Raw genomic sequence first — 72,089 nt, 5'->3', positions numbered from 1 at the left:
TCACTCAACTCACCCGTCACTCACTCAACTCACCCACCGGTCACTCACTCAACCCACCCACCGGTCACTCACCCAACCCACCCACCGGTCACTCACTCAACCCACCCACCGGTCACTCACTCAACCCACCCACCTGTCGCTCAACCCACCCACCGGTCACTCACTCAACCCACCCACCAGTCATTCACTCAACCCACCACCGGTCACTCACTCAACACCCCCACCGGTCACTCACTCAATCCACCCACCGGTCACTCACTCAACCCACCCTCCGGTCACTCACTCAATCCACCCACCGGTCACTCACTCAACTCACCGGTCACTCAACCAACCCACCACTCACTCACTCAACACACCGATCTGTCACTCACTCATCCCACCCACCGGTCACTCACTCAACTCACCCACCGGTCACTCACTTAACCCACTGGTCACTCACTCAACCCACCCACCGGTCACTCACTCAACTCACCCACCGGTCACTCAACCAACCCACCACTGGTCACTCACTCAACCCACCCACCGGTCACTCACTCAACTCACCCACCGGTCACTCACTAAACTCACCGGTCACTCAACCCACCGATCACTCACTCAACCCACCCACCGGTCACAAACTCAACACACCCACCGGTCACTAACTCAACCCATCAACCGGTCACTCACTCAACACACCCACCGGTCACTCAATTCACCTATCGTTTACTCATTCAACCACCAGTCACCAACTCAACCCACCCACCGGTCACTCACTCAACCCATCCACCGGTCAACCCACACAACCCACCCACTGGTCACTCACTCATCCCACCCACCGGTCACCCACACAACCCACCCACCGATCACTCACTCAACCCACCCACCGGTCACTCACTCAAACCACCGGTCACTCACTCAACCCACGCACCGGTCATTCACACAACCCACCCACCGGTCACTCACTCAACCCACCCACCGGTCACTCACAACACCCACCCACCGGTCACTCAACCCACCCGCCGGTCACTCACTCAACACACCCACCGGTCACTCACTCAACCCACCGGTCACTCACTCAATGCACCCACCGGGCTCTCACTCAGCCCACCCACTGGTCACTCACTGAACCAATACACCGGTCACTCACTCAACCCACCTACTGGACACTAACTCAACCCACCCACTGGTCACACAACCCACCGATCACACACTCATTCAACCCACCAACCGGTCACTCACTCAACCCACCCACCGGTCACTCACTCAAACCACCGGTCACTCACTCAACCAACCCACCGGTCATTCAGTCAACTCACCGGTCACTCAACTCACCTATCGGTCACTCATTCAACCCACCAGTCACTCACTCAACCCACCCACCGGTCACTCACTCAACCCACCCACCGGTCACTCAACTCACCTATCGGTCACTCATTCAACCCACCAGTCACTCACTCAACCCACCCACTGGTCACTCACTCAACCCACCCACCGGTCACTCACTCAAATCACCCACCGGTCACTCAGTCAACACACCGACCGGTCACTCAATCAACCCACCAGCAACTCAGTTAAATCAGCCACTGGTCACTCACTCAACCCACGCACTGGTCACTTAACTCACTGGTCACTCACACAACACACGCACTGATCACTCACTCAACCCACCCACCAGTCACTCACTCAACCCACCCACTGGTCACTTAACTCACTGGTCAGTCACTCAACACACGCACCGGTCACTCACTCAACCCACCGGTCACTCACTCAATGCACCCACCGGGCTCTCACTCAGCCCTCCCACCGGTCACTCACTGAACCAGTACACCGGTAACTCACTCAACCCTGCCACCGGTCACTGACTGAACCAACACACCGGTCACTCACTCAACTCACCTACCGGTCACTAACTCAACCCACCCACTGGTCACACAACCCACCGATCACACACTCATTCAACCCACCAACCGGTCACTCACTCAACCCACCCACCGGTCACTCACTCAACCCACCCACCGGTCACTCAACTCACCCACCGGTCACTCACTCAACCCACCCACCGGTCACTCACTCAACCCACCCACCGGTCACTCACTCAACCCACCCACCGGTCACTCACTCAACCCCCCCACCGGTCACTCAACCCACCCGCCGGTCACTCACTCAACCCACCCACCGGTCACTCACTCAACCCACTGGTGACTCACTCAGTGCACCCACCGGGCTCTCACTGAACCAATACACTGGTCACTCACTCAACACGCCCACCGGTCACTCACTCAACACACCTACCGGTCACTAACTCAACCCACCCACTGGTCACTCAACTCACCGGTCACTCACTCAACACACCCACTGGTCACTCACTCAACCCACCCACCGGTCACCCACTCAACCCACCCACTGATCACTCACTCAACCCACACACCGGTCACTCACTCAACCCACCCGCCAGTCACTCACTCAACCCACCCACTGGTCACTTAACTCACTGGTCACTCACACAACACACGCACCGGTCACTCACTCAACCCACACACCAGTAACTCACTCAATCCTCAACCGGTCACTCACTGAACCAACACACCGGTCACTCACTCAACCCAGCTACCGGTCACTAACTCAACCCACCCACTGGTCACATAACCCACCAATCACACACTCATTCAACCCACCAACCAGTCACTCACTCAACCCACCCATCGGTCATTCACTCAACCCACCTACCGGTCACTCACTCAACCCACCCACCGGTCACTCAACCCACCCACCGGTCACTCACTCAACCCACCCACCGGTCACTCAACCCACCCGCCGGTCACTCACTCAACCCACCGTTCACTCACTCAATGCACCCACCGGGCTCTCACTCAGCCCACCCACCGGTCACTCACTGAACCAACACACCGGTCACTCACTCAACCCACCTACCGGTCACTAACTCAACCCACCCACTGGTCACACAACCCACCGATCACACACTCATTCAACCCACCAACCGGTCACTCACTCAACCAACCCACCGGTCATTCACTCAACCCACCCACTGGTCACTCACTCAACCCACCCCCCGGTCACTCACTCAACCCACCCACCGGTCACTCACTCAACCCACCCACCGGTCACTCACTCAACCCACCCACCGGTCACTCACTCAACCCACCCGCCGGTCACTCACTCAACACACCCAACGGTCACTCAACCCACCCACCGGTCACTTCACCCACCCACCGGTCACTCACTCAACCCACCCACCGGTCACTCAACCCACCCGCCGGTCACTCACTCAACACACCCAACGGTCACTCACTCAACCCACCGGTCACTCACTCAATGCACCCACCGGGCTCTCACTCAACCCACCCACTGGTCACTCACTCAACCCACCCACCGGTCACTCACTCAACCCACCGGTCACTCACTCAACACACCCACCGGTCACTCAACACACCTATCGGTCACTCACTCAACCTATCAGTCACTCACTCAACACACCCATCGGTCACTCAACCCACCCACCAGTCACTCAACTCACCTATCGGTCACTGACTCAACCCACCCACCGGTCACTCACTCAACCCACCGGTCACTCACTCAACACACCCACCGGTCACTCAACACACCTATCGGTCACTCACTGAACCTATCAGTCACTCACTCAACACACCCATCGGTCACTCAACCCACCCACCAGTCACTCAACTCACCTATCGGTCACTGACTCAACCCACCCACCGGTCACTCACTCAACCCACCCACCGGTCACTCACTCAACCCACCGGTCACTCACTCAACACACCCACCGGTCACTCAACACACCTATCGGTCACTCACTCAACCTATCAGTCACTCACTCAACACACCCATCGGTCACTCAACCCACCCACCAGTCACTCAACTCACCTATCGGTCACTGACTCAACCCACCCACCCGTCACTCAACCCACCGGTCACTCAATCAAGCCACCAGTCACTCAGTCAATTCAGGCACTGGCACTCACTCAACCCACCCACTGGTCACTTAACTCACCGGTCACTCACTCAAAACACGCACCGATCACTCACCCAACTCACCCGTCACTCACTTAACTCACCCACCGATCACTCACCCAACTCACCCGTCACTCACTCAACACACCCACCGATCACTCACTCAACCCACCCACCGGTCACTCACCCAACCCACCCACCGGTCACTCACTCAACTCACCGGTCACTCACTCAACCCACCCACCACTCACTCACTCAACCAACCCACCACTCACTCACTCAACACACCCATCGGTCACTCACTCAACCCACCCGCCGGTCACTCACTCAACTCACCGGTCACTCACTCAACCCACCAGTCACTCACTCAACCCACCCACTGGTCACTCACTCAACACCCACCGATCACTCACTCAGTCAACCCACCAGTCACTCACTCAACCCACCCACCAGTCACTCACTCAACACACCCACCGGTCACTCACTCACTCAACCCACCGATCACTCACTCAACACACCCACCGGTCACTCACTCAACCCACCCACTGGTCACTCACTCAACACACCTACCGGTCACTCACTCAACCCACCCAGCGGTCACTCACTCAGCACACCCACCGGTCACTCACTCAACCCACCGGTCACTCAACCCACCCACCGGTCACTGAATCAACCCACCAGTCACTCAGTCAACAGAGCCACCGGTCACTCACTTAACCCACTGGTCACTCACTCAACCCACCCGCCGGTCACTCACTCAACTCACCGGTCACTCACTCAACTCACCAGTCACTCACTCAACCCACCCACTGGTCACTCACTCAACACCCACCGATCACTCACTCAGTCAACCCACCAGTCACTCACTCAACCCACCCACCGGTCACTCACTCAATTCACCCACCGGTCACTCACTCAACACACCCACCGGTCACTCACTCAACCCACTGGTCACTCATTCAGCCCACCGGTCACTCACTCAACCCAGTCACTGGTCACTCACTCAACCCACCCACCAGTCACTCACTCAACCCACCCACCGGTCACTCAACCCACCGGTCACTCAATCAACCCACCAGTCACTCAGTCAATTCAGCCACTGGCACTCACTCAACCCTCCCACTGGTCACTTAACTCACTGGTCACTCACTCAAAACACGCACCGATCACTCACTCAACACACCCACCGATCACTCACCAACTCACCCGTCACTCACTGAATTCACCCACCGGTGACTCACTCAACCCACCTACCGGTCACACACCCAACCCTCCCACCGGTCACTCACTCAACCCACCCACCACTCACTCACTCAACCAACCCACCACTCACTCACTCAACACACCTATCGGTCACTCACTCAACCCACCCGCCGGTCACTCACTCAACCCACCCGCCGGTCACTCACTCAACTCACTGGTCACTGACTCAACCCACCAGTCACTCACTCAACCCACCCACTGGTCACTCACTCAACACCCAGCGATCACTCACTCAGTCAACCCACCAGTCACTCACTCAACCCACCCACCAGTCACTCACTCAACACACCCATCGGTCACTCACTCACTCAACCCACCGATCACTCACTCAACACACCCACCGGTCACTCACTCAACCCACCCACTGGTCACTCACTCAACCTACCCACCGGGCACTCACTCAACCCACCCACCGGTCACTCACTCAGCACACCTACCGGTCACTCACTCAACCCACCCAGCGGTCACTCACTCAACACACCCACCGGTCACTCACTCAACTCACCGGTCACTCACTCAACCCACCCACTGGTCACTTAACTCACTGGTCACTCACTCAACACACGCACCGATCACTCACTCAACACACCCACCGATCACTCACCCAACTCACCCGCCACTCACTCAACTCACCCACCGGTCACTCACTCAACCCACCCGCCGGTCACTCACTCAACCCACCCGCCGGTCACTCACTCAACTCACTGGTCACTGACTCAACCCACCAGTCACTCACTCAACCCACCCACTGGTCACTCACTCAACACCCAGCGATCACTCACTCAGTCAACCCACCAGTCACTCACTCAACCCACCCACCGGTCACTCACTCAACACACCCACCGGTCACTCACTCACTCAACCCACCGATCACTCACTCAACACACCCACCGGTCACTCACTCAACTCACCCACTGGTCACTCACTCAACCTACCCACCGGGCACTCACTCAACCCACCCACCGGTCACTCACTCAGCACACCTACCGGTCACTCACTCAACCCACCCAGCGGTCACTCACTCAACACACCCACCGGTCACTCACTCAACTCACCGGTCACTCAACCCACCCACTGGTCACTTAACTCACTGGTCACTCACTCAACACACGCACCGATCACTCACTCAACACACCCACCGATCACTCACCCAACTCACCCGCCACTCACTCAACTCACCCACCGGTCACTCACTCAACCCACCCACCGGTCACTCACTCAACTCACCGGTCACTCACTCAACCCACCCACCACTCACTCACTCAACCAACCCACCACTCACTCACTCAACACACCCATCGGTCACTCACTCAACCCACCCGCTGGTCACTCACTCAACTCACTGGTCACTCACTCAACCCACCAGTCACTCACTCAACCCCCCCACTGGTCACTCACTCAATTCACCCACCGGTCACTCACTCAACCCTCCCACCGGTCACTCACCCAACCCACCCACCGGTCACTCACTCAACTGATCGGTCACTCACTCAACCCACCCACCACTCACTCACTCAACCAACCCATCACTCACTCACTCAACACACCCATCGGTCACTCACTCAACCCACCCGCCGGTCAATCACTCAACTCACCGGTCACTCACTCAACCCACCAGTCACTCACTCAACCCACCCACTGGTCACTCACTCAATTCACCCACCGGTCACTCACTCAATGCACCCACCGGTCACTCACTCAACACACCCACCGGTCACTCACTGAACCCACCGGTCACTCATTCAACCCACCGGTCACTCACTCAACCCAGCAGTCACTCACTCAACCCACCCACGGGTCTCTCACTCAACCCACCCAGCGGTCACTCACTCAACCCACCGGTCACTCATTCAACCCACCGTTCACTCACTCAACCCACCCACCGGTCACTCAACTCACCTACCAGTCACTCATTCAACCCACCGGTCACTCACTCAACCCACCAGTCACTCACTCAACCCACCAACCGGTCACTCACTCAACCCACCCACCGGTCACTCACTCAACTCACCGGTCACTCAACGCACCGAACACTCAACTCACCTATCGGTCACTCATTCAACCCACCAGTCACTCACTCAACCCACCCACCGGTCACTCACTCAACCCACCAGTCACTCACTCAACCCACCCACTGGTCACTCACTCAACCCACCCACCGGTCACTCACTCAATCCACCCAGCGGTCACTCACTCAACCCACCCACCGGTCACTCGCTCAACCCACCCGCCGTTCACTCACTCAACCCACCCGCCGGTCACTCACTCAACTCACCGGTCACTCACTCAACCCACCCACTGGTCACTCACTCAACCCACCCACCGGTCACTCACCCAGCCCACCCACCGGTCACTCACTGAACTCACCGGTCACTCACTCAAACCACCCACCACTCACTCACTCAACCAACCCACCACTCACTCACTCAACACCCCCATCGGTCACTCACTCAACCCACCAGCCGGTCACTCACTCAACTCACCGGTCACTCACTCAACCCACCAGTCACTCACTCAACCCACCCACTGGTCACTCACTCAACACCCACCGATCACTCACTCAGTCAACCCACCAGTCACTCACTCAACCCACCCACCGGTCACTCACTCAATTCACCCACCGGTCACTCACTCAACACACCCACCGGTCACTCACTCAACACACCCACCGGTCACTCACTCAACCCACTGGTCACTCATTCAACCCACCGGTCACTCACTCAACACACCCACCGGTCACTCACTCAACCCACTGGTCACTCAACCCACCCACCAGTCACTCACTCAACACACCCACCGGTCACTCACTCACTCAACCCACCGATCACTCACTCAACACACCCACCGGTCACTCACTCAACCCACCCACTGGTCACTCACTCAACACACCCACCGGTCACTCACTCAACTCACCAGTCACTCAACCCACCGGTCACTCAACCCACCCACCGGTCACTCACTCAACCCACCCACCGGTCACTCACTCAACACACCTACCGGTCACTCACTCAACCCACCCACCGGTCACTCACTCAACACACCCACCGGTCACTCACTCAACACACCCAACGATCACTCACCCAACTCACCCGCCACTCACTCAACTCACCCACCGGTCACTCACTCAACCCATCCACCGGTTACTCACCCAACCCACCCACCGGTCACTCACTCAACTCACCGGTCACTCACTCAACCCACCCACCACTCACTCACTCAACCAACCCACCACTCACTCACTCAACACACCCATCGGTCACTCACTCAACCCACCCGCTGGTCACTCACTCAACTCACCGGTCACTCACTCAACCCACCAGTCACTCACTCAAACCACCCACTGGTCACTCACTCAATTCACCCACCGGTCACTCACTCAACACACCCACCGGTCACTCACCCAACCCACCCACCGGTCACTCACTCAACTCATCGGTCACTCACTCAACCCACCCACCACTCACTCACTCAACACACCCATCAGTCACTCACTCAACCCACCCGCCGGTCAATCACTCAACTCACCGGTCACTCACTCAACCCACCAGTCACTCACTCAACCCACCCACTGGTCACTCACTCAATTCACCCACCGGTCACTCACTCAACACACTCACCGGTCACTCACTCAACCCACCCACCGGTCACTCACTCAACCCACCGGTCACTCATTCAACCCACCGGTCACTCACTCAACCCAGCAGTCACTCACTCAACCCACCCACGGGTCACTCACTCAACCCACCTACCGGTCACTCACTCAACACTCCCACCGGTCACTCACTTACTCAACCCACTGGTCACTCACTCAACATACCCACTGGTCACTCACTCAACCCACCCACCGGTCACTCACTCAACACACCTACCGGTCACTCACTCAACCCACCCAGCAGTCGCTCACTCAACCCACCGGACACTCATTCAACCCACCGTTCACTCACTCAACCCACCCACCGGTCACTCAGCTCACCTACCAGTCACTCATTCAACCCACCGGTCACTCACTCAACCCACCAGTCACTCACTCAACCCACCAACCGGTCACTCACTCAACCCACCCACCGGTCACTCACTCAACCCACCCACCGGTCACTCACTCAACCCACCCACCGGTCACTCACTCAACCCACCCGCCGGTCACTCACTCAACTCACCGGTCACTCACTCAACCCACCCACTGGTCACTCACTCAACCCACCCACCGGTCACTCACCCAGCCCACCCACCGGTCACTCACTGAACTCACCGGTCACTCACTCAAACCACCCACCACTCACTCACTCAACCAACCCACCACTCACTCACTCAACACCCCCATCGGTCACTCGCCGGTCACTCACTCAACTCACCGGTCACTCACTCAACCCACCCACCGTCACTCACTCAACCCACCCACTGGTCACTCACTCAACACCCACCGATCACTCACTCAGTCAACCCACCAGTCACTCACTCAACCCACCCACCGGTCACTCACTCAACCCACCCACCGGTCACTCACTCAACACACCCACCGGTCACTCACTCAACCAACCCACCGGTCACTCACTCAACCCACTGGTCACTCATTCAACCCACCGGTCACTCACTCAACCCACCCACCGGTCACTCACTCAACCCACCCACCGGTCACTCACTCAACCCACCCACCGGTCACTCACTCAACACACCCACCGGTCACTCACTCACTCAACCCACCGATCACTCACTCAACACACCCACCGGTCACTCACTCAACCCACCCACTGGTCACTCACTCAACACACCCACCGGTCACTCACTCAACTCACCAGTCACTCAACCCACCGGTCACTCAACCCACCCACCGGTCACTCACTCAACCCACCCACCGGTCACTCACTCAACACACCTACCGGTCACTCACTCAACCCACCCACCGGTCACTCACTCAACACACCCACCGGTCACTCACTCAACACACCCACTGATCACTCACTCAACTCACCCGTCACTCAACTCACCCACCGGTCACTCACTCAACACACCCACCGGTCACTCACTCAACCCACCCACCGGTCACTCACTCAACTCACCGGTCACTCACTCAACCCACCCACCACTCACTCACTCAACCCACCCACCACTCACTCACTCAACACACCCATCGGTCACTCACTCAACCCACCCGCTGGTCACTCACTCAACTCACCGGTCACTCACTCAACCCACCAGTCACTCACTCAAACCACCCACTGGTCACTCACTCAATTCACCCACCGGTCACTCACTCAACACACCCACCGGTCACTCACCCAACCCACCCACCGGTCACTCACTCAACTCATCGGTCACTCACTCAACCCACCCACCACTCACTCACTCAACACACCCATCAGTCACTCACTCAACCCACCCGCCGGTCAATCACTCAACTCACCGGTCACTCACTCAACCCACCAGTCACTCACTCAACCCACCCACTGGTCACTCACTCAATTCACCCACCGGTCACTCACTCAACACACACACCGGTCACTCACTCAACCCACCCACCGGTCACTCACTCAACCCACCGGTCACTCATTCAACCCACCGGTCACTCACTCAACCCAGCAGTCACTCACTCAACCCACCCACGGGTCACTCACTCAACCCACCTACCGGTCACTCACTCAACACTCCCACCGGTCACTCACTTACTCAACCCACCGGTCACTCACTCAACATACCCACTGGTCACTCACTCAACCCACCCACCGGTCACTCACTCAACACACCTACCGGTCACTCACTCAACCCACCCAGCAGTCGCTCACTCAACCCACCGGACACTCATTCAACCCACCGTTCACTCACTCAACCCACCCACCGGTCACTCAGCTCACCTACCAGTCACTCATTCAACCCACCGGTCACTCACTCAACCCACCAGTCACTCACTCAACCCACCAACCGGTCACTCACTCAACCCACCCACCGGTCACTCACTCAGCTCACCAGTCACTCAACGCACCGAACACTCAACTCACCTATCGGTCACTCATTCAACCCACTGGTCACTCACTCAACCCACCAGTCACTCACTCAACCCACCCACCGGTCACTCACTCAATCCACCCAGCGGTCACTCATTCAACCCACCAGTCACTCACTCAATCCACCCACCGGTAACTCACTCAACCCACCCACCGGTCACTCACTCAAATCACCTACGGTCACACACTCAACACACCCACTGGTCACTCACTCAACCCACCCACCGGTCACTCACTCAACCCACCCAGCGGTCACTCACTCAACCTACTGGTCACTCATTCAACCCACCGGTCACTCACTCAACCAACCCACCGGTCACTCACTCAACCCACCCACCGGTCTCTCGCTCAACCCACCCGCCGGTCACTCACTGAACTCACCGGTCACTCACTCAACCCACCCACCGGTCACTCAACTCACCTATCGGTTACTCATTCAACCCACCAGTCACTCACTCAATCCACCCACCGGTAACTCACTCAACCCACCCACCGGTCACTCACTCAAATCACCTACGGTCACACACTCAACACACCCACCGGTCACTCACTCAACTCACCCACCGGTCACTCACTCAACCCACCAGTCACTCAGTCAACTCAGCCACCGGTCACTCACTTAACCCACTGGTCACTCACTCAACCCACCCACCGGTCACTCACTCAACTTACCCACCGGTCACTCACACAACTCACCCACCGGTCACTCACTCAACTCACCGGTCACTCAAACCACCGATCACTCACTCAACTCACCTATCGGTCACTCATTCAACCTACCAGTCACTCACTCAACCCACCCACTGGTCATCACTCAACCCACTCACCGGTCACTCAGTCAACCCACCCACCGGTCACTTACTCAACTCAACTATCGGTCACTCATTCAACCCACCAGTCACACACTCAACCCACCCACCGGTCACTCACTCAACCCACCCACCGGTCACTTACTCAACTCACCTATCGGTCACTCACTCAACCCACCGGTCACTCACTGAACCCTCCCAACGGTCACTCACTCAACCCACCCACTGGTCACTCAACCCACCGATCACTCACTCATTCAACCCACCAGTCACTCACTCAACCCACCCACCTGTCACTAACTCAACCCACCCACCGGTCACTCGCTCAACCCACCCGCCGGTCACTCACTCAACTCACCGGTCACTCACTCAACCCACCAACCGGTCACTCAACTCACCTATCGGTCACTCATTCAATCCACCAGTCACTCACTCAACCCACCCACCGGTAACTCCCTCAACCCACCCACCGGTCACTCACTCAACCCACCCACCGGTCACTCACTCAAATCACCTACGGTCACACACTCAACACACCCACCAGTCTCTCACTCAACTCACCCACCGGTCACTCACTCAACCCACCAGTCACTCAGTCAACTGAGCCATCGGTCACTCACTTAACCCACTGGTCACTCACTCAACCCACCCACCGGTCACTCACTCAACTCACCCACCGGTCACTCACTCAACTCACCGGTCACTCAACTCACCGATCACTCAGTCAACTCACCTATCAGTCACTCATTCAACCTACCAGTCACTCACTCATCCCACCCACTGGTCATCACTCAACCCACTCACCGGTCACTCAGTCAACCCACCCACCGGTCACTTACTCAACTCAAATATCGGTCACTCATTCAACCCACCAGTCACTCACTCAACCCACCCACAAGTCACTCACTCAACCCACCGGTCACTCACTCAACCCACCCACTGGTCACTCACTGAACCCTCCCACCGGTCACTCACTCAACCCACCCACTGGTCACTCAACCCACCGATCACTCACTCATTCAACCCACCTGTCACTCACTCAACCACCCACCGGTCACTAACTCAACCCACCCACCGGTCACTAACTCAACCCATCAACCGGTCACTCACTCAACCCACCCACCAGTCACTCAACTCACCTATCGTTTACTCATTCAACCCACCAGTCATGAACTCAACCCACCCACCGGTCACTCACTCAACCCACCCACCGGTCACCCACACAACCCACCCACCGGTCACTCACTCAACCCACCCACCGGTCACCCACACAACCCACCCACCGGTCACTCACTCATCCCACCCACCGGTCACTCACTCAACCCACCCACCGGTCACTCACTCATCCCACCCTCCGGTCACTCACTCAATCCACCCACCGGTCACTCACTCAATCCACCCACCGGTCACTCACTCAACCCACCCACTGGTCACTCACTCAACCCACCAGTCACTCACTCAACACACCTACCTGTCACTCACTCAACCCACCCACTGGTCACTCACTCAACCCATCCACCGGTCACTCACTCAACCCACCCACCGGTCACTCAACCCACCCACTGGTCACTCACTCAACCCACCCACCGGTCACTCACTCAACCCACTGGTCACTCACTCAACCCACCCACCGGTCACTCACTCAATCCACCGGTCACTCACTGAACCTACCCGTCGGTCACTCACTCAACTCACCCACCGGTCACTCAACCCACCCACCGGTCACTCACTCAACTCACCGGTAACTCACTCAACCCACCCACAGGTCACTCACTCAACCAACTCACCGGTCACTCACTCAACCCACCCACCGGTCACTCACTCAACTCACCGGTCACTCACTCAACCTACCCACCGGTCACTCACTCAACTCACCTATCGGTCACTCATTCAACCCACAAGTCACTCATTCAACCCACCAGTCACTCACTCAACCCACCCACCGGTCACTCACTCAACCCACCCACCGGTCACTCACTCAAATCACCCACCGGTCACACACTCAACACACCCACTGGTCACTCACTCAACCCACCCACCGGTCACTCACTCAACCCACCCAGCGGTCACTCACTCAACCCACTGGTCACTCATTCAACCCACCGGTCACTCACTCAACCAACCCACCGGTCACTCACTCAACCCACCCACCGGTCTCTCACTCAACCCACCCACCGGTCACTCACTCAACTCACCAGTCACTCACTCAACCCACCCACCGGTCACTCAACTCACCTATCGGTCACTCATTCAACCCACCAGTCACTCACTCAACCCACCCACCGGTCACTCACTCAACCCACCCACCGGTCACTCACTCAAATCACCTACGGTCACACACTCAACACACCCACCGGTCACTCACTCAACTCACCCACCGGTCACTCACTCAACCCACCAGTCACTCAGTCAACTCAGCCACCGGTCACTCACTTAACCCACTGGTCACTCACTCAACCCACCCACCGTTCACTCACTCAACCAACCCACCGGTCACTCACTCAACTCACCCACCGGTCACTCACTCAACTCACCAGTCACTCACTCAACCCACCCACCGGTCACTCATCTCACCTACCGGTCACTCATTCAACCTACCAGTCACTCACTCATCCCACCCACTGGTCATCACTCAACCCACTCACCGGTAACTCAGTCAACCCACCCACCGGTCACTTACTCAACTCAAATATCGGTCACTCATTCAACCCACCAGTCACTCACTCAACCCACCCACCGATCACTCACTCAACCCACCCACCGGTCACTCACTCAACTCACCTATCGGTCACTCATTCAACCCACAAGTCACTCACTCAACCCACCGGTCACTCACTGAACCCTCCCAACGGTCACTCACTCAACCCACCCACTGGTCACTCAACCCACCGATCACTCACTCATTCAACCCACCAGTCACTCACTCAACCCACCCACCTGTCACTAACTCAACCCACCCACCGGTCACTCGCTCAACCCACCCGCCGGTCACTCACTCAACTCACCGGTCACTCACTCAACCCACCAACCGGTCACTCAACTCACCTATCGGTCACTCATTCAATCCACCAGTCACTCACTCAACCCACCCACCGGTAACTCCCTCAACCCACCCACCGGTCACTCACTCAACCCACCCACCGGTCACTCACTCAAATCACCTACGGTCACACACTCAACACACCCACCAGTCTCTCACTCAACTCACCCACCGGTCACTCACTCAACCCACCAGTCACTCAGTCAACTGAGCCATCGGTCACTCACTTAACCCACTGGTCACTCACTCAACCCACCCACCGGTCACTCACTCAACTCACCCACCGGTCACTCACTCAACTCACCGGTCACTCAACTCACCGATCACTCAGTCAACTCACCTATCAGTCACTCATTCAACCTACCAGTCACTCACTCAACCCACCCACTGGTCATCACTCAACCCACTCACCGGTCACTCAGTCAACACACCCACCGGTCACTTACTCAACTCAACTATCGGTCACTCATTCAACCCACCAGTCACTCACTCAACCCACCCACAAGTCACTCACTCAACCCACCGGTCACTCACTCAACCCACCCACTGGTCACTCACTGAACCCTCCCACCGGTCACTCACTCAACCCACCCACTGGTCACTCAACCCACCGATCACTCACTCATTCAACCCACCTGTCACTCACTCAACCACCCACCGGTCACTAACTCAACCCACCCACCGGTCACTAACTCAACCCATCAACCGGTCACTCACTCAACCCACCCACCAGTCACTCAACTCACCTATCGTTTACTCATTCAACCCACCAGTCATGAACTCAACCCACCCACCGGTCACTCACTCAACCCACCCACCGGTCAACCCACACAACCCACCCACCGGTCACTCACTCATCCCACCCACCGGTCACCCACACAACCCACCCACCGGTCACTCACTCATCCCACCCACCGGTCACTCACTCAACCCACCCACCGGTCACTCACTCATCCCACCCTCCGGTCACTCACTCAATCCACCCACCGGTCACTCACTCAATCCACCCACCGGTCACTCACTCAACCCACCCACTGGTCACTCACTCAACCCACGCACCGGTCACTCACTCAACACACCCACCTGTCACTCAACCCACCCACTGGTCACTCACTCAACCCACCCACCGGTCACTCACTCAACCCACCCACCGGTCACTCAACCCACCCACTGGTCACTCACTCAACCCACCCACCGGTCACTCACTCAACCCACCCACCGGTCACTCACTCAACACACCCACCGGTCACTCAATCAACCCACCCACCGGTCACTCACTGAACCTACCCGTCGGTCACTCACTCAACTCACCCACCGGTCACTCAACCCACCCACCGGTCACTCACTCAACTCACCGGTCACTCACTCAACCCACCCACAGGTCACTCACTCAACCAACTCACCGGTCACTCACTCAACCCACCCACCGGTCACTCACTCAACTCACCGGTCACTCACTCAACCCACCCACCGGTCACTCACTCAACTCACCTATCGGTCACTCATTCAACCCACAAGTCACTCATTCAACCCACCAGTCACTCGCTCAACCCACCCGCCGGTCACTCACTCAACTCACCGGTCACTCACTCAACCCACCAACCGGTCACTCAACTCACCTATCGGTCACTCATTCAATCCACCAGTCACTCACTCAACCCACCCACTGGTAACTCCCTCAACCCACCCACCGGTCACTCACTCAACCCACCCACCGGTCACTCACTCAAATCACCTACGGTCACACACTCAACACACCCACCGGTCTCTCACTCAACTCACCCACCGGTCACTCACTCAACCCACCAGTCACTCAGTCAACTGAGCCATCGGTCACTCACTTAACCCACTGGTCACTCACTCAACCCACCCACCGGTCACTCACTCAACTCACGCACCGGTCACTCACTCAACCCACCGGTCACTCACTCAACCCACCCACTGGTCACTCACTGAACCCTCCCAACGGTCACTCACTCAACCCACCCACTGGTTACTCAACCCACCGATCACTCACTCATTCAACGCACCGGTCACTCACTCAACCCACCCACCGGTCACTAACTCAACCCACCCACCGGTCACTAACTCAACCCATCAACCGGTCACTCACTCAACCCACCCACCAGTCACTCAACTCACCTATCGTTTACTCATTCAACCCACCAGTCAGTAACTCAACCCACCCACCGGTCAGTAACTCAACCCACCCACCGGTCACCCACCCAACCCACCCACCGGTCACTCACTCATCCCACCCACCGGTCACCCACACAACCCACCCACCGGTCACTCACTCAACACACCCACCGGTCACTCACTCAACCCACCCACCGGTCACTCACTCAACCCACCCACCGGTCACTCAACCCACCCACTGGTCACTCACTCAACCCACCCACCGGTCACTCACTCAACACACCCACCGGTCACTCACTCAACCCACTGGTCACTCACTCAACCCACCCACCGGTCACTCACTCAACCCACCCACCGGTCACTCACTCAATCCACCGGTCACTCACTGAACCTACCCGTCGGTCACTCACTCAACTCACCCACCGGTCACTCACTCATCCCACCCACCGGTCACTCACTCAACCCACCCACCGGTCACTCACTCATCCCACCCACCGGTCACTCACTCAACCCACCCACCGGTCACTCACTCAACCCACCCACTGGTCACTCACTCAACCCACTGGTCACTCACTCAACCCACCCACCGGTCACTCACTCAACCCACCCACCGGTCACTCACTCAACCCACCGGTCACTCACTCTACCAACCCGACGGTCACTCACTCAACTCACCCACCGGTCACTCACTCAACCCACCCACCGGTCACTCACTCAACTCACCGGTAACTCACTCAACCCACCCACCGGTCACTCACTCAACCAACTCACCGGTCACTCGCTCAACCCACCCACCGGTCACTCACTCAACTCACTGGTCACTCACTCAACCTACCCACCGGTCACTCACTCAACCAACTCACCGGTCACTCACTCAACCCACCCACCGGTCACTCACTCAACTCACTGGTCACTCACTCAACCTACCCACCGGTCACTCACTCAACCAACTCACCGGTCACTCACTCAACCCACCCACCGGTCACTCACTCAACCCACCCAGCTGCACCTCCTGTCAGCCCCTCAGTAGCTTCGTCCCCCGTCGTTCCTGAGTGGCTTTGCAGTTGTCTGTGTGTGTGTGTTGAATGAGCAGTGTGTTGTGAGTTGGAAGAAGTGTTTATGTTTTAATGTGTCTGTGCGTCTGTGTGAAGAGTGAGTGTGTGTCGCGAATATAGTACAAGTGGTTTATTGTTTCATGTACCGAGACAGAGAACAGCTTGTCTTGCAATCTGCTCATACAGACCAGATCATTGCACAGTGCAGTGGCGTAGAACAAGGTAAAACAATAACTATACAATAAATTGTTTAAAAATAATTTGAATGTGCCTGTATGTTGTGAATGTGGGTGCATTGAAATGTGCATAGTGTGAGTGAATGTGTCTGTTCTTTGTAAATGTCCGTTTGTGAAAGTGTATCTGAATGAAGTAGTGTTTACATTGTAAAATGTGTGATTCTGCACTGTGAGAGAGTGCGTGAGTGAATGTATCTGCATTGTGAGTGTTCGTCTGTGCATTTTGTAAATGTGCTTATCTTGTGAAAGTGTCTGCATTTGTAAGTGTGTGTGCGTGTATGTGTGTTGAAAAATTGTCTTGTTGAGAATGTGTGTGTGTATATTGTGAGTGAGTGTGCAGTGTGTGTGAATATGTGTGTATGCATTATGAATATGTGCTCCTATGTTGTGAGTGAGCGAGTGCAATGCATGTGTGTGGGAGCATTGTGAATGTGTGTATATTGTGAGTGAGTGTGCATTGTGTGTGTGAATATGTGTGTATGCATTATGAATATGTGCTCCTATGTTGTGAGTGAGCGAGTGCGATGCATGTGTGTGGGAGCATTGTGAATGTGTGTATGTTGTGAGTGAGTGTGCATTGTGAGTGTGAATGTGTGTGTGCATTGTGAATGTGTGTATGTTGTGAGAGAGTGTGCATTGTGAGTGTGAATGTGTGTACATTGTGAGTATGTGTGTGTGCATTGTGAGTGTGTATGTTGTGAGATTGTGCATTGTGAGTGTGAATGTGTGTACATTGTGAGTGTGAATGTGTGTGTGCATTGTGAATGTGTGTATGCTGTGAGAGAGTGGACTGTGTGTGTGAATGTGTGTGCATTGCGAGTGTGAACACGTGTGAATCGTGAATGCATTTATGTTGTGTGTGCATGCGTGTGAGCGTGTGTGTGCATTGTGAAAGTGTGACTGCACGTGTGTTGTGAATGTACGCACAGTTGTGAAATGGTGTGTGTGTGTGCTCTGAAGAGTTGTGAATTTGTATGTATGTGTGCACTGATAGTGTGCACATGGAAGTGTATGTGTGTGTGTGTGTGCATATGTGTAAATAAATGTGTAATTTGGGTGAGTGTAACATGAATGTCAGAAACCGTGAGGGCTGACACCGTCGTGGTCCAGCAGTTAAACTGGCCACAAACACAGACACACAGGGGCCCCCCTGTCTGCCTGACGGAGCGGTACCCAAGCCCTGTCCACAGCGAGCCAGGCCGCGTCCAGTAAGGCTCTGTCGTGACCTCTAGTGCGTCCTCCAGTAGCCCAGAGCCCAGCTACCGTGGAGCCCTGAGGCAAGTGCCGACACTGCCGGCTCCAGACCGGGCGAGCAGACGAAGGGGGAGTGATGTAATCTGTAGCCGTCCATTCACAGTCCTCGGCGAGAGCTAATGGGTCCCCAGAGAGAGCAGCATGATCAGGTGAAGCCTCCGGCTCAGCATCGCCGCAGATCAGCAGGGCTCGGCTGGGACGCTGGAGGCCAGAGAGGGGCTGGGAGGAAGAGACGCAGGAGGAGGCAGTGTTGAAAGTCACTTAGAGACAGAGTGATAGTTGCGGTGAAAATATCCGAGCAGGGAGACTGAGAGCGGGGGTGGGGGTCAGCGTGAGTAGCAGAGAGGGTGTGGAAGGAGAGAGAGAGAATAAGGGTAGAGGAAGGAGAGGAAAGGACTGAAATTCAGAGAGAGAGAGAGAGAGAGGTGCGGGAGTGATTGAGAGCAGAGACAGGTTTAAATTCGGTCAGAGAGTGATTGTGTGCAAAGGAGGGTGAGGGAGGGAAACAGCCAGGGCTGGGCGGCACAGATGAGAATGTAGGCCAAGTCATTGGGAAACAGGACCTGAGCAGAGACACCCCTCAACCCCACCATGTCTCGGGCCCCCCCGCCTCACGCCGACATCCCCCGCAACCTGAGCTGCATCTCGGACCTGTACGAGAAGGCCTACAGGGCCCGGCAGCCAGCCGGACCCGGGGAGGAGAGTGAGGAGGAGGGAGAGGGGGCTGGGGGCACGGAGGGCAGGGGGAGGCAGGCCGGGACCAGGTCGCGGGACAGGGGCAGGAGGGCCCGCTCGCTTCCAGCCCGCGCGGAGGCGGGTTGGGAGGAGGAAGAGGAGGAGGAAGGGGAGGGGGCCGGCAGGGGAGGCGCCCGCAGCCGCAGCCCTGATACCTGCAAGAGGGTGAGGTTCGCGGACTGTCTGGGGCTGGAGCTGGCCGCCGTCTGTCGCTACAGTCACTGGGAGGCCCCCCGCGTACCCCCGCATGTCCAGGACCAGCTGCACCGCGATGCCATCCGGCAGTTTGGGGCCGGGCGACAGGACCTGGCTTTCAAGGTGGGTGCGGGAGAGGGAGGGGGGATTGAACGTGGGGAGGAGAGAGGCGACGGGGAGAGTGGGTGTGAGGGGAGGAGGACGGTGCTGGGAGTTGGGGTTGGAGGATGGGTAGGAGAGGAGAGTGGAGGGAAGGGGAGGCGAGGTGTGTGGGAATGAGAGAGGGAGAATGATGTGGGAGAAAAGAGGAGGGGTGGGCTTCGGGGTTGAGGGTGAATGAAGGGGGAGGGAAGGGGACAAGGTTTAGAGGAGGGAGGTGATGGAGGGGGGATAGGGTGTTGGGTTGGTGTTTCAGGGTGGGGGTGAGCTGAGGGAGAGGCAGCAACATGGAATGGAGGGAAGGAGGACAAGTGTTAGAAGAGGAGGGTGCAGTTTGGAGGATTGAGGATGGGGAAGAGGGCAAGATAGTGAGCTTAGGATAGGAAGAGGGAAAGGTGGTGGGAGAGTGAGGGTGAGGGTGCTAGAAGAGGAGGAAAGGATAGGTGTGTGAGGAGAGGAGGAGGAGGGTGGTGGGCATGGTGGAAGAAGAGGGAGAGGGTGAGAACAGGAAGGGGAGGGAGAGGGATGGGAGCAAGAGAGGGAGAGGGTTGGGTGATTGAGGGTGGGGGATGGGTAGGAGGGCTGAGTGGTGGGAGAGGTAGGGTGGTGGAGGTGGGAGAGGAGGCGAGAGGTGGTAAGGGTGGGGGAATGGAGGAAAGGTGACAGGAAGTCAGAGGTGCTGGGTAGTTGAGGGTGTGAAGGGGAGGAACTGAGGGGAGAGGAGGAGAGGGTGAAGACGGGGTAGTGGAGGGAGAGGGGTTGATGAAGGCAGGGGTGGTGGGGTGGTGGGGTGGGAAGGGTTGTATGTAAGGACAGGCCGATGGATAGGAGAAAAGGGGAGAGGGAGGGAATACGAGGATGAAGATGGTGGAAAATGGAGGATTGGAGCCGGAGAACGAGGGGTGAGGAGTTGAGAGGTGTGTCGGGTGTGGAGGCAGTGAGGCACTGGGAGGAGAGGAGGGACAGTATAAGGGGGGGGTTTGAGGAGGAGGTGAGGGGGCAGGAGAGGAATCAGGCTGGAAGAGGCAGTGGGTAAGAAGGGATTGAGGAAGTGGAGGGTTGAGGGAGAGAGGTGAGGTTAGTGAGGGTGTGAGAAGGGAGGGTGTAGGAGGAAGCGGGGAGGGGAAGGATGAATGGCAGGGTGGTGGGGTGAGGCAGGGGAGGGAGGGGAAGATGAGGCTGGAGGAGGTTTGATAATGGGAGGAGAGGGTGTGGGGAGAAAAGGCCATGGGGAGGGGAAAGTGTGTTGATGAAGCTGGGAGTGGAAGAGGGGATAGGGCAGTGGATGAGGGTGGGAGAGGAGGAGTGAGGTGCAGGGAGGAAGGGATGAGTGAGGGATAAGGGCCAGGAGTATTGATGGCAGGGAAGTTGCCCCATCTCCCCCATCTTGCCCCATCTCCCCCATCTTGCCCCATCACTCCATCTTGACCTTTCACCCCATCTTGTCAGTGGGACTAGGTGAGAGTAAGTGTTGGACTAGAAGGGCCGAGATGGCCTGTTTTCGTGCTGTAATTGTAAATTGTTATATCACTCCATATCCCCTGCCCCATCTTGCCCCATCTCCCCGCCCCATCTCCTCCCATCTCCCCGCCCCATCTCCTCCCATCTCCCCGCCCCAACTCCTCCCATCTCCCCATTTTTCCCCGCCCCATCTCCCCAACTTTCCCCTCCCCATCTCCCCATCTTTCCCCTCCCCATCTCCCCATCTTTCCCCGTCCCATCTCCCCATCTTTTCCCGCGCCATCTCCCCATCTTTCCCCACCCCATCTACCCATCTCCCCCGCCCCATCTCCCCCCACCCCATCTCCCCCCACCCCATCTCTCCTCCCCATCTCCCCCCGCCCGATCTCTCCTCCCCATCTCCCCCCGCCCGATCTCTCCTCCCCATCTCCCCCCACCCGATCTCTCCTCCCCATCTCCCCCCGCCCGATCTCTCCTCCCCATCTCTCCTCCCCATCTCTCCTCCCCATCTCTCCTCCCCATCTCTCCTCCCCATCTCCCCTGCCCGATCTCTCCTCCCCATCTCTCCCGCCCGATCTCTCCTCCCCATCTCCCCCCGCCCGATCTCTCCTCCCCATCTCCCCCCGCCCGATCTCTCCTCCCCATCTCCCCCCGCCCGATCTCTCCTCCCATCTCTCCTCCCATCTCTCCTCCCCATCTCCCCCGCCTGATCTCTCCTCCCCATCTCCCCCGCCCGATCTCTCCTCCCCATCTCCCCCCGCCCGATCTCTCCTCCCCATCTCCCCCCGCCCGATCTCTCCTCCCCATCTCCCCCCCTGCCCGATCTCTCCTCCCCATCTCCCCCCCTGCCCGATCTCTCCTCCCCATCTCCCCTCCCCATCTCCCCCGCCCCACCTCCCCATCTCCTCCATCTCCCCCTGCCCCTCCCCATCGCCCCTCTCCCCATCGCCCCTCTCCCCATCTCCCCTCTCCCATCTCCCCTCTCCCCCAACTCCCTTCTCCCCAACTCTCCTCTCCCCATCTCCCCATCTCCCCACCTCCGCATCCCCATCTCCCCATCTCCCCACCTCCCCATCCCCATCCCCCCATCCCCCATCCCCCCATCCCCCCATCTCCCCATCCCCATCCCCCATCCCCCCATCCCCCATCCCCCCATCTCCCCATCCCCCATCCGCCCAACTTCCCCTCTCCCCCACCCCCCAACTTCCCCTCTCCCCCACCCCCCAACTTCCCCTCTCCCCATCCCTCCATCTTCCCCTCTCCCCATCCCTCCATCTTCCCCTCTCCCCATCCCTCCATCTTCCCCTCGTCTCCATCCCCCATCTCCCCCATCTTCCTCTCTCCCCATCCCCTTCTGCCTCATCTCCCCCATCTTCCTCTCTCCCCATCCCCTTCTGCCCCATCTCCCCCATCTTGTCGGTGGGACTAGGTGATACTAAGAGTTCTGCACGGACTAGAAGGGCCGAGGTGGCCTGTTTTCGTGCTGTAATTGTTAATTGTAATATCACCCCATCTCTCCTGCCCCATCTCCCCTGTCTTGCCCCATCTTCCCCATCTCCCCATCTTTCCCCGCCCCATCTCCCCTGACCTATCTCCGCATCTTCCCCTTCCCATCTTCCCATCTTCCCCCTCCCCATCTTACCCCATCTTCCCCATCTTCCCCTTCCCATCTTCCCCTTCCCATCTCCCCCATCTTGCCCCATCTTCCCATCTTTCCTCGCCCCATCTCCCCCTCCCCATCTCCCCCATCGCCCCATCTTTCCCCGCCCCATCTCCCCGTCTCCCCATTTTCCCCTTTCCCTCATCCCCCTTCCCCTCGCCCCATCCCCCCATCTTCCCCTCGCCCCATCCCCCATTCCCCTCGCTCCATCCCCCATTCCCCTTGCCCCATCCCCATTCCCCATCCCCCCACCCTCCATTCCCTAATCCCCCATCCCCCCACCCCCACACCCCCATTCCCCATCTTCCCCCTCCCTACCTCCCCCACCCCATCTTCCCGTCTTGCCCCATCTTCCCCATCTCCCCATCTTCCCCATCTCCCCATCTTCCCCATCTCCCCATCTCCCCATCTTCCCCATCTCCCCATCTCCCCATCTCCCCATCTTCCCCCCATCCCCCATCTCCCCCTCCCCTCATCTCCCCATTCCCCATCTCCCCATCCCTCTGCCCCATCCCCCCATCTCCCCATTCCCCATCCGCCCAACTTCCCATCCCCCATCCGCCCAACTTCCCCTCTCCCCCACCCCCCAACTTCCCCTCTCCCCATCCCTCCATCTTCCCCTCTCCCCATCCCTCCATCTTCCCCTCTCCCCATCCCTCCATCTTCCCCTCGTCTCCATCCCCCATCTCCCCCATCTTCCTCTCTCCCCATCCCCTTCTGCCTCATCTCCCCCATCTTCCTCTCTCCCCATCCCCTTCTGCCCCATCTCCCCCATCTTGTCGGTGGGACTAGGTGATACTAAGAGTTCTGCACGGACTAGAAGGGCCGAGGTGGCCTGTTTTCGTGCTGTAATTGTTAATTGTAATATCACCCCATCTCTCCTGCCCCATCTCCCCTGTCTTGCCCCATCTTCCCCATCTCCCCATCTTTCCCCGCCCCATCTCCCCTGACCTATCTCCGCATCTTCCCCTTCCCATCTTCCCATCTTCCCCCTCCCCATCTTACCCCATCTTCCCCATCTTCCCCCTTCCCATCTTCCCCTTCCCATCTCCCCCATCTTGCCCCATCTTCCCATCTTTCCTCGCCCCATCTCCCCCTCCCCATCTCCCCCATCGCCCCATCTTTCCCCGCCCCATCTCCCCGTCTCCCCATTTTCCCCTTTCCCTCATCCCCCTTCCCCTCGCCCCATCCCCCATTCCCCTCGCTCCATCCCCCATTCCCCTTGCCCCATCCCCATTCCCCATCCCCCCACCCTCCATTCCCTAATCCCCCATCCCCCCACCCCCACACCCCCATTCCCCATCTTCCCCCTCCCTACCTCCCCCACCCCATCTTCCCGTCTTGCCCCATCTTCCCCATCTCCCCATCTTCCCCATCTCCCCATCTTCCCCCTCCCCATCTTCCCCTCCCCATCTTCCCCTCCCCATCTTCCCCCGCCCCATCTTCCCCCTCCCCATCTTCCCCCGCCCCATCTTCCCCCTCCCCATCTCCCCACCCCATCTCCCCGTCTCCCCTGCCCCATCTCCCCATCTTTCCCTTTCCCTCATCCCTCATCCCCCCATCTTCCCCTCGCCTCATCCCCCATCTTCCCCTTGCCCCATCCCCCCATTCCCCATCCCCCATCCTCCATTCCCTAATCCCCCATCCCCATCCCCATCTTCCCCCTCCCTACCTCCCCAACCCCATCTCCCCCATCTTGCCCCATCTTCCCCAACTCCCCATCTTCCCCCTCCCCAACTTACCCCTCCCCATCTCCCCAATCTCCCCCTCCCCGTCTCCCCCGCCCCATCTCCCCAATCTCCCTCGCCCCATCTCCCCTGTCCCATCTCCCTATCCCCCATCCCCCACCCCCATCTCCCTCTCCTAACCTAACCACCCCATCGTCACTTGTATCATCTTCCTCCTTCCTCCATCACCCAACTTTCCCCAACCCACATCTTCCCCTTCCCCCTCCACCCTCTTTCCACTCCAACCTCCCCCTCTCTTCCTTTCACCCTCCACCCCATTCCCTTCCCCTCTGCCCTTTCCCCTTCCCCTCCGCCCCTTCCCCTTCCCCTCCACCCCTTCCCCTCTGCCCCTTTCCCTTCCCCTTCAACCCTTCCCCTCCACCCCATTCCCTTCCCCTCTGCCCTTTCCCATTCCCCTCCGCCCCTTCCCCTCTGCCCGTTCCCCTTCCCCTCCGCCAGCCCTGTCCCTTCCCCTCCGCCCCTTTCCCTTCCCCTCCGCCCCCTTTCCCTTCCCCTCCAAACCTTCCCCTTCCCCTCCGCCCCTTTCCCTTCCCCTCCAACCCTTTCCCTTTCCCTCCAAACCTTCCCCTTCCCCTCCGCCCCTTTCCCTTCCCCTCCAACCCTTTCCCTTTCCCTCCAAACCTTCCCCTTCCCCTCCGCCAGCCCTGTCCCTTCCCCTACGCCCCTTTCCCTTCCCCTCCAACCCTTTCCCTTCCCCTCCAACCCTTTCCCTTTCCCTCCAAACCTTCCCCTTCCCCTCCAACCCTTTCCCTTCCCCTCCAACCCTTTCCCTTCCCCTCCGCCCCTGTCCCTTCCCCTCCGCCCCTTTCCCTTCCCCTCCAACCCTTTCCCCTTCCCCTCCGCCCCCTTCCCCTTCCCCTCCAACCCTTTCCCCTTCCCCTCCAACCCTTCCCCTTCCCCTCCAACCCTTCCCCTTCCCCTCCAACCCTTCCCCTTCCCCTCCAACCCTTCCCCTTCCCCTCCGTCCCCTTTCCCTTCCCCTCCGCCCCTTTCCCTTTCCCTCCAAACCTTCCCCTTCCCATCTGCCCCTTTCCCTTCCCCTCCAACCCTTTCCCTTCCCCTCCAACCCTTTCCCTTCCCCTCCAACCCTTCCCCTTCCCCTCCAACCCTTCCCCTTCCCCTCCAACCCTTCCCCTTCCCCTCCGCCCCCTTCCCTTCCCCTCCAACCCTTTCCCTTCCCCTCCAACCCTTTCCCTTCCCCTCCAACCCTTTCCCTTCCCCTCCAACCCTTTCCCCTTCCCCTCCAACCCTTCCCCTCCAACCCTTCCCCTTCCCCTCCGTCCCCTTCCCCTTCCCCTCCAACACTGTCCCTTCCCCTCCAACCCTTTCCCTTCCCCTCCGCCCCTTTCCCTTTCCCTCCAAACCTTCCCCTTCCCCTCCGCCCCTTTCCCTTCCCCTCCAACCCTTCCCCTTCCCCTCCGTCCCCTTCCCCTTCCCCTCCAAACCCTGTCCCTTCCCCTCCAACCCTGTCCCTTCCCCTCCAACCCTTTCCCTTCCCCTCCGCCCCATTCCCTTTCCTTCCACACCTTCCCCTTCCCCTCCGCCCCCTTTCCCTTTCCCTCCACACCTTCCCTTTCCCCTCCGCCCCCTTTCCCTCCAAACCCTTCCCTTCCCCTCCGCCCCCTTTCCCTTCCCCTCCACCCCCTTTCCCTTTCCCTCCAAACCTTTCCCTTCCCCTCCACCCCCTTTCCCTTCCCCTCCGCCCCCTTTCCCTTTCCCTCCACACCTTCCCTTTCCCCTCCGCCCCCTTTCCCTCCAAACCCTTCCCTTCCCCTCCGCCCCCTTTCCCTTCCCCTCCACCCCCTTTCCCTTTCCCTCCAAACCTTTCCCTTCCCCTCCACCCCCTTTCCCTTCCCCTCCAACCCTTCCCCTCTGCCCCTTTCCCTTCCCCTCCACCCCCTTTCCCTTCCCCTCCAACCCTTCCCCTCTGCCCCCTTTCCCTTCCCCTCCGCCAGCTCTGTCCCTTCCCCTCCGCCCCTTTCCCTTCCCCTCCAACCCTTTCCCTTCCCCTCCAACCCTTTCCCTTCCCCTCCAACCCTTTCCCTTTCCCTCCAAACCTTCCCCTTCCCCTCCAACCCTTTCCCTTCCCCTCCAACCCTTTCCCTTCCCCTCCGCCCCTGTCCCTTCCCCTCCGCCCCTTTCCCTTCCCCTCCAACCCTTTCCCCTTCCCCTCCGCCCCCTTCCCCTTCCCCTCCAACCCTTTCCCCTTCCCCTCCAACCCTTCCCCTTCCCCTCCGTCCCCTTCCCCTCCAACCCTTCCCCTTCCCCTCCAACCCTTCCCCTTCCCCTCCGTCCCCTTTCCCTTCCCCTCCGCCCCTTTCCCTTTCCCTCCAAACCTTCCCCTTCCCATCTGCCCCTTTCCCTTCCCCTCCAACCCTTTCCCCTTCCCCTCCAACCCTTTCCCCTTCCCCTCCAACCCTTCCCCTTCCCCTCCGTCCCCTTCCCCTTCCCCTCCAACCCTGTCCCTTCCCCTCTGCCCCTTTCCCTTCCCCTCCAACCCTTTCCCTTCCCCTCCAACCCTTTCCCCTTCCCCTCCAACCCTTCCCCTCCAACCCTTCCCCTTCCCCTCCGTCCCCTTCCCCTTCCCCTCCAACACTGTCCCTTCCCCTCCAACCCTTTCCCTTCCCCTCCGCCCCTTTCCCTTTCCCTCCAAACCTTCCCCTTCCCCTCCGCCCCTTTCCCTTCCCCTCCAACCCTTCCCCTTCCCCTCCGTCCCCTTCCCCTTCCCCTCCAACCCTGTCCCTTCCCCTCCAACCCTGTCCCTTCCCCTCCAACCCTTTCCCTTCCCCTCCGCCCCATTCCCTTTCCTTCCACACCTTCCCCTTCCCCTCCGCCCCCTTTCCCTTTCCCTCCACACCTTCCCTTTCCCCTCCGCCCCCTTTCCCTCCAAACCCTTGCCTACCCCTCCGCCCCCTTTCCCTTCCCCTCCACCCCCTTTCCCTTTCCCTCCAAACCTTTCCCTTCCCCTCCACCCCCTTTCCCTTCCCCTCCAACCCTTCCCCTCTGCCCCTTTCCCTTCCCCTCCACCCCCTTTCCCTTCCCCTCCAACCCTTCCCCTCTGCCCCCTTTCCCTTCCCCTCCGCCAGCTCTGTCCCTTCCCCTCCGCCCCTTTCCCTTCCCCTCCGCCCCTTTCCCTTCCCCTCCAACCCTTTCCCTTCCCCTCCAACCCTTTCCCCTCCCCTCCAACCCTTTCCCCTCCCCTCCAACCCTTTCCCCTCCCCTCCAACCCTTCCCCTTCCCCTCCAACCCTTCCCCTTCCCCTCCGCCCCCTTCCACCCCGCCCCTTTCCCTTCCCCACCGCCCCCTTTCCCTTCCCCTCCACCCTCTCTCCCTTCCCCTCCACCCTCTCTCCCTTCCCCTCCGCCCCCTTTCCCTTCCCCTCGGCCCCTTTCCCTCCAAACCTTCCCTTTCCCCTCCGCCCCCTTTCCCTTCCCCTCCAACCCTTTCCCCTCCCCTCCAACCCTTTCCCCTCCCCTCCAACCCTTTCCCCTCCCCTCCAACCCTTTCCCCTCCCCTCCAACCCTTCCCCTTCCCCTCCAACCCTTCCCCTTCCCCTCCGCCCCCTTCCACCCCGCCCCTTTCCCTTCCCCACCGCCCCCTTTCCCTTCCCCTCCACCCTCTCTCCCTTCCCCTCCACCCTCTCTCCCTTCCCCTCCGCCCCCTTTCCCTTCCCCTCCAACCCTTTCCCTTCCCCTCCAACCCTTTCCCCTCCCCTCCAACCCTTTCCCCTCCCCTCCAACCCTTTCCCCTCCCCTCCAACCCTTCCCCTTCCCCTCCAACCCTTCCCCTTCCCCTCCGCCCCCTTCCACCCCGCCCCTTTCCCTTCCCCACCGCCCCCTTTCCCTTCCCCTCCACCCTCTCTCCCTTCCCCTCCGCCCCCTTTCCCTTCCCCTCGGCCCCTTTCCCTCCAAACCTTCCCTTTCCCCTCCGCCCCCTTTCCCCTCCCCTCCAACCCTTTCCCCTCCCCTCCAACCCTTCCCCTTCCCCTCCAACCCTTCCCCTTCCCCTCCGCCCCCTTCCACCCCGCCCCTTTCCCTTCCCCACCGCCCCCTTTCCCTTCCCCTCCACCCTCTCTCCCTTCCCCTCCACCCTCTCTCCCTTCCCCCCCGCCCCCTTTCCCTTCCCCTCGGCCCCTTTCCCTCCAAACCTTCCCTTTCCCCTCCGCCCCCTTTCCCTCCAAACCTTTCCCTTCCCCTCCGCCAGCCCTGTCCCTTCCCCTCCGCCCCTTTCCCTTCCCCTCCAACCCTTTCCCTTCCCCTCCAACCCTTTCCCTTCCCCTCCAACCCTTTCCCTTCCCCTCCAACCCTTTCCCTTTCCCTCCAAACCTTCCCCTTTCCCTTCCCCTCCAACCCTTTCCCTTCCCCTCCGCCCCTGTCCCTTCCCCTCCGCCCCTTTCCCTTCCCCTCCGCCCCTTTCCCCTTCCCCTCCGCCCCTTCCCCTTCCCCTCCGCCCCCTTCCCCTTCCCCTTCCCCTCCAACCCTTTCCCCTTCCCCTCCAACCCTTCCCCTTCCCCTCCGTCCCCTTCCCCTCCAACCCTTCCCCTTCCCCTCCAACCCTTCCCCTTCCCCTCCGTCCCCTTTCCCTTCCCCTCCGCCCCTTTCCCTTTCCCTCCAAACCTTCCCCTTCCCATCTGCCCCTTTCCCTTCCCCTCCAACCCTTTCCCTTCCCCTCCAACCCTTTCCCCTTCCCCTCCAACCCTTCCCCTTCCCCTCCGTCCCCTTCCCCTTCCCCTCCAACCCTTTCCCTTCCCCTCCGCCCCTTTCCCTTTCCCTCCAAACCTTCCCCTTCCCATCTGCCCCTTTCCCTTCCCCTCCAACCCTTCCCCTTCCCCTCCGTCCCCTTCCCCTTCCCCTCCAACCCTGTCCCTTCCCCTCCAACCCTGCCCCTTTCCCTTCCCCTCCACCCCCTTTCCCTTCCCCTCCAACCCTTCCCCTCTGCCCCCTTTCCCTTCCCCTCCGCCAGCTCTGCCCCCCCTTCCCCTTTCCCTTCCCCTCCAACCTTCCCTTCCCCTCCAACCCTTCCCCTCCCCCTTCCCCCCCTCCAACCCTTTCCCCTTCCCCTTCCCTCCAACCCTTCCCCTTCCCCTCCGTCCCCTTCCCCTTCCCCTCCAACCCTTTCCCTTCCCCTCCGCCCCTTTCCCTTTCCCTCCAAACCTTCCCCTTCCCCTCCGCCCCTTTCCCTTCCCCTCCAACCCTTCCCCTTCCCCTCCGTCCCCTTCCCCTTCCCCTCCAACCCTGTCCCTTCCCCTCCAACCCTGTCCCTTCCCCTCCAACCCTTTCCCTTCCCCTCCGCCCCTTCCCCTTCCCCTCCGCCCCTTTCCCTTTCCCTCCAAACCTTCCCCTTCCCATCTGCCCCTTTCCCTTCCCCTCCAACCCTTTCCCTTCCCCTCCAACCCTTTCCCCTTCCCCTCCAACCCTTCCCCTTCCCCTCCGTCCCCTTCCCCTTCCCCTCCAACCCTTTCCCTTCCCCTCCGCCCCTTTCCCTTTCCCTCCAAACCTTCCCCTTCCCCTCCGCCCCTTTCCCTTTCCCTCCAACCCTTCCCCTTCCCCTCCGCCCCCTTCCCCTTCCCCTCCAACCCTGTCCCTTCCCCTCCAACCCTGTCCCTTCCCCTCCAACCCTTTCCCTTCCCCTCCGTCCCCTTCCCCTTCCCCTCCAACCCTGTCCCTTCCCCTCCAACCCTGTCCCTTCCCCTCCAACCCTTTCCCTTCCCCTCCGCCCCCTTCCCCTTCCCCTCCAACCATGTCCCTTCCCCTCCAACCCTGTCCCTTCCCCTCCAACCCTTCCCCTTCCCCTCCAACCCTGTCCCTTCCCCTCCAACCCTTTCCCTTCCCCTCCGCCCCCTTCCCCTTCCCCTCCGCCCCATTCCCTTTCCTTCCACACCTTCCCCTTCCCCTCCGCCCCCTTTCCCTTTCCCTCCACACCTTCCCTTTCCCCTCCGCCCCCTTTCCCTCCAAACCCTTCCCTTCCCCTCCGCCCCCTTTCCCTTCCCCTCCACCCCCTTTCCCTTTCCCTCCAAACCTTCCCCTTCCCCTCGGCCTCTTTCCCTCCAAACCTTCCCTTTCCCCTCCGCCCCCTTTCCCTCCAAACCTTTCCCTTCCCCTCCGCCAGCCCTGTCCCTTCCCCTCCGCCCCTTTCCCCTCCCCTCCACCACCTTCCCCTTCCCCTCCGCCCCTTTCCCTTTCCCTCCAAACCTTCCCCTTTCCCCTCCGCCCCCTTTCCCTCCAAACCTTTCCCTTACCCTCCGCCAGCCCTGTCCCTTCCCCTCCGCCCCCTTTCCCTTCCCCTCCAAACCTTCCCCTTCCCCTCCGCCCCTTTCCCTTCCCCTCCAACCCTTTCCCTTTCCCTCCAAACCTTCCCCTTCCCCTCCGCCCCTTTCCCTTCCCCTCCAACCCTTTCCCTTTCCCTCCAAACCTTCCCCTTCCCCTCCGCCAGCCCTGTCCCTTCCCCTCCGCCCCTTTCCCTTCCCCTCCAACCCTTTCCCTTCCCCTCCAACCCTTTCCCTTTCCCTCCAAACCTTCCCCTTCCCCTCCAACCCTTTCCCTTCCCCTCCAACCCTTTCCCTTCCCCTCCGCCCCTGTCCCTTCCCCTCCGCCCCTTTCCCTTCCCCTCCAACCCTTTCCCCTTCCCCTCCGCCCCCTTCCCCTTCCCCTCCAACCCTTTCCCCTTCCCCTCCAACCCTTCCCCTTCCCCTCCAACCCTTCCCCTTCCCCTCCAACCCTTCCCCTTCCCCTCCAACCCTTCCCCTTCCCCTCCGTCCCCTTTCCCTTCCCCTCCGCCCCTTTCCCTTTCCCTCCAAACCTTCCCCTTCCCATCTGCCCCTTTCCCTTCCCCTCCAACCCTTTCCCTTCCCCTCCAACCCTTTCCCCTTCCCCTCCAACCCTTCCCCTTCCCCTCCAACCCTGTCCCTTCCCCTCTGCCCCTTTCCCTTCCCCTCCAACCCTTTCCCTTCCCCTCCAACCCTTTCCCCTTCCCCTCCAACCCTTCCCCTCCAACCCTTCCCCTTCCCCTCCGTCCCCTTCCCCTTCCCCTCCAACACTGTCCCTTCCCCTCCAACCCTTTCCCTTCCCCTCCGCCCCTTTCCCTTTCCCTCCAACCCTTTCCCTTCCCCTCCGCCCCTTTCCCTTCCCCTCCAACCCTTCCCCTTCCCCTCCGTCCCCTTCCCCTTCCCCTCCAACCCTGTCCCTTCCCCTCCAACCCTGTCCCTTCCCCTCCAACCCTTTCCCTTCCCCTCCGCCCCATTCCCTTTCCTTCCACACCTTCCCCTTCCCCTCCGCCCCCTTTCCCTTTCCCTCCACACCTTCCCTTTCCCCTCCGCCCCCTTTCCCTCCAAACCCTTCCCTTCCCCTCCGCCCCCTTTCCCTTCCCCTCCACCCCCTTTCCCTTTCCCTCCAAACCTTTCCCTTCCCCTCCACCCCCTTTCCCTTCCCCTCCGCCCCCTTTCCCTTTCCCTCCACACCTTCCCTTTCCCCTCCGCCCCCTTTCCCTCCAAACCCTTCCCTTCCCCTCCGCCCCCTTTCCCTTCCCCTCCACCCCCTTTCCCTTTCCCTCCAAACCTTTCCCTTCCCCTCCACCCCCTTTCCCTTCCCCTCCAACCCTTCCCCTCTGCCCCTTTCCCTTCCCCTCCACCCCCTTTCCCTTCCCCTCCAACCCTTCCCCTCTGCCCCCTTTCCCTTCCCCTCCGCCAGCTCTGTCCCTTCCCCTCCGCCCCTTTCCCTTCCCCTCCGCCCCTTTCCCTTCCCCTCCAACCCTTTCCCTTCCCCTCCAACCCTTTCCCTTTCCCTCCAAACCTTCCCCTTCCCCTCCAACCCTTTCCCTTCCCCTCCAACCCTTTCCCTTCCCCTCCGCCCCTGTCCCTTCCCCTCCGCCCCTTTCCCTTCCCCTCCAACCCTTTCCCCTTCCCCTCCGCCCCCTTCCCCTTCCCCTCCAACCCTTTCCCCTTCCCCTCCAACCCTTCCCCTTCCCCTCCGTCCCCTTCCCCTCCAACCCTTCCCCTTCCCCTCCAACCCTTCCCCTTCCCCTCCGTCCCCTTTCCCTTCCCCTCCGCCCCTTTCCCTTTCCCTCCAAACCTTCCCCTTCCCATCTGCCCCTTTCCCTTCCCCTCCAACCCTTTCCCTTCCCCTCCAACCCTTTCCCCTTCCCCTCCAACCCTTCCCCTTCCCCTCCGTCCCCTTCCCCTTCCCCTCCAACCCTGTCCCTTCCCCTCTGCCCCTTTCCCTTCCCCTCCAACCCTTTCCCTTCCCCTCCAACCCTTTCCCCTTCCCCTCCAACCCTTCCCCTCCAACCCTTCCCCTTCCCCTCCGTCCCCTTCCCCTTCCCCTCCAACACTGTCCCTTCCCCTCCAACCCTTTCCCTTCCCCTCCGCCCCTTTCCCTTTCCCTCCAAACCTTCCCCTTCCCCTCCGCCCCTTTCCCTTCCCCTCCAACCCTTCCCCTTCCCCTCCGTCCCCTTCCCCTTCCCCTCCAACCCTGTCCCTTCCCCTCCAACCCTTTCCCTTCCCCTCCGCCCCATTCCCTTTCCTTCCACACCTTCCCCTTCCCCTCCGCCCCCTTTCCCTTTCCCTCCACACCTTCCCTTTCCCCTCCGCCCCCTTTCCCTCCAAACCCTTCCCTTCCCCTCCGCCCCCTTTCCCTTCCCCTCCACCCCCTTTCCCTTTCCCTCCAAACCTTTCCCTTCCCCTCCACCCCCTTTCCCTTCCCCTCCAACCCTTCCCCTCTGCCCCTTTCCCTTCCCCTCCACCCCCTTTCCCTTCCCCTCCAACCCTTCCCCTCTGCCCCCTTTCCCTTCCCCTCCGCCAGCTCTGTCCCTTCCCCTCCGCCCCTTTCCCTTCCCCTCCGCCCCTTTCCCTTCCCCTCCAACCCTTTCCCTTCCCCTCCAACCCTTTCCCCTCCCCTCCAACCCTTTCCCCTCCCCTCCAACCCTTTCCCCTCCCCTCCAACCCTTCCCCTTCCCCTCCAACCCTTCCCCTTCCCCTCCGCCCCCTTCCACCCCGCCCCTTTCCCTTCCCCACCGCCCCCTTTCCCTTCCCCTCCACCCTCTCTCCCTTCCCCTCCACCCTCTCTCCCTTCCCCTCCGCCCCCTTTCCCTTCCCCTCGGCCCCTTTCCCTCCAAACCTTCCCTTTCCCCTCCGCCCCCTTTCCCTTCCCCTCCAACCCTTTCCCCTCCCCTCCAACCCTTTCCCCTCCCCTCCAACCCTTTCCCCTCCCCTCCAACCCTTTCCCCTCCCCTCCAACCCTTCCCCTTCCCCTCCAACCCTTCCCCTTCCCCTCCGCCCCCTTCCACCCCGCCCCTTTCCCTTCCCCACCGCCCCCTTTCCCTTCCCCTCCACCCTCTCTCCCTTCCCCTCCGCCCCCTTTCCCTTCCCCTCGGCCCCTTTCCCTCCAAACCTTCCCTTTCCCCTCCGCCCCCTTTCCCCTCCCCTCCAACCCTTTCCCCTCCCCTCCAACCCTTCCCCTTCCCCTCCAACCCTTCCCCTTCCCCTCCGCCCCCTTCCACCCCGCCCCTTTCCCTTCCCCACCGCCCCCTTTCCCTTCCCCTCCACCCTCTCTCCCTTCCCCTCCACCCTCTCTCCCTTCCCCCCCGCCCCCTTTCCCTTCCCCTCGGCCCCTTTCCCTCCAAACCTTCCCTTTCCCCTCCGCCCCCTTTCCCTCCAAACCTTTCCCTTCCCCTCCGCCAGCCCTGTCCCTTCCCCTCCGCCCCTTTCCCTTCCCCTCCAACCCTTTCCCTTCCCCTCCAACCCTTTCCCTTCCCCTCCAACCCTTTCCCTTCCCCTCCAACCCTTTCCCTTTCCCTCCAAACCTTCCCCTTTCCCTTCCCCTCCAACCCTTTCCCTTCCCCTCCGCCCCTGTCCCTTCCCCTCCGCCCCTTTCCCTTCCCCTCCGCCCCTTTCCCCTTCCCCTCCGCCCCCTTCCCCTTCCCCTCCGCCCCCTTCCCCTTCCCCTCCAACCCTTTCCCCTTCCCCTCCAACCCTTCCCCTTCCCCTCCGTCCCCTTCCCCTCCAACCCTTCCCCTTCCCCTCCAACCCTTCCCCTTCCCCTCCGTCCCCTTTCCCTTCCCCTCCGCCCCTTTCCCTTTCCCTCCAAACCTTCCCCTTCCCATCTGCCCCTTTCCCTTCCCCTCCAACCCTTTCCCTTCCCCTCCAACCCTTTCCCCTTCCCCTCCAACCCTTCCCCTTCCCCTCCGTCCCCTTCCCCTTCCCCTCCAACCCTGTCCCTTCCCCTCTGCCCCTTTCCCTTCCCCTCCAACCCTTTCCCTTCCCCTCCAACCCTTTCCCCTTCCCCTCCAACCCTTCCCCTTCCCCTCCGTCCCCTTCCCCTTCCCCTCCAACCCTTTCCCTTCCCCTCCGCCCCTTTCCCTTTCCCTCCAAACCTTCCCCTTCCCCTCCGCCCCTTTCCCTTCCCCTCCAACCCTTCCCCTTCCCCTCCGTCCCCTTCCCCTTCCCCTCCAACCCTGTCCCTTCCCCTCCAACCCTGTCCCTTCCCCTCCAACCCTTTCCCTTCCCCTCCGCCCCTTCCCCTTTCCCTCCGCCCCTTTCCCTTCCCCTCCAACCCTTCCCCTTCTTCCCCTCCGTCCCCTTCCCCTTCCCCTCCAACCATGTCCCTTCCCCTCCAACCCTGTCCCTTCCCCTCCAACCCTTTCCCTTCCCCTCCGCCCCCTTCCCCTTCCCCTCCGCCCCATTCCCTTTCCTTCCACACCTTCCCCTTCCCCTCCGCCCCCTTTCCCTTTCCCTCCACACCTTCCCTTTCCCCTCCGCCCCCTTTCCCTCCAAACCCTTCCCTTCCCCTCCGCCCCCTTTCCCTTCCCCTCCACCCCCTTTCCCTTTCCCTCCAAACCTTTCCCTTCCCCTCCACCCCCTTTCCCTTCCCCTCCAACCCTTCCCCTCTGCCCCTTTCCCTTCCCCTCCACCCCCTTTCCCTTCCCCTCCAACCCTTCCCCTCTGCCCCCTTTCCCTTCCCCTCCGCCAGCTCTGTTCCCTTCCCCTCCCCCTTTCCCTTCCCCTCCGCCCCTTTCCCTTCCCCTCCCCCTCTCCCTCCCCCTTCCCCTCCCCCCTTCCCTTCCCCTCCAACCCTTCCCCTCTGCCCCTTTCCCTTCCCCTCCACCCCCTTTCCCTTCCCCTCCAACCCTTCCCCTCTGCCCCCTTTCCCTTCCCCTCCGCCAGCTCTGTCCCTTCCCCTCCGCCCCTTTCCCTTCCCCTCTGCCCCTTTCCCTTCCCCTCCAACCCTTTCCCTTCCCCTCCAACCCTTTCCCCTCCCCTCCAACCCTTTCCCCTCCCCTCCAACCCTTCCCCTTCCCCTCCAACCCTTCCCCTTCCCCTCCGCCCCCTTTCCCTTCCCCTCCGCCCCTTTCCCTTTCCCTCCAAACCTTCCCCTTCCCATCTGCCCCTTTCCCTTCCCCTCCAACCCTTTCCCTTCCCCTCCAACCCTTTCCCCTTCCCCTCCAACCCTTCCCCTTCCCCTCCGTCCCCTTCCCCTTCCCCTCCAACCCTGTCCCTTCCCCTCTGCCCCTTTCCCTTCCCCTCCAACCCTTTCCCTTCCCCTCCAACCCTTTCCCCTTCCCCTCCAACCCTTCCCCTTCCCCTCCGTCCCCTTCCCCTTCCCCTCCAACCCTTTCCCTTCCCCTCCGCCCCTTTCCCTTTCCCTCCAAACCTTCCCCTTCCCCTCCGCCCCTTTCCCTTCCCCTCCAACCCTTCCCCTTCCCCTCCGTCCCCTTCCCCTTCCCCTCCAACCCTGTCCCTTCCCCTCCAACCCTGTCCCTTCCCCTCCAACCCTTTCCCTTCCCCTCCGCCCCTTCCCCTTTCCCTCCGCCCCTTTCCCTTCCCCTCCAACCCTTCCCCTTCCCCTCCGTCCCCTTCCCCTTCCCCTCCAACCATGTCCCTTCCCCTCCAACCCTGTCCCTTCCCCTCCAACCCTTTCCCTTCCCCTCCGCCCCCTTCCCCTTCCCCTCCGCCCCATTCCCTTTCCTTCCACACCTTCCCCTTCCCCTCCGCCCCCTTTCCCTTTCCCTCCACACCTTCCCTTTCCCCTCCGCCCCCTTTCCCTCCAAACCCTTCCCTTCCCCTCCGCCCCCTTTCCCTTCCCCTCCACCCCCTTTCCCTTTCCCTCCAAACCTTTCCCTTCCCCTCCACCCCCTTTCCCTTCCCCTCCAACCCTTCCCCTCTGCCCCTTTCCCTTCCCCTCCACCCCCTTTCCCTTCCCCTCCAACCCTTCCCCTCTGCCCCCTTTCCCTTCCCCTCCGCCAGCTCTGTCCCTTCCCCTCCGCCCCTTTCCCTTCCCCTCCGCCCCTTTCCCTTCCCCTCCAACCCTTTCCCTTCCCCTCCAACCCTTTCCCCTCCCCTCCAACCCTTTCCCCTCCCCTCCAACCCTTCCCCTTCCCCTCCAACCCTTCCCCTTCCCCTCCGCCCCCTTTCCCTTCCCCTCCGCCCCCTTCCACCCCGCCCCTTTCCCTTTCCCACCGCCCCCTTTCCCTTCCCCTCCACCCTCTCTCCCTTCCCCTCCACCCTCTCTCCCTTCCCCTCCGCCCCCTTTCCCTTCCCCTCGGCCCCTTTCCCTCCAAACCTTCCCTTTCCCCTCCGCCCCCTTTCCCTCCAAACCTTTCCCTTCCCCTCCGCCAGCCCTGTCCCTTCCCCTCCGCCCCTTTCCCTTCCCCTTCAACCCTTTCCCCTCCCCTCCAGCCCTTTCCCTTCCCCTCCACCCCCTTTGCCTTCCCCTCCGCCCCCTTCCCCTTCCCCTCCGCCCCCTTCCCCTTCCCCTCCAACCCTTCCCCTTCCCCTCCAACCCTTCCCCTTCCCCTCCGCCCCCTTTCCCTTCCCCTCCGCCCCCTTCCCCTCCGCCCCCTTTCCCTTCCCCTCCACCCCCTTCTCTTTCCCTCCGCCCCCTTCACCTTACCCTCCGCCCCTTTCCCTTCCCCTCCACCCCCTTTCCCTTCCCCTCCAAACCTTTCCCTTCCCCTCCAAACCTTCCCCTTCCCCTCCGCCCCCTTTCCCTTCCCCTCCAAACCTTCCCCTTCCCCTCCGCCCCCTTTCCCTTTCCCTCCACACCTTCCCCTTCCCCTCGGCCTCTTTCCCTCCAAACCTTCCCTTTCCCCTCCGCCCCCTTTCCCTCCAAACCTTTCCCTTCCCCTCCGCCAGCCCTGTCCCTTCCCCTCCGCCCCTTTCCCCTCCCCTCCAACCCTTTCCCTTCCCCTCCAACCCTTTCCCTTCCCCTCCACCACCTTCCCCTTCCCCTCCGCCCCTTTCCCTTTCCCTCCAAACCTTCCCTTTCCCCTCCGCCCCCTTTCCCTCCAAACCTTTCCCTTACCCTCCGCCAGCCCTGTCCCTTCCCCTCCGCCCCTTTCCCTTCCCCTCCAACCCTTTCCCTTCCCCTCCAACCCTTTCCCTTCCCCTCCAACCCTTCCCCTTCCCCTCCAACCCTTCCCCTTCCCCTCCAACCCTTTCCCTTCCCCTCCAACCCTTTCCCTTCCCCTCCGCCCCCTTCCACCCTGCCCCTTTCCCTTTCCCACCGCCCCCTTTCCCTTCCCCTCCGTCCCCTTCCCTTCCCCTCCACCCTCTCTCCCTTCCCCTCCAACCCTTCTCCTTCCCCTCTGCCCCCGTCCCCTTCCCCTCTGCCCCCTTCCCCTTCCCCTCTGCCCCCTTCCCCTTCCCCTCTGCCCCTTTCCCTTCCCCTCCACCCTCTGTCCCTTCCCCTCCACCCTCTCTCCCTTCCCCCACCCCCTTTCCCTTCCCCTCCAACCCTTCCCCTCCGCCCCTTTCCCTTCCCCTCCAACCCATCTCCTTCCCCTCTGCCCCCTTCCCCTTCCCCTCTGCCCCCTTCCCCTTCCCCTCTGCCCCTTTCCCTTCCCCTCCACCCTCTCTCCCTTCCCCTCCACCCTCTCTCCCTTCCCCTCCACCCTCTCTCCCTTTCCCTTCCCCTCCAACCCTTCCCCTCCGCCCCTTTCCCTTCCCCTCCACCCTTTTTCCCTTCCCCTCCGACCCTTCCCCTTCCCCTCTGCCTCCTTTCCCTTTCCCTCCAAACCTTTCCCTTCCCCTCCGCCAACCCTGTCCCTTACCCACCGCCCCTTCCCCTCTGCCCCCTTCCCCTTCCCCTCTGCCCCTTTCCCTTCCCCTCCACCCTCTCTCCCTTCCCCTCCACCCTCTCTCCCTTCCCCCACCCCCTTTCCCTTCCCCTCCAACCCTTCCCCTCCGCCCCTTTCCCTTCCCCTCCACCCTTTTTCCCTTCCCCTCCGACCCTTCCCCTTCCCCTCTGCCTCCTTTCCCTTTCCCTCCAAACCTTTCCCTTCCCCTCCGCCAACCCTGTCCCTTACCCACCGCCCCTTCCCCTCCAACCCTTTCCCTTCCCCTCCGCCCCCTTCCCCTCCAACCCTTCCCCTTTCCCTCCGCCAGCCCTGTCCCTTCCCCTCCGCCCCTTTCCCTTCCCCTCCTACCCTTTCCTTTCCCCTCCACCCCCTTTCCCTTCCCCTCCGCCCCCTTCCCCTTCGCCTTTTCCCCTTCCCCTCCAACCCTTCCCCCCCTCCACCCCCTTCCCTCTTCTTCCACTCTCCACGTTGCCTTCCTGTCCCTTCTCCCCATCCCCTCTTCTCCTCCCTCCTCTTCTCCTTTCCCCTTTCTCCCCCTCCCCTCATCTCCTTCTATGAAATGAGGAAACTTGAAACCAGGAAGAACACCAGGATGTTCACTTTTGTCCCTTTCTGTGTGAGCCACACCTCCTTACTTATGACCCAGACTGAGGCCACTCACCCCGTCAAGAGCTATGCTTTCCCCCAGAAATCGCCTCTGTAACCCATTTCCCTCTGTATTCCCCACACCCTCAGAGGACAACTCAGAGGCCGATGATGACCAAGACCCTGGAGAACACACAGAATCACAGGGAGAACATGCAAACTCCACACAGACAGGCAGGATTGCACCGGGGTCTCTGGTGCTGCGAGATGGTGGGGTAACCACTGTCCTGAACTTCCTCCTGACCCCCAGCACCGCAGACGTCTCCAGTGTCTGTACTCGCACTTGAGGTGCCTCCCTTGTCAGCAAATATTGCAGACACCAGAAATGTGAGATCAAAGCAGGCAACGCAGGAAAGACTCAGCTGGTCAGTCAGCATCTTGGGAGTGAGAACAGTCAATCAAAACAATGTTTCAGGTTAATGACCTCCATCAGTTTCACCAGCTTTCATTATACACTCAGTCGCCATTTTCTAGGAGCACCTGTCGCTGAAGCAAATACAGTGAATCCAATTGGGTCAAATCCGGATTGGTACACTTTGGCCCCAGCAGCCGAAGTTTCATGGAAATAGTTAAAAAGGTGTAAAAAAGACAAACTGTCATTTAAGTGAGTTCAAGGTTTGAAAGGTACATTTAATGTCAGAGAAGTGAATACAATACACATCCTGAAATGCTTTTTCTTCTTAATAATGTATTTAAATTAAATACAGAACAAATTAGAACTCTACCAATATTGCTGCAGTACTATGAAACTGAGTATTGGTCCCTAATACTTATCAATGTTGGAATTCATTCAGTGTACACAAATCCCTTACTCACTCTTCCTTCAGTTAGTCCTGACGAAGGGTCTCGGCCTGAAACGTCGACTGCACCTCTTCCTATAGATGCTGCCTGGCCTGCTGCGTTCACCAGCAACTTTTATGTGTGTTGCTTGAATTTCCAGCATCTGCAGAATTCCTGTTGTTTGAGTGTACACTGACACATTGGTTTGATTGACTGTAAATGAACAAAATCAGTGCTGGCACTTTCTGAAGATAATGGACTACCTTCGAACAATGCTTTCAGCAATTGCATCCTCCAAATCTTCATTCACATTGTAACATTCAAGTTGATTGTCGATACCTTCAAATTCATTGTAGTTTCTAACTTTCTGAAGTGGTGAAATCATCTCATTTCCACTCACAGCTGTTCCTGGCATCCCCCAGCCTGAATACTTGAAAGTACAGTGAACAAAACAGTTCTGAATTGTCTTATTGCTTATTTCTCACCAACTATCAGTGACAAAAATCATTGTGTTTGGACAGAAGCAAACATAACTGTCACTATTTAAAAACTGTTTCTTCTAAGCACAATGTTGTGTCTAACAGCCATGCAAGTGTAAGTGACTGACGCTAATTAGAAAGTGTTCAACAACAGTCACCTGTCCCAATTGAGTGGCATAGTGTCCCAAATAAATGAAGTGAAGCCCGGCAATTTTCTCGATTAGCTTTTTCTTTCTTTAGTAGTTCTTCCAAGTGGTTGCCCCAATTAACTGGTGGTCCTAGTAACCAGAATCCACAGTATCTAGTCAGCCAGTCATGTGGCAGTAATTCAGTACATGAAAGCATGCAGACATGGTCAAGAGGTTCAGTTGTTGTTCAGACCAAACATCAGAATGCAGAAGAAATGTGATCTAAGTGACTTTGACCGTGGAATGATTGTTGGTGCCAGACAGGGTGGTTTGAGTATCTCAGAAACTGCTGGTCTCCTGGGTTTTTTACACGTAACAAAGTCCAGAGTTTACAGAGAATGGTGTGAAAAACAAATAAAAACGTCCAGTGAGCAGCAGTTGTGTGGGTGAAAACACTTCGTTAATGAGAGAGGTCAGAGTAGAATGGCCAGACTGGTTCAAACTGACAGGAAGGTGACAGTAACTCAAATAACCAGGCGTTACAACAGCGGTGTGCAGAAGAGCATCACTGAACGCACAACATGTTGAACCTTGACGTGGATGGGTTACAGCAGCAGAAGACCACGAATAAGGGAGCTACCTAATTAGTGGCCGCTGAGTATATATCACTCTCTCTTCCCATTCTTCTCCCTCTCTCTTTCTCATTTTCTCTCTCTCTCTCTCTTACTTTCACTTTCACTCCCTCTCACTCTCTCTTACACACTCTCACTGTATCTCTCACTCTCACTTTTTCTCCCTCCCTCTCTCATTCTCTCTCCCCCTCTCCCTCCCTCTCTCATTCTCTCTCCCTCCCCCTCTCTCCCTCCCCCTCTCCCTCCCTCTCTCATTCTCTCTCCCTCTCCCTCTCCCTCCCTCTCTCATTCTCTCTCCCCCTCTCTCCCTCCCTCTCTCTCTCCCCCTCTCCCTCCCTCTCTCATTCTCTCTCCCCCTCTCTCCCTCCCTCTCTCTCCCCTCTCCCTCCCTCTCTCTCCCCCTCTCCCTCCCCCTCTCTCCCTCCCCCTCATTCTCTCTCCCTCTCTCCCTCCTCTCCCTCCTCTCTCTCATTCCCTCTCACTCACTCACTCTTTCTCCCTCTCTCATTCTCTCTCTCCCCCCCTCTCTCTCTCCCTCCCCCTCTCACTGCTAGCTGACACCACCTCTCCTTGTGATAACTCAGTTTCTCCCACTTCCCCATCGTCTCTCTCTGTCCTCCCTGTCCCCATTTACCTCCACGGCTTAGAAATATTTGATTTCTAATTCTTCCCAATGCAGACGAGAGCTCGTCGACCTGAAATACTGGCTCGTTCCTCCCTCCACAGTTGCTGCCTGGCCTGCTGGGTCTTTACTTAGTGTTTTTTTATTGCGGGCTGCCTAGAGAGTCGGGGTCGTAGCGAGGCGGGGGCTGGTATTATCATTATACCGACTGTCCCGGCACCTTCAGTTAGGAGACTGGAGCAGTTTGCACTCTCACTCTCAGTCACTGGTGGGGCAGCCAGCTTCCCATTTCCCAGAGGAAATCGTTTGGATGTGGGCCAGTTTGTTGAGGGAACGTTTCTGTCATCGTAATATGTGTGCTCACAGAGTCGTAGAACACTGCAGGCCAGAAAATAAAGTCCATTTGGCCCATCAAGTTTGTGCCAGGCTGGTCTCCTGACCAGTGTCATTGACCTGTGCCCAGACCGTATCCCTCCAAACCCTTCCCATCCATGTACCCATCCAAACTTCTGTTAAATGTTACAACTGCTCCCTCATCTACCACTCCCACCGGAGGCTCGTTCTCCACTCACATCATCTTCTGAGTGCAGTAGGTCCCCCTCCAATTCCCCATAAATATTTCACCTTTCAACTTAGACCTATGACCTCTGGTTTTGGTGTCACTCGACCCTGCATGTATTCACCTCTCGTGATTTTGTAAATCTCTACAAGATCTTCCCTCATTCTCTTAAGCTCTAGTGAGTGAAGACATAACCTATTTAACCGTTTCCCTACAGCTCAGATCCTCCTGGAACCATCCGCGGCAATTTTCTCCGCACGCTGTCAAGCTAATCGATAATCCTTCCTGTAGGCAGGTGCTCCAAATTCAGCAAATTTTGTCCAAATTTTACAAGAAAGGAACGCCATTGGAGCAAAAAGAAATTCATTTCAGTGCAAAGTGATCAAAATATTCATGTTGTTGCTGAACTGTACACCTGCTTTTGCTGCCTGGTTCAGGAACCCAATGGTTGAAGGGAAGTAGCCTTTCTTGGTCCTGGTGTTGTGAGGCCTCAGGCTTCTGCCCGATGAGAGCTGCACCGAGATAGCACGGCTCAGAGGGTGGGGAACTTTGATGATGGATATTGCCTTCTTACTGGACAGAATCTGCTGTTCTCTGCAGCTCTGGTACCGTGCTTGAGTTTGTGATTATGGCAGTGATTTTGTACAGGAACAGTGGCGGCCATATTTGCTGCACGTGATGATGGCAGCCATTTTGTTGAGGGAGAAAGGCCGCCATTTTGATGCGTGTGCTAACGGTGGCCATCTTGCTACAGGAAAATGACAAACTCTGGAGGATCTGCCATTGGGAAGGCCAATGTTTATCACCCCTCCCTGTGTGAAACACTCCCTGGTCCACGCAGGAAGGATTCTCCTGTGGTGCATTCCGGGAAAGGGAAAACACTGAGGTGTTTCCCAGTTAGGACGTCACACGGGAACCTACAGCCAGTGGTCACACCACAGTCACAGTGGGGCAGTGGTGGAGGGGGCGTGAGCAAGGGGCGAGGGGTGGGGAGGTGAGCCAGTGAATCAGTGTCCAGCCCCTGGAGGGCTGTCAGGGACAGGATGATCCCGGCAGGAGAGAGCTTGAGGAATTAAAATAAAACAAGACTGCTCAGAAGCACTTAACAGGCCTGAGGCACGAGCTAAGAGGCAGTCAGCTCTGAAGAGACACAACGTCAGCTCAAATAGAAACTCTGATGTAGCTCCCAAGGAATGGCTCAAACACCCAGAATTCCCCACTGCCTTTCTGTCAGTGATTTCATAGAACTGGAATTGAAATAGGAATCAATTTATTAATGTTTACAGGTCAAGGAGAAGCACATTTTGCATTACAATTCATACAACAGCAATGCAATACCCAGTAGAACAATTGGAGAATGCAGAATAGAGTGTGACAGCTACAGAGAGAGTGCAGCTCAGGTCGGCAATAGCCAGATAGATTGTGAGGCCCCTTCAGGTCCTGCCTTCCGTGCTGTCCGTCATCGCTGTCACGCTAGTCCCATATTCCTGCGTTTGGCCCATTTCCCGCCTAAACACCTGTTAATTGTACACATCTGTACACGTCCGGGAGCTCATCCCACATATCCACCGCTTCATGTGGAAAACATGCTCTTCACCTTAGATCTTTCCCCTCTCACCTTCAACCTCTGCCCTCCTGCTTCTAGACTCCGCTTCACAAGTACCATCACAAAGAAGGTACGACGTGCCTCTACTTTGTTAGAAATCTGCGTAGACCGGCTCGTCATCCAAAACTTTGACAAACTTCTATAGTGGAGAGCATCCTGACTGGTTGCATCACAGTCTGCTGAGGGAAAAGCACCCAGGAATGGAGAAGTCCACAGAAAGTAGTGATACGGCTCAGTCCATCATAGGCAAAGCCCTCCCCACATCCATCAGAGGACACCCACCATCCCGGCTCTGCTCGCTTCTCACTGCTGTCATCCAGATGGAGGCACAGGACCCTCAGGTCCCACACCACCAGGATCAGCAACAGTTATCACCCCTCAACCATCAGTCTCCTGAACCAGTGTGGACAACTTCACTCACCCCAACCCTGACCCAATTCCACAGCCCACACCACCAGGATCAGGAACAGTTATCACCCCTCAACCATCAGTCTCCTGAACCAGTGTGGATAACTTCACTCACCCCAACTCTGACCCAGTTCTACACCTACACCACCAGGATCAGGAACAGTTATCACCCCTCAACCATCAGGCTCCTGAACCAGTGTGGATAACTTCACTCACCCCAACTCTGACCCAGTTCTACACCTACACCACCAGGATCAGGAACAGTTATCACCCCTCAACCATCAGGCTCCTGAACCAGTGTGGACAACTTCACTCACCCCAACATGAACCAATTCCACAGGTCCCACAGACTCGCTTTCAGAGATGCTACAACTCTAGATCTCGGTATTTTTTTTACCACCTCCTCTCTGATCTGTCAATGATCTACACAGCTGCTTTGCCCCACTCCTGCAGACCCTGTGCCTGTCTCCTGACTAAATGCAGATGCAAAAAGTCCATGTACGGCCTTCCCCATCTCTTTTGGTTCCACACAAAGATGACCTTTCTGATCTTCCAGAGAAACAGTTTTGACCCTTGAAGTCCTTTAGCTCTTAACATATCTGTAGTATCCCTGTAGTCAAGTTAGGAAAAGGGGAAGCACAACGAGATCTAGGTGTTCTTGTACATCAGTCACTGAAAGCAAGCATGCAAGTACAGCAGGCAGTGAAGAAAGCTAATGGCATGCTGGCCTTCATAACAAGGGGAATTGAGTATAAGAGCAAAGAGGTCCTTCTGCAGCTGTACAGGGCCCTGGTGAGATCACACCTGCAGTACCATGTGCAGTTTTGGTCCCCAAATTTGAACGATTGGAGCGACTGGGTTGTATACTCTGGAATTTAGAAGGCTGAGAGGGGATCTTATTGAAACATATAAGATTATTAAGGGATTGGACACGCTGGAGGCAGGAAGCATGTTCCCGCTGATGGGTGAGTCCAGAACCAGAGGTCACAGTTTAAGAATAAGGGGTAGGCCATTTAGAACGGAGTTGAGGAAAAACTTTTTCACCCAGAGAGTGGTGGATATGTGGAATGCTCTGCCCCAGAAGGCTGTGGAGGCCAAGTCTCTGGATGCTTTCAAGAAAGAGATGGATAGAGCTCTTAAAGATAGCGGAATCAAAGGTTATGGGGAGAAGGCAGCAACTGGATACTGATTGTGGATGATCAGCCATGATCACAGTGAACGGTGGTGCTGGCTCGAAGGGCTGAATGGCCCACTCCTGCACCTATTGTCTATTTTCCTTCATTTTGTCTCCTAGGGCAACCTCATGTCTTCTTTTAGCCTCCTGATTTCTTTCTTCAAGTAAGAGTTCTCTTGCATTTCTCACTCTACTCAAGCACTTCATTTGTTCCTGCACCTCCTTTTGTCTTAACCAGGGCCTCTATATCTCTCAAAAACCAAGGTTCCCTAAACCTGTAATCTTCACCTTTTATTCTGACGGGCACATACAAGCTTTGTCCTCTCAACATTTCACGTCTGAGGGCCTCCCACTTTCCAAGTACTCCTTTGCCAGAAAACAGCCCGTCCCAGTCCACACTTACCATCAAGATCGGCCTTTCTCCCAATTAGAATCTGCACCCGCAGACCAGACCTATCTTTTTCCATATTTACTTTGAAACTCATGTCTTTATTTGCTCAAGGTGTCCTGTTTATGCACGCTGCTTGTGTGTCGTGTCTTTGTTTGTGTGTAGCTTTCCATAATTTGTGTTGTATTTCTTTATTTACTTGTGAATGCCCGCAAGAAAATGACCCTGAAGGTTGTGTATAGTGACACACTGTATTTGTACTTTCATAATAACTCTTCTTTGACTTTGACCTTGAAGCTGAGGATAACCCCTGCCCTGTACTATCTCTCCTTTTAACCATCGGCCTCCCCACCCCCCACCCTGCTCTCTATTGCTGCCCTGTTCTTCCGGCCCTCCCGAGAGGCTAGGTGAGAGTAAGCGTTCGGCATGGACTAGAAGGGCCGAGACGGCCTGTTCCCATGCTGTAATTGTTATATGGTTATATGAGAACTGTGCTCAATACTCTGAGTGCGGACTGATCAGTGCTTTCTGTTCCATTCTGGAGAGGGTGGCAGGAGTTGGCTCCCTCCCTGGTTCTCATACAAAGGAGGAGGCTAATCGTGGCAGTTTCCCTCCGTCCCGTCTCCCCCGTTTCCCAAGGGGCTTTGTAAACCACCCAGTGGACCTTATTTCCCTGACTGACTCCCACTCTCCCCACTCCCCCTCCCTCCAGAGTATTGCTCCTGTCTGACTGGGGACAGTTTTACCTGCCTCAGATTTACACCACTCCCCCAGCATCTGAACTGCCCACTCAGCAAGGGCAGCCCCCTCCACCAGTCCTGCCCAAGATCATGCATGCCTCTGATTTGGGGCAGAACTGCCCCCACTTCTCCACCAATGCGACCAATGACCCCCCCCCCACCCTCCACATCCTCCCTTCTCCTACCCCTCCCGTCAGGCATAATATACAAAAGACTCATACCACCAGGCTCCAGAACCACCAAGCTTCTCGACAATTTATCAGGTTCAGAATCAGGCTGACGATCACCAGCACGTGCTGTGAAATGTATTAATTTAGTGGCAGCAGTTCAATACAATACATAATCTAGCAGAGAAAAATCAGTCAATCAATTACAGTATACGTATATTGAATAGATTAAAAACCGTGCAAAAACATAAAAATAATATATATTTAAAAAGTTAAAGATTCAATGTCCATTTGGGAATCGGATGGCAGAGGGGAAGAATCTGTTCCTGAATCGCTGAGTGTGTGACTTCAGGCTTCTGTCCCTCCTACCTGATTGTAACAGTGAGAAGAGGGCATGCCCTGGGTGCTGGAGGTCCTTAATAATGAACGCTGCCTTTCTGAGACACTGCTCCTTGAAGATGCCCTGGGTACTTTGTGGGCTAGTGCCCAAGATGGAGCCGACTAGATTTACCACCCTCTGCAGCTTCTTTCGGTCCTGTGCAGTAGCCCCTCCATAACAGACAGCGATGCAGCCTGTCAGAAAGCTCTCCATGGTACAGCTATAGAGGGTTTTGATGTATTTGTTGACATGCCAAATCTCTTCAAACTCCTAATAAAATATAGCCACTGTCTTGCCTTCTTTATAGCTGCATCGATATGTTGGGACCAGGTTAGATCCTCAGAGATCTTGACACCCAGGAACTTGAAACTGCTCACTCTCTCCACGTCTGATCCCTGTGTGAGGATTTATTGTTATAAGACAATTAAATATGCCCCTCGTACAATGTTGGACTCCAGAATTCACAGCCTACCTGGTTGTGATCTTGTACCTTCCGGCTTACCTGCACCACACTCTCAGCTGTTATAGGTTTTCCACCAGACCGTCTCAATGTAGGGATGAAAGCAGTCTCAACCCCAGTCCACGTCACAACGATAAACGGATTGACCCTCCCTCCCTATCTCCCCATCACCGCGGAGCTAGAATCCAACCTTCTCCTCCTTCCTGAGGCAATGGGAAGTGTCTCCGTCCCTCGTGCCATTAACTGTTGACCAGGCCGGAGAGCTCCCCCCACGGCTCCAGCTGTTTCCTGACTGCTGCTAGCAACGTACTCCACTCTGATTTCACTAAGAACATGAAAATCAGAAGCTGAATGCGGCCTTTCAGCCCCTTCCCTCCTGCTATCCCCTTTCATCCAATCCTCAGCATCACTTTCCTGCCCCGAATGCCCCTCCCATGATTCCTTTCTTCATCACGGAAGGATGTGACGTTGAGGCTTTACAAAGCACTGGTAGGCCTCACTTGGACTATAGTGAACAGTTGGGGCCCTTATCTAAGAAAGGATGTTGGGGGGATTCCAAAGATGTTCATAAAAATGATTCTGGATTGAAAGGCTTTTATCATATGACAAGCATCTGGTGGCTTTGGGCCTCTGCTCACTGGAATTCCGCAGAATATGGAGCAATTTCATTGAAATCTATGGAATGGTGAAAAGCCTTAATAGAGTGGATGTGGAGAGGATGTTTCCTGTGGTGGGGGAGTCTAGGACCAGAGGACGCAGACAGAGTGGATGTGGAGAGGATGTTTCCTGTGGTGGGGGAGTCTAGGACCAGAGGACGCAGACAGAGTGGATGTGGAGAGGATGTTTCCTGTGGTGGGGGAGTCTAGGACCAGAGGACGCAGACAGAGTGGATGTGGAGAGGATGTTTCCTGTGGTGGGGGAGTCTAGGACCAGAGGACGCAGACAGAGTGGATGTGGAGAGGATGTTTCCTGTGGTGGGGGAGTCTATGACCAGAGGACGCAGACAGAGTGGATGTGGAGAGGATGTTTCCTGTGGTGGGGGAGTCTAGGACCAGAGGACGCAGACAGAGTGGATGTGGAGAGGATGTTTCCTGTGGTGGGGGAGTCTATGACCAGAGGACACAGACAGAGTGGATGTGGAGAGGATGTTTCCCATGGTGGGGGAGTCTAGGACCAGAGGACACAGACAGAGTGGATGTGGAGAGGATGTTTCCCATGGTGGGGGAGTCTAGGACCAGAGGACACAGACAGAGTGGATGTGGAGAGGATGTTTCCCGTGGTGGGGGAGTCTAGGACCAGAGGACGCAGACAGAGTGGATGTGGAGAGGATGTTTCCCATGGTGGGGGAGTCTAGGACCAGAGGACACAGACAGAGTGGATGTGGAGAGGATGTTTCCCGTGGTGGGGGAGTCTAGGACCAGAGGACACAGACAGAGTGGATGTGGAGAGGATGTTTCCCGTGGTGGGGGAGTCTAGGACCAGAGGACACAGTCTCAGAACAGACAGGGATGAGGAGGGATTTCTTTCACCAGAGTGTGGTGAATCTGTGGAGTTCTTTGCCACAGGCAGCTGTGGAGGGCAAGTCTTTGTGTATTTAAGGCAGAGGTTGATAGATTCTTAATCAGTCAGGGCATGAAGGGATACGGGAAGAAGGCAGGAGGCTGGGACTGAGAGGGAAAATCAATCTGCCGTGATGAAATGGTGGAGCAGACTCAATGGGCCAAATGGCCTAATCTTGCTCCTATATCTTATGGTCTTATACACGTCCCACACATACTTTAAACACAAACTTGTAAACAAAGTACACACTTACCCACGTGCAAACACTAAGCATACTCAAGTACAGCACACGGATGTCATACACACAGACACAGATTTAGTAATGTATGACAGGATGTGCGGAGGGAGCCTCACCCTATGTCTGACCCTGTCCCTGGGGGTGTGTGACGGGGCGGTGTGGGGGGGAGCCTCCCCCTGTGTCTGACCCTGTCTCTGGGAGTGTGTGACAGGACGGTGTGGAGGGAGCCTCATCCTATGTCTGACCCTGTCCCTGGGAGTGTGTGATGGGACGGTGTGGGGGGAGCCTCCCCCTGTGTCTGACCCTGTCTCTGGGAGTGTGTGATGGGACGGTGTGGGGGGAGCCTCCCCCTGTGTCTGACCCTGTCCCTGGGAGTGTGTGATGGGACGGTGTGGGGGGACCCTCACCCTGTGTCTGACCCTGTCCCTGGGGGTGTGTGACGGGGCGGTGTGGAGGGAGTCTCACCCCGTGTCTGACCCTGTCCCTGGGTGTGTGTGACGGGACAGTGTAGAGGGAGTCTCACCCTGTGTTTGACCCTGTCCCTGGGAGTGTGTGATGGGACGGTGTGGAGGGAGTCTCACCCTGTGTCTGACCCTGTCCCGGGGGTGTGTGACGGGACGGTGTGGGGGGAGTCTCACCCTGTGTCTGACCCTGTCCCTGGGAGTGTGTGATGGGACGGTGTGGAGGGAGCCTCACCCTGTGTCTGACCCTGTCCCTGGGAGTGTGTGACGGGACGGTGTGGAGGGAGCCTCACCCTGTGTCTGACCCTGTCCCTGGGAGTGTGTGACGGGACGGTGTAGAGGGAGTCTCACCCTGTGTCTGACCCTGTCCCTGGGAGTGTGTGATGGGACGGTGTGGAAGGAGCCTCACCCTGTGTCTGACCCTGTCCCTGGGAGTGTGTGACGGGACGGTGTAGAGGGAGTCTCACCCTGTGTCTGACCCTGTCCCTGGGAGTGTGTGATGGGACGGTGTGGAGGGAGCCTCACCCTGTGTCTGACCCTGTCCCTGGGAGTGTGTGACGGGACGGTGTGGAGGGAGCCTCACCCTGTATCTGACCCTGTCCCTGGGAGTGTGTGACGGGACGGTGTGGAGGGAGTACAGTGGGTTCAGTGTAAATAACAGGGTCGTTGAAGGTCAGGATGGACTAGACAGGCTGAAGGGCCTGTTCCCTTGCCACGTGATAAATATTTGGACAGGATCTTGTTTGTAATTTTCAGATGAAATTAAAAGATGTTTAATATCATGTCCAGAAACAAGTGTAAAGGAGAACAAAATTACTGTAACTGCGGATCTGCTGCAGCATAAAATAAACACAGTAAGGTAAATAACACAATAGAGAGCATGATAAATATAAATACTTAAAGTGGGTTATATTCACACATTGGCTCTCTGTCCACAAAGTGACGCTGGGGACGGGAGTGGCTATCTGACTGACAGGAAATGATAAAGTAGGGCTTGTTTGGGGTGTGCAGGGGAGGGCTAGTGATCAACCTCACCGTAACCATCCTCGAGTCTGGAGGTCCCTCGCAGCCTCTTCACCGATGGGAGTGGGACAAACAGGTCACCAGCAGGGAGGGTGGGACCCTTCACAAAACTCTTTGCCTTTCTCCGGCACCTTTCCACGGCGGGTTCTTGACAGCAGCGTGTCCTACCCGTTGTAAGGCCTTCCTGCCCGCCACAGTGCAGTCTCTGTCCCACGCAGTGACGACGCAGATTGTTAGGACCCTCTCTACTGCGCGTCTGTAGAATGATGACAGTATAGACGTGGCTGGTCCAGCTCTCTACAGGAAGTAGGAGAGGTGTTGGTCAGCTTTTGTGACTGTGTGGGATGCTGTGTGAGATGTGCACTCCAGGAGTTTGAAGCTGCCTGTAGTTTTCACTTCCTGTGCAGCCAATGTAGAGGAGTTTGAGTAGGGCAAGTTTTCCTGAAGTCGATAACCATCTCTTTTGTCTTGTCGACGAGGAAGAGGCTGTTTGTCTGGTACTAAGCCTCGGGCTCTTCTACCTTCCTCTGTAGGCTGTCTCATCATTGTTGGTGATGAGCCCCACCAGTGTTGTATCATTGGTGAGCTCGACGATGTGATTTCTTGGGTGTTTAGCTGTGCAGTCACGTGTGAGCAGAGTGTACAGCTGTATAAAGATAAAAATCATCGATTTGTGTTGTTGTTTTAGGTTAAATCAAAAGGGAATCTTCATCAACTGGGAACGTGGGCCAAGGAGTGGCAAACGCAGTTTAATTCAGCTGTAGGGGTGGACACGAAACCAGGATGGCCCTCAGAGTAAACGGAGTGTTGTAGAGTACAGGAAAGTGATGGTTCCATGCAAGTTGTGTCATGGGTACGCAGGGTGGTGAAGAGGCATTAAGGCATGCTACCTTTCACTGGTCAGGGCACTGAGTACAGGAAGTGGGTCGTTGATGAGACCTGACCTGGAACATTGTCTTCAGTTTTGGTCACCTTCTGACAAGAGAGACGTCATTAAGGTTGGGAATGTTGCCAGGCTGGCGGACCTGAGTTAAGGGGAGAGGTTTCAGGCTGGGACTTTACTCCCCAGTGCACACGTCTCTCTCCTTATCTTAAAATCATTCGGGGCACGTGGTACTGTGCAAAAGTCTTAGGCACCCAGAATTTTTATATGGTTTCAGATAGTCACAGAGCCCTGACCTCAACATCATCGAGGCTGTCTGGGATTTTCTGGAGATTCAGAAGCAGGTGAGACAGCCAAAGTCTGCAGAGGAACTGTGGCAAGTTCTCCAAGATGCTTGGAACGGCCTACCAGCTGATTTTCTTATAAAACTGCACGTCAGTGTACCTGAGAGGACTGATGCAGATTTAAAGACAATGGGCATTCATGAAAAGGGTCCAGTGCTTTCCCGGCATAGGACGCAAAATCTCTTCCTGGGCTTCCAGCTGGGTCCATGTATTGATTTTAACCAATCGGTTAACATTGGTTAAAACTGACTCCTGGACCCAAAAAGAGCCCAAAAAGGGTGGTCACATCAAACAGAGATTTAATATTTGTTTACTGTTTACTACTCTTTATGGTATTTTTGATACTTAGAAACATTTCATTATTTTTGAAAGCATCCTCGCTTTACAATATTTGTTTTGCAAGTACCTAAGGCTTTTGCACAGAACTGCTGATGGGGTGAGTGTGCACAGCCTCTTCCCCGGGAAAGGGAATCTAAATCCAGAGGGTGCAAGCTGAAGGTGAGAGGGGAAGGATTTAAAAACGGGACCCGAGGGGTAAGTTTTCCCCACAGAGGGTGATGGGTTTGTGGAGAGAGATGCCAAAGGAGGTGGGGGCGATTACATGGTTGAGCAGGTATAGGGACAGGAAAGGAGAGGGATCGTGTTATCATTGATTTATTATTGTCACGTAGAGTGAAAATCTTGTCTCGCATACCGTTCAGACAGGTCACAGTGCATTGAGGTAGAACAATAACAGAATGCAGATTAGAGCGCAACAGCTACAGACAGAGTACAGTGCAGGGAAACAATAAGGTGCAAGATGGCGACGGCGTAAACTGTGAGGTCAGGAATCCATCTTACCGCACCAGGGAACCATTTGATGATCTTCGGTCTGCGGGGTGGAAGCTGTGCCTGAGTCAGGTGGAAAGTGTTTCCAGGGTTTTTGTATCTTGTACCCGATGAGAGGGAGGAGACGGCCCCGGGGGTGGGGGGGGCGGTATTTGACTATAGGGTTTCTGCACCGAGACAGCAGCCAGGGAGGCTGGTTTCCGTGAAGTGCTGGGCTGTCTCCACGACTCTCTGCCCTTTCCCGTGGTCACGGGCAGAGCAGTTGCCGGAGGAAGCCGTGGTGCTTCCCGATAAGTCGCTGTCTATGGATTTGGGCTGAACGTGGTCAACTAGGACCAGCTGAGATGAGATGGGCCGAAGTGTCTGTAACAATGTTGAAAGGCTCCAGGCTTCTAACACTCCTCCCTCCTCCCGTCTCTTCCTCCCCCAGGATCCCGGCCAAGCCCGACCCCTGGAGCCGACCTTCGCCAACCCCATCTCGTCCAGTGACTTCCTGCAGAAGGTGCGGCGCGACAAGGTGTGCCTGGAGGGCGTGGAAGTGGAGAGGTTCCGCCTGCGGGGCACCGTCCGGGTCCTCAACCTGGCCTTCTCCAAGGAGGTGACGGTGCGCCACACCGCCGACGACTGGTCCACCTACACGGACACGCCGGCCCGCTACATCCCGGGCTCCGCCGACCTGCACACCGACCGCTTCGCCTTTGAGCTCGCTCTGCCGCCGTACCTCACGGGCCGGGCGCTGCAGCTGGCAGTCCGCTACCGGGTCGGCCTGGACGTCTACTGGGACAACGACGGCGGGCGTAACTATTGCCTGCAGCCGACGCAGGCGGCGCCCGGAGCGTCCCCGCCTCCGGCCGAATACTGCCCCGGGTGGATCCATTTCGTGTGACCGAGCCGGGACAAGGCGGCGGCGCCCAGGCTGAAATAATGGACCCCTTCTGCTGGGGGATATGGACTGGATCGAGAGGCCGTGGAGAAGTGGGGGGGGGGTCCTTCTCCACACGGGACGGGGGTATTCCTCCTGGGACTGGTGCCCATCTCGCTCCCCACTCCTTGGGACGGCGCCCATAGCCACCCGGATTTGCCAGCCCCGCCCGCGTCCCTCTCTCCGGATCACCTCAGAGACCCTCCACGCTTACCTCCCCATACTCTCTGCCCCCACCCTAGCCAGACGTGGAGGTGCGCCCTGCAACGATCGGGAGGATGGGGCCACTCCAGCCCTCTCCACGCAGCAAGATCACGGCCCATCTGACTGCGGTTTCAGCCCCGCGCCCCCGAAGCATCCGTCTCCCCCGGCTTTACATCACCACCCCAGACGCCGCTCCCGCAGCCTTTCGAGGAAGACGCCTCCAAAGCTGCCCCTCCGCCCGGGAGGAAGTATTTCATTAGTAAATGGGCGACCCCCTTCCTCCCCACGCCCACCCTGTCGAGAGCCCCTCAGAGTAGGGAGATACCACGTCTCTCCCTCTTCTTCGCCCACTCGGCGGGAGAACTCACCCGCAGCTTCTCGCCGCTGGGCTTCCGACGGTGGGTGGGCGAGATCGGGACCCGGGCGAACCCCCTCAGTAGGAAACCATCCCCCCGCCAGCCACCCACCCAACGTGGGGACCCGCGTTGTGATCGGCCTGGATTGTATTGGTACAAACTCAATACAATACTTGTGTATTATGTATACCCGGACGGAGTCTGTAGAAATCCCGCCCCACCACTCGTGGGGACCCGCGGACCGTGTTCGGCCTGGATTGTGTTCGCTAATTTATTTAGTTTTTGCTTCTTAATGAAATAAACGTCCCCAGAAGTGGAGGGAGTGTCCTGGAGTGAATTTACACGGGGCGGGCGGGGGGGGGGGGGGAGAACAGGATTAAAATAATGGGACACGTGACGGTCCCCAGGGTTCGTTGGTTCAGTGTGTGACGTGTCGTATGACGTCGACGATCATGTCCGCTCGGATCTTTAACTGCCGACGGGACATCGACCGTCCGGTCCCGACTTCAACATTCCTCTCTCCAATTCCGATTCACTGCTCTCCACTCCCTCCGCACTATTCCCACCCTCACCATCAAACCCGCAGATGAGGGGGGTGCAGTGGTAGTTTGACCTTGCTGCGGCCCAGCGCCAGCTCTCAGACGCCTCCTCTTATTTTCCCAACACAGAAACACCAGGCCATTGTCTCCCACACCATCACCAACCTTATCAACTCTGGGGATCTCCCATCTACTGTCACCAGCCTCACAGTTCCCTCACCTCGCACCTCCCGTTTCTACCTCCTAGTCAAGATCCACAAATCTGCCCGTCCATCTAGACCCATTGTCTCAGCGTGTTCCTATTACCTCCCCCAGAAAAACCTACATTTGCAAACCTTCCCCCCCCCCCCACTGTTCAGTCACTTCCTATCTACCATCAGGGCCCCAAACAGACCTTCCAGGTGAGGAGTGTTACGTACCCCGTAACTGGGTTGCCAAACCAGCAGAAATGGATCACTTAGTTGGAGTCTGGATTACTAGAACTAAGAAAGTTTTATTAAAGAAACAAGCAACACAGTAATCGAAAGGATAATAAATGCAACAGTTTAGCAATGATAAACACACATGTGCACAGAATTAAGATAACAGGATCAATTGGGCTCTATCGTTGTCTAGGGGTAAATGACCAATTTCAAAGTGACACAAAAGTTCAGTCCAATTTAGTTCAGTTCGCAGTAATCGTTGCCATGGCGATGGACAACGTGGGGGGAGGGAGAGAGAGAACGGGAACGACTGATCATTCAGAAACGGCTTCCACTCACAGACCGGCGATATTGCTCACACGCAGCTTTCGGGCGGGTCCTTTGTGATGTCACCTGGGGTCACCGACTGTGACCCCTCCTCCAGATGCGGTCGATCCTCTGCAGTGAACCCGGCACCCAGGCAAGGGCGGACACACACCGGGTTCCCGCTGATCGTACCTTTCCACCCCGTGCGTTTAAGGTCCGATACTTCCCACCGACTCGTGAGAGGCGCACCGCTTCCAGGGTCTCGTTACCTCGGGTGTCGTGTGTGTGTCCTGCCTTAGCGAACCTGTCCCTTTTTATCCCCCTGCTGGGGTATCGCCTGTCCATCACTTCAAACAGTTCAGGGTTCAAAGGGGGAGCCGCTCCAGACAGCTCTCTCTCTCCCGTCCCTTCATTACACATCTCCAGATGCTGCTTCATTGTTCCTTATCTCTCCTTCCTCTGAGGACAGGTGGCAGACCAACTGCTGATGCCACTGATGCTAACCCAGGCCAGCAAACATCTTAATTTATGTGTATTCTCGTCACAGGAGACACTTCACCTGTGAATCTCTTGGGTCATCTACTGTGTCTGGTGTTCCCGGTGTGTCCTCCTACATATCGGTGAGACCCGACGGAGGTTGGGAGACCGCTTCGCCGAGTTCCTAACTCCACGAGAAAAAGCGAGATCTCCCGGTGGCCACCCATTTCAATTCTACTTCCCAATCCCACTCCAACATGTCAGTCCATGGCCTCCTCTGCTGCCGCGACTCAGGCTGGTGGAGCAACACCCTATATTCCTTTTTAGGTAGCCTCCAACCTGATGGCATGCACATCGATTTATCAGACTTCCGCTAATGGACCCCCCCCCCCACCACCACCACCATTCCCACATTCCCGTCTCTCTCTCTCACGCCTTATCTCCTTACCTGCCCATCATCTCCTCTCCCTTCCCTTTCTTCCGTGGCCCTCTACCCTCTCCAATCAGATTCCTCCTTCTCCAGCCCTTTCTCTCTCTCGCCAATCAACTTCCCAGCTCTTTACTTCACCCCTTCCCCCTCTGGGTTTCACCTACCACCTTGCACTTCTTCATTCCGACTTCCCCTTCCTCTCCAGCCCTGAGGAAGGGTCTCGGCCCGAAACGTCGACGCTGCCTGGCCTGCTGAGTTGCTCCAGCATTTTGGTTGTGTTGCCGTGGTCTTCCTTCTCTTGAGCTGACGGATCAGGAAGGTGCATTACCGCCACCTACTGTTCAGATCCTGCCTCCCAAACCTGTTCATGACTTCACCGTCACTGCCTCCGGTGCCAGGATATCCTGCAAAATGGGCAGCCAGGTCCACGTAATAACTGCCCAAACAGCTTCCTACCTTCCAACGACTATCTGTGGCACACCATGGTCACATGTTCCATCGTTTCTGGGACCTTACAAACATCACATCACCCAAACATCAGACCACAGATCCCATACTTACCAACAAGTGCCAGAGGGGAGCAAACATGTGTGTCCAAACCTCAGTCTCCCCTCCCATTCCTTCCCAAAAGGCGCCTCTCCTGAACTGATGGTTGCAGATTTTAATGCCACCTCCCTGTCCCACTCCTAACCCACAATTTCTGCCATTTCCCAATCCCAGCTAACCCAATACAAGAATTGGCTTCATACTTTCCCACATTGACTACAACGTCCACCTCTGACTTGGTAAGTGTCTGTTTTGCCATAACATCTGCCCTTTCATTACCTGATACACCCACAGGTGCAGGTACCCAACAAAAGTACACTACTACTCCCTCACTCTCCAGAACATATAGATTACATGGGTACACTTCCATCAACAGATCAGGCCTCCTTCAGCACTTTGATTCCAAACTCTGCGGTACCAAGGCAGAACCTGAGCAGATCACCTCTCTGTTTTGGGTTACCTTGTCCGATCCTTTTCAAACGAACACTCACAACATGCTGGAGGAACTCAGCAGGTCGGGCAGCATCCGTGGAAACGATGAGTCGACGTTTCGGGCCGGAACCCTTCGTCAGGACTGAAGAGGGAAGGGGCAGAGGGTGTTGCTTTGACACCAGCATCTACAGGGTATTTTGTATTTACTTTGCAAACTAACGATAGCGGCCATAAATTCTGCTGTGTAGACAGCCCATCCGTCAGCCCTTTCCCCAGCTCAGCATTAAACCAAGGGATAACTATCCGTGAGCCCACCCGGTTCTTTAGAACCACCTGTAAAGATAGGCAAGAAGGAAAAACACTTCTGCTGTAGGTGAGCAGACACCCTCTCGCCCCGACTATTCCCCCAGTAACGAGAAATCTAGTCCCACAGCTGGAAATTTCCACGGTGGAACTCCTGGCCAGGCCACTGCTGGGCGAATCGGCAAATCCCTAAGATCATATTCCCCAATTATCTGCCCAAAACATTTACCAACTCTGTTGGTATATCCCTAGCAATGCACTAAAACTGAATTCGTCAAACGGGACGTCCCCAACCTAGTTAGTATACAAGTCTAGTAGACAAGGCTCAATTTTTCTCTCCGCAGAAGATGAATCTTGTCTAGTTCAGCCCCCAGTGCATCTCTGGCTGTGGTCCGGAATGATCCACTGCAGATTCTAAGTCACTGGCCTGTAGGATATCCAATTTATACAGAACTAAACGAGCTGTCTCCCCATAAATCACAGAACCACAGCCCAGACAAGAGCGCATTAAAACGCGATAAATTGTCAATAGCTTACAGAGGCTCCCCGGTCACACCCAGCAGCCCAGCGCAGAAAGTTAATGGCTTACTTACACTTATCCTCCAGAAACTTTAATATGTGTTCTCCAAGTCAGTCTCGCATCCAGCCACAGCCCCAAACATTTAAACACGGAACCCTAGCCAGCGAAAGCCCATATAGAGTGAAATGAATATTCTCCAAACCCGTGTTTCCGAGTGAAAACACACGTTTTGACTTCAAAACAGAAAATATGAAACTCCAGGGTCTTTCCATGACCAGGATTGTGCTAGGAAAAGTTTCTACCTTCTTCCCCGTAGTGTCTTTTTACCCCAGCGGTTATCTTTAGAGAACGTCTGCCGGGCGTCAGTGGACGCATACCCAGGGCCTGCGATATGCACCGGCTGCTCGCACCACCACCCACCACCCGCTCCCATGGCTTCACGTGACTCCGATCGGGGGCGGGGTGGGGGGGGGGGATAACCCGGTGCCAGCGGAGGAAAGGCGCCTTACGCCTCCTTTGGCAGAGACGTATCTCCACACCGCCACCAGCCCGTCAGGGTAGGGGAGTCTAAAGCTAGAGAGGGTACAGATTTATGGTGAGAAGGGAAAGATTTAAAGGGACTTACGGGGCAAGTTTCCCGCACAGTGGGAGATGGGCTTGTGGAACGTGCTGCCGGAGGAGCTGGAGAAAAATATTACGTTCAAAAGACATTTGGATATGCACACGCAGAGAGCTATGGGGCAAACGACGGCAAATGGGACTGGCACAGGTAGACAACATGGACGATTTGGGCCGAATGGTCTGTTTCCGTGTAGTGTAAATCAATGAACAGGGCACGTGTACCGTCCCACATTAACGGGGCAAAACAACCTGTTTTTGTAAGTGGGGGGCAAAATATTACCCTCTTCCCTAGCCCGGGGCCGGTTCTGTGCATAAAGTCCAACTTTGGCAAAATCCACGGAATCGGGACCGCGTCAGCGCCGCCCAGGGCGAAGAAGACCGTTCAGCCCGTCGACCCCATGCTGGCTCGCACTTTGGGCCATCTCCGTCTACTCCTATTCCCTGCTCTTCCCCGGCGGTCTGGCAATTTACTACCCCTCCCCTTTGGCCGACCCAATTTCTGCCAACACCCTGATTAGGGTCAGGGTGAGGTCCCACAGCCATCCCCCCACAACACTCCCCAGACGGTAACACTCCACCACTCTGACTCCCTGTGTAAACCCCTCCGTCCAAACCTCTGTTTCACCCCAAAAATATTCGTTCCCCCCCCCCCGAAGCCCAGGGTCTTCCACGGAGTTATCAGGGGTCAAAGCGAGCTTGCCATTCCCGGAAGAACATTCCAGCTCCTCCCGGTTCCGTCCGCCCACCCTCGAACATTGGCCCAGTTGCCTCCAACAGGGACCATCGAGTCACCATTCCACCGAGCACCAGGGACGTGGAGATCCAAAAACATCGCTCTCCCACTCTGCATGAAATCACTCTGCCTTTCGCGGACTGGACTCTCCCGGCCAATAGGAACCGCCTAGCGCGTGTACTACAGACGCGCTCCTGTCACTCCTCCACATGACCTTTCGTGTCCCCGATGACCCACCTCAACCCCACGGTCTCTCCACGCTCAGACCCACAGCTTGACCAGAGGGCGGCGCCAGGAATCCATGCGCGATTCATAGTCATAGTCATACTTTATTGATCCCGCGGGAAATTGGTTTTCGTTACAGTTGCACCATAAATAATAAATAGTAATAACACCATAAGTAGTTAAAGAGTAATATGTAAATTATGCCAGGAAATAAGTCCAGGACCAGCCTATTAGCTCAGGGTGTCTGACCCTCCAAGGGAGGAGTTGTAAAGTTTGATGGCCACAGGCAGGAATGACTTCCTATGACGCTCTGTGTTGCATCTCGGTGGAATGAGTCTCTGGCTGAATGTACTCCTGTGCCCAACCAGTACATTATGTAGTGGATGGGAGACATTGTCCAAGATGGGATACAACTTGGACAGCATCCTCTTTTCAGACACCACCATCAGAGAGTCCAGTTCCATCCCCACAACATCACTGGCCTTACGAATGAGTTTGTTGATTCTGTTGGTGTCTGCTACCCTCAGCCTGCTGCCCCAGCACACAACAGCAAACATGATAACACTGGCCACCACAGACTCGTAGAACATCCTCAGCATCGTCCGACAGATGTTAAAGGACCTCAGTCTCCTTAGGAAATAGAGACGGCTGTGACCCTTCTTGTAGACAGCCTCAGTGTTCTTTGACCAGTCCAGTTTATTGTCAATTCGTATCCCCAGGTATTTGTAATCCTCCACCATGTCCACACTGACCCCCTGGGTGGAAACAGGGGTCACCAGTACCTTAGCTCTCCTCAGGTCTACCACCGGCTCCTTAGTCTTTTTCACATTAAGCTGCAGATAATTCTGCTCACACCATGTGATAAAGTTTCCTACCGTAACCATGTACTCAGCCTCATCTCCCTTGCTGATGCATCCAACTATGGCAGAGTCATCAGAAAACTTCTGAAGATGAGACTCGGTGCAGTAGCTGAAGTAGTAGTAGTTCACTGGGATTCACGAGCGACGCGAGGCAGTTCCTCCGCTTAAACTCCCCCATCAATCACAGTTATAATAGGGTACCCTATCATCCTACCAAACCTCAAATATAAAACACCCGGGGACGGGTCGGGTCCGGTGTCCGTTCCAATAAAAACACCCGCGGTCAGGTCGAATCCACGTTCCGGGGCCGGGTCGGGTTTACGTTCCGATAAAACACCCGGGATCGGATGCAGGTTCTGATAAAACACCCGTTGTCGGAGCGGGTGTACGTTCAGATAAAATACCCGGGGTCAGGTCGGGTGTAGGTTAGATTAAAACACCCGGGGTGGGGTCAGGTATAGGTCCCGATAAAAACACCCGGGGTAGGATTGGTTGTCGGTTCCGGTAAAACACCCGGGTTGGGTCGGGTGCACGTCGCAATAAAACACCCGGGTTGGGTCGGGTGCACGTCGCAATAAAACACCCGGGTTGGGTCGGGTGCACGTCGCAATAAAACACCCGGGTTGGGTCGGGTGCACGTCGCAATAAAACACCCGGGTTGGGTCGGGTGCACGGCGCAATAAAACATCCGGGTTGGGTCGGGTGTACGGCGCAATAAAACACCCGGGTTGGGTCGGGTGTACGGCGCAATAAAACACCCGGGTTGGGTCGGGTGTACGGCGCAATAAAACACCCGGGTTGGGTCGGGTGTACGGCGCAATAAAACACCCGGGTTGGGTCGGGTGCACGTCGCAATAAAACACCCGGGTTGGGTCGGGTGCACGTCGCAATAAAACACCCGGGTTGGGTCGGGTGTACGGCGCAATAAAACACCCGGGTTGGGTCGGGTGTACGGCGCAATAAAACACCCGGGTTGGGTCGGGTGTACGTTCCGATAAAGCACTTGGGGTCGGGTCGGGTGTACGTTCCGATAAAACTGGCTGCATCGGGTCCGATAAAAAGTTGAATTAAATGCATTACTAAGTCCATATATGTCGCCATATACTACCCTGAGATTCGTTTTTTGTGGGCATTCACAACAAATCTAAAGAAGCGCAATATAATTAATGAAAACCCGCACTCAAGGCGGACAATCAATGTGCAAAAAAATAATGTCCACAAATACAAAAATAAACCAAAATAATATCGTGGAGGATTCTGGAATCATGTGAATATACAGCAGATATTAATTCGAGCATCACCAGTCCTTCTGCAGGCAAATCGTAAATTGCTAGCGGTAACCTGAAGTTAAAAGCTCACCTTTGCAAATGAACAAGAGTCTGTATGAGAAATGATTTGCAGGGTGATGATCATGAGATATTTGTATATGTATCAGGCAAAAGTTATGACAATGAGGTTGTGTTAATTGGCCTGCATCAATCCAGACAACTATGGGTTTCATCTTCCTCCCTATCTTCAGACTTTTAAGAATATCTGTTTTTTTAAGAATATCTGTGCGAACTAGTCAATTACAATACTTTACTTTATTGTCGCCAAACAATTGATACTAGAACGTACAATCATCACAGCGATATTTGATTCTGCGCTTCCCACTCCCTGGATTAAAAATCGATAGTAAATGTGCTTCCACTGTAAAAATGTACCTCAAAGAAACCATTTGTCAACCCAGAATATTATAGTAAACAGTATAATTTTAACTACTGACATTGTATTGAACGAGCCGCTGCTAACTTTGATCTTAAGGGTATAAAATGTGGGTTTGTGAGGGTGTCTCCACCAAGAATGTCTCCTGATCATGATGAAAAAAGACTTTCATATCCATATCCTAGTGTCTCTCAGATGAATTCAATCACAGACACAGCTATAATGATGAATAAGTACAAAAAAATATTGAGAACTAGAGATGAAGAGTCATTCAATGTGAATCCTTGTGTCCGTTTCAATGACGGGAGCGAGTGAAGTTAAATGAAGTTATCACCTCTGGAGCAAGAGCCTGATAGTTGAGGGGTAATAACTGTTCCTGAACTTGATGATGTGACTCCCGAGGCTCCTGTGCCTTCTTCCTGATGGCAGTAGTGAAAGGTGGCGGGGGTCCGTGACGATGGTCGCTGCTTTGCTGTGACAGCATTTCATCTGGATATGCTCGATGGTGGGGAGGGCTATACCTGTGACGGACTGCGCTGTATTCACTACATTTTGTAGGCTTTTTCCAAAATTAGAATCAGGTTTAATATCACTGGCATATGTTGCGCAAATTTGTTGTTCTGGGGCAGAGGTACACTATAAGATATAATAAAAATGATAAATTTTGACAGGAAGTATACAGTGCCTATAAAAAGTACTCAACCCTTGGAGGTTTCCATGTTTGGTTGTTCTACAACAGCGGTCCCCAACCACCGGGCCGCGAGGAAGCGATATGAGTCAGCTGCACCTTTCCTCATTCCCTGCCGGGCCCCCTGTTGAGCTATTACGCATGTGAGCTCATTACCCGCACGTCATCCATGTCAGCGCGGGAAGAAGATCAACTCCTGGAGCTTGCAAATGACGGCGGGCTGAAAAGTATGTTTGACATAACGTCTCTGCCGGCATTCTGGATCAAAGTCAAGGCTAAATATCCTGAGATAGCCACGAAAGCACTGAAAACGTTGCTTCCATTTCCAACATATCTCTGCAATGAATGCAACTAAAACTAAATTGCGGAATAGACTGGACACAAGGAACCCCGTTCGAGTATCGCTGTCTCCCACCACCCCTCGATAGGACCGTCTTGTTGTAGGAAAACAATCCCAGGGCTCCCACTGATTCAGCGATATTGGTGTGTTGCAATGGTGTGTTATATGTTCATACGGGGAAAATGTGTGCTGCGTGTTTAATATCCAAACGATACTTAAAATGTCATGATGCTATTGACTTATATAACCATATAACAATTACAGCACGGAAACAGGCCATCTCGGCCCTTCTAGTCTGTGCCCAACTCTACTCTCACCTTGTCCCACTGACCTGCACTCAGCCCATATCCCTCCATTCCTTTCCTGTCCATATACCTATCCAGTTTTTCTTTAAATGATAATATCGAACCTGCCTCTACCACTTCTACTGGAAGTTTGTTCAACACTTACTTCAAGCTCCCCTGTCCTCCCCTGATAATTGACTTATCACTATATTCATGCCAGGAAAATATGCGCTGTGTGTTTAATATTAAATTCGTTAGATAATCCCTTTTAGAAACGAAATTGAGTGTATTAGCTATTTATCATCTGTATTCCGGTCGTGATTAACATCCCCCCGGAACATTAACATTCCCCCCCCCCGGAACAGAATCGCCCAAAAAAGAAAAAAAACCGCACACGCATGCGCACTGGTGACCGCGCAAGGCTTCATGGTCATTGTAGTCTATCATGGGGAATCCCAGCGTATTTGACTGCTACTCTAGTTCGTTGACAACCCTTACCGCCCGCCCCCACCCCGCCCTGTTCGGCCGGTCCGCGGTGCGAAAAAGATTGGGGGCCCCTGTTCTACAACATTGAATCACAATGGATTTAATTTTGCTTTTTTGACATTCATCAACAGAAAAAGACTTTCATGTCAAAGGGGAAACAGATCTCTACAAAGTGATCTAAATTAATTTCAAATGTAAACCACAGAATAACTGATTGCATAAGTATTCACCCCCTTCAAGTCAGCATTTAGTAAATGCGCCTTTGGTAGCAATTACAGCCTTGAGTCTGTGAGGATAGGTCTCTATCAAATTTACACATCTTGCCACTGCAATTTCCCCCCATTCTTCTTTACAAAACTGTTCTCAATTGTATTGGGATCATGAGTGAACAGCCCTTTTCGAGTCCAGCCATAAATTTTAATTTGACTTGCGATCTGGACTCCGACTTGGTCACTCCAGGAGATTAACTTTGTTGTTTTTAAGCCATTCCTGTGTAGCTTTGGCATAATGCTTGAGGTCATTGTCTTTCTGGAAAACAAATCTCCCAAGTCACAGTTCTCTTGCAGGCTGCATCGGATTTTCCTCCAGGATTTCCCTGTCTTTTGCTGGATTCATTTTACCCTCTTCATTCACAAGTCTTCCAGGGACTGCTGCAGTGAAGCATCCCCACAGCACGATGCAGTCACCACCAAGCTTCATGGCAGGGATGGTGTGTTTTTGATGATGTGCGGTGTTTGGCTTATGCCAAATATAGCGTTTAGTCTGATGGCCAAAAGACTCAATTTTGGTTTCAGCAGACCATCAAACCTTCTTCCAGCTGACTTCAGAGTCTCCCATATGCCTCCTAGCAAACTCTAGCCAAGATTTCATGTGAGTTTTCTTCAATAGTGGCTTTCTCGTTGCCACTCTCCCATAAAGTCGCAACTGGTGAAGCACCCAGGCAACAGCAACAGTATGCGCAGTCTGTCCCATCTCAGCCACTGCAGACCGTAACTGCTCCAGAGTTCTCATAGGTTTCTTGGTGGTTGTCTTCTTGCAGTCACTCAGTTTTTGAGGACAGCCTGCTCTAGGCAGATTTACAGCTGTGCCATATACTTTCCATTTCTTGGTGATTAACTTAACTCTACTCCAAGGGATATTCAGTGACTTGGAAATTTTCTTGTATTCATCTCCTGACTTGCAGTTTTCAAAAACCTTTTCATGGAGTTACTTAGAGTGTTCTTTTGACTTCATGATGTAGTTTTTGCCAGGATACTGACTCATCAGCAGTTGGACCTTCCAGATACAGGTGTATTTTTACTACAATCAATTGAAACACCTTGACTCCACATTAGTGATCTCTGGAGAGTCTTTGATAACATACCAATTCTCTTTAAGCTCCTAATGTGAATAATTACATGACTTCTAAAACCAATTGGCTGCACCAGTGATGATTTGGTGGGTCATATTAACGGGGGTGAATACTTATACTTTATATTTGTAATTAATTTAGATTACTTTGTAGAGATCTTTTTCACTTTGACATGAAAGAGTATTTTTCTGTTAATCAGTGTAAAAAAAGCCATTTTAAATTCACTGTGTAAAACAATACAACATGAAAACTTCTGGGAAGGGGAGGGTGGTGAATATCTTTTACTGGCACTGTATATCATTAAGTTAGATAAGTATTGCAGCAAGTAGTAGTCATAGTACTCATACTTTATTGATCCTGAAGGAAATTGGTTTTTTGTTACAGTTGCATACTGGGGAATTGTTCAGAAATCCAATGGCGGAGGGGAAAAGGCTGTTCCTGAAACTTTGAGTGTGTGTCTTCAGGCTCCTATACCTCCTCCTTCATGGTAGCAATGAGAAGAGGGCATATTCTGGGTGATGAGGGTCTTTAATGATGGATGCCCACCTTTTTGATGCATCAGCTTATGAAAGTGTCCTCCATGTTGGGGAGGAGGTGGGAGGTGTGATAGCCCATGATGAGTTGGCTGTGTTTCTAACGTTCTACAACTTTGTCCAGTCCTGTGCCGTTGCCCCTCCAGTGATACAACCAGCCAGAATGCTCTCCACCGTACATCTGTAGAAATTTACGAGAGTCTTTGATGACATACCAATTCTCTTCAAACTCCTAATGAAATATTTCTGCCTTATTTCTAACTGCATCTATATGTTGGGCCCAGGGTAGATCCTCAGAGATTTTAATACCAGGAACATGAAACTGCTCATCCTATTCACGACTGATCCCTCAATGAGAGCTGGTGTGGGTTCCCTTGACTTCCCCTTCCTGAAGTCCACAATCACTTGCTTGGTCTTAGTGATGTTGAGTGCAAGGTTGGTGTTGCACTCCAGGTTTGAGCATTAGATGGGGTCAGAGGCTCAGGGTTTGGAGCTTGTTAATGAGAAGTGAGGGTACGATTGTGCTATACGAATGCTGAGCTGTCATTGATAAACAGCAGGCTGATGTACGTAGTACTGTTGCCCAGGTGATCCAGGGTCAAATGCAGAGCCAGTGAGATTGCATCTGCCGTAGACCTGTTGTGGCAATAGGCAAACTGCAGCGGGTCCAGGTCCTTGCCTCAGCAGGAGTTGATTTTTGCTATGACCAACCTCGCAAAGCACTTCAACACAGTAGATAAAAGTGCCACTGGGTGATAGTCATTGATGCAGCTCACCCTGTTCTTCTTGGGCACTGGTATGATCATCGCTCTTTTGAAGTGGGTGGGAACCTTCGACTGCAGCAGTGAGAGATTGAGAATGCCCTTGATTGATTGCACGGGTTTTCAATGCCCTACCAGGTACACCATCAGGGCCTGACACCTTGCAAGGGTTCATCCTCTTGAAAGATGTTCTGACATCGGCCTTCGAGACAGACATCATCAGGTCACCAGATGCTACAGGATTCAGACAGGCTAGTTTTATTTTCCCTTTCGAAGTGTGCATGACTTATCTGGGAGTGAAGCATCACGGCCATTCATGATGTTAGGTTTCACTTCATAGAAAGAAATGGCCTGCAAACCCTGCCAGAGCTGATGTGCATCCAATTCTGACTCTAATCTCAATCGGAATTGGGGTTTTTTTTGCCCTTAAAATAGCATTCCAAAGGTTGTACCTGGATTTAGTGTTTGGCTCTGGATCAGCAGTCTTGAATGCTGATCTAGCCCTCAGAAGACTACAGATCTCTGGGTTCATCCACAGCTTTAGGTATGGGTATGTCCAGTATATTCCCAAAGGTAAACACTTATCCACACAGGTCTTGATGAAGTTGGTGACAATGGTGGGACCTCTTTTGGGGTAGGTGTGACCTGTACGAAAGGGACCGGTTGCACTTGAATCTGGGAGGAACCAATATCCTTGCAGACAGGTTTGCTAGAGCTGTAGGGAGTGGTTTAAACTAATATGACGGGTGGTTGTGAACCAGCAGGTTTACCAGTAGATGATGTAATATGTGCTATCAACATAAGCAAGGACAAGCCAATGATTGGGTATACAGTAACTGCAGACAGAGCAAAGAGTTAAATTGTACCACAAAGGCAAAATTCAAAAGGGCAAAGAATGCAGGACTGAAGGTTCTGTATTTAAATGCACGTAGCAATCAGAATAAGGTGGATGAACTCATGGCACAATTAAAGATTGGTTGGTATGACGTTGTGGGCATCACTGAATCGTGGCTGAAAGAAGGTCATAGTTAAGAACTGAACATCAAAAGATATACTGAAATACTGATGTATTGAAAGGACAGGCAGGAAGGCATAGGTGGAGGTGTGGCTCTGTTGGTAAGAGATGGAATTACATCTTCAGAAAGAGGTGACATAGGGTCAGAGAATGTCAAATCTTTGCGGGTGGAGTTAAGAAACAGCAAGGGTGAGAAAACCATTACGGGAATCATACATAAGCCTCCAAATAGTAGCCAGGATGTGGGGTTGAGATTGCAGTGGGAGCTGGAAAAGGCATGTAATAAGGGTAATGACACAGTTGTATGGGGGCCTTCAATATGCAAGGAGATTAGGAAAATCAGATTGGTGTTGCAAGAGAGGGAATTTGTTGAATGCCTATGAGATGGCTTTTTAGAGTAGCTTGTGCTTGAGCCCACTAGGGGAAAGGCCATGTTAGATTGGGTGTTGTGTAATAACCCAGATTTTATTAGTCAGATTAATGTAAAGCAACCCTTAGGAGGCAGTGATCATTTGAGGGGGAGAAACATAAGTCACACGTATCAGTATTACAATGGAATAAGGGGATTTACAGAGGCGTGAGAGAGGAGCTTTCCCAAGTAGATTGGAGGGGGATACTGGTGGGGATGAGGGCAGAACAGAGGTGGCTGAAGTTTCTAGGAATAGTTCACAAGGCACAGGATAGATATGTCCCACAGAAGAAGAACTTCTCAAGTGGCAGGGCTAGATAACCGAGGCTGACAAGGATAGTTAAGGACTGCATAAAAGCCAAGGAAAGGACATATAAGGAAGCAAGAGTGAGTGGGAGGTTGGATGATTGGGAAGCTTTTAAAATCCAACAAAAAGGCAACTACAAAAGCTATAACAAGGGAAAAGATGAAATATGACGGCAATCTAGTCGGTAACATAAGGTCGGATACTAGAAGTATTCTCAATTATATAAAGAATAAAAGGGAGGTGAGACTTGACACTGGACCACTGGAAAATGATGCTAGTGAGGTAGTAATACGGAACAAAAAAATGGCAGATGAACTTAATAAGTACTTTGTTTCAGTCTTTACTGTAGAAGACACTTAGCTGTATGCCAGAAGTCCAAGAGTGTCAGGGAACAGGAGTGAGTGCCATTGCGTTTACAAAGGAAAAAATGCTAAGCAAACTGAAAGGTCTTAAGGTGGATAAGTCACCTGGATCAGACGGACTACATCCCGGACTCCTGAGAGAGGTTGCTGAGGAGATAACGGATACATTGGTCACAATCTTTCAAGAATCACTTGATACTAACATGGTCCTTGAGGACTGGAAAATTGCAGACATCACTCCCCTCCTTAAGAAGGGAGGAAGACAAAAGAGAGGAAATTATAAGCCAAACTCAGTAGTTGGGAAAGAAATGGAGTCTTTATACGTTATACTTTATTGTCGCCAAATAATTGATACTAGAACATACAATCATCATAACGATATTTGATTCTGCGCTTCTTGCTCCCTGGATTACAAATCGATAGTAAATATTAAAAATTTAAATTATAAATCATAAATAGAAAATAGAAAAATGGGAAGTAAGGTAGTGCAAAAAAACCAAGATGCAGGTCCAGATATTTGGAGGGTACGGCCCAGAGTCTATTATTAAGGACGAGGTTTTGGGGTACTTGGAGACTGATGATAAAATAAGTCAAAGTCAGCATGGCTTCTGTAAAGAGAAATGTTGTATGACAAATCTGTTAGAGTTCTTCGAGGGAGTAACAAGCAGGGTGGACAAAGGTGAGGCAGTGGATGTCATTTACTTAGATTTTCAGAAGGCATTTGATAAGGTGCCACACACGAGGGTGCTTAACAAGATAAAATCCTATGGTGTTACAGGAAAGATACTAGCATGGACAGAGACCGACAGGCAGGAGGCAGTGAGTGGGAATAAAAGGGGCCTTTTCTGGTTGGCTGCCGGTGACTAGTGGTGTACCCCAGGGTTCAGTATTGGGACCACTACTTTTCATATTGTTTGTCAATAATTTACATAGTGGAATTGATGGCTTTATGGCAAAGTTTGTGGATGATATAAAGATAGATGGAGGGGCAGGTAGTGCTGAGGAAGCAATGTGATTGTAGCAGGACAGACAAATCGTAAGAATGGGCAAAAAGTGGCTGATGGAATAGTGTTGGGAAAATATGATAATACATTTTGGTAAAAGGATCAATAGTGCAATTTGTTAACTAAATGCCAGAAAATTCAAACATCAGAGGTGCAGAGGGACTTAGGAGTCCTTGTGTAAGACTCCCAGAAGGTTAATTCACAGGTTGAGTCTGTGGTAAAGAAAGCAAATGTAATGCTGCCATTTATTTCAAGAGGAGTAGAATATAAAAACAGGGAGATAATGCTGAAGCTTTATAAGACACTAATCAGGCTGCACTTGGGAGTATCGTCGCCAGTTTTGGGCCCCATATCTCAGAAAGGATGTGTTATCATTGGGGAGAGTCTAGAGGAGGTTCACAAGGATGATTCCAAGAATGAAGGGGTTAATATATGAGGAGCATTTGGCAGTTTTGGGCCTGTACTCACTGGAATTTGAAAGAATGCATGGGGATCTCATTGAAACCTACTGAATGTTGAAAGGACTAGATAAGGTGGATGTGGAGAGGATGTTTCCAATGGGAGCCACAATTTTGAGGAGCGACCTTTTAGAATAGTAGGAAGAAATTTTTTTAGCCAAAGAGTCATGAATCTGTGGAATGCTCTGCCAGCCGCTG

General features: G+C 55.4%; 1 protein-coding gene and 1 long non-coding RNA gene across 2 annotated transcripts; one reads left to right on the top strand and one right to left on the bottom strand.

Moving 5' to 3' along the window:
* The first annotated feature begins 19,715 nt into the window (after positions 1 to 19,715).
* Positions 19,716 to 55,184, top strand: LOC134341234 (protein phosphatase 1 regulatory subunit 3E-like). The gene is made up of 2 exons (XM_063039082.1): positions 19,716 to 20,817; positions 54,724 to 55,184. The coding sequence occupies exons 1-2, from the start codon at positions 20,356 to 20,358 to the stop codon at positions 55,177 to 55,179; spliced, it is 918 nt and encodes a 305-aa protein (XP_062895152.1). The 5' UTR covers positions 19,716 to 20,355; the 3' UTR covers positions 55,180 to 55,184.
* LOC134341235 (uncharacterized) lies at positions 48,156 to 54,693 on the bottom strand. The gene is made up of 3 exons (XR_010016736.1): positions 54,306 to 54,693; positions 52,251 to 52,884; positions 48,156 to 48,891 (listed from the first exon to the last, which is right to left on the bottom strand). It is a non-coding gene; the product is annotated as an uncharacterized LOC134341235 (long non-coding RNA).
* Positions 55,185 to 72,089: the final 16,905 nt, after the last annotated feature.

This window comes from Mobula hypostoma (assembly GCF_963921235.1).
Source record: "Mobula hypostoma chromosome 10 unlocalized genomic scaffold, sMobHyp1.1 SUPER_10_unloc_1, whole genome shotgun sequence".
Lineage (NCBI taxonomy): Eukaryota > Metazoa > Chordata > Chondrichthyes > Myliobatiformes > Myliobatidae > Mobula > Mobula hypostoma.
The sequence above is the reverse complement of the archived record's forward strand: the minus strand, read 5'-3'. Positions and strand labels throughout refer to the sequence as shown.

What these genes read in the sequence shown, in the direction of transcription:
- LOC134341234 (XM_063039082.1), top strand. Translation starts at nt 20,356, where the DNA reads ATGTCTCGGGCCCCCCCGCCTCACGCCGACATCCCCCGCAACCTGAGC. An exon ending in GACAGGACCTGGCTTTCAAG is followed by an intron (nt 20,818 to 54,723) that starts GTGGGTGCGGGA and finishes TTCCTCCCCCAG; the next exon opens with GATCCCGGCCAAGCCCGACC.